This window comes from Gastrolobium bilobum, unplaced genomic scaffold (assembly GCF_033153095.1).
Source record: "Gastrolobium bilobum isolate Gb01-03AN ecotype WA unplaced genomic scaffold, APGP_CSIRO_Gbil_v1 utg81916, whole genome shotgun sequence".
Lineage (NCBI taxonomy): Eukaryota > Viridiplantae > Streptophyta > Magnoliopsida > Fabales > Fabaceae > Gastrolobium > Gastrolobium bilobum.
The window spans coordinates 37,360-109,448 of NW_026897639.1; the positions used below are offsets into that span (position 1 = coordinate 37,360).

General features: G+C 34.2%; 6 protein-coding genes and 1 pseudogene across 8 annotated transcripts; 1 reads left to right on the forward strand and 6 right to left on the reverse strand.

Annotated features, from left to right (window-relative positions):
* The first annotated feature begins 13,533 nt into the window (after positions 1 to 13,533).
* On the forward strand, positions 13,534 to 17,334 carry LOC133308925 (uncharacterized). 2 transcript variants are annotated; one of them, XR_009751238.1, is made up of 3 exons: positions 13,534 to 14,616; positions 16,466 to 16,761; positions 17,197 to 17,334. XR_009751238.1 is itself a non-coding variant. In XM_061509658.1 (2 exons), exons 1-2 carry the CDS (start codon positions 13,858 to 13,860, stop codon positions 16,679 to 16,681), a joined length of 975 nt encoding a protein of 324 aa, XP_061365642.1. In that variant the 5' UTR covers positions 13,534 to 13,857; the 3' UTR covers positions 16,682 to 17,039. The 2 variants fall into 2 exon arrangements, 1 of the variants encoding a protein (XP_061365642.1); XM_061509658.1 differs by lacking the exon at positions 17,197 to 17,334 and having other exon boundaries at positions 16,466 to 17,039.
* A 3,527-nt stretch (positions 17,335 to 20,861) lies between these two features.
* On the reverse strand, positions 20,862 to 27,520 carry LOC133308926 (shewanella-like protein phosphatase 1). 2 transcript variants are annotated; one of them, XM_061509660.1, is made up of 10 exons: positions 27,210 to 27,520; positions 26,478 to 26,578; positions 25,931 to 26,044; positions 25,394 to 25,606; positions 24,179 to 24,314; positions 23,829 to 24,004; positions 23,031 to 23,119; positions 22,774 to 22,843; positions 22,318 to 22,434; positions 20,862 to 21,305 (listed from the first exon to the last, which is right to left on the reverse strand). In XM_061509660.1, exons 1-9 carry the CDS (start codon positions 27,409 to 27,411, stop codon positions 22,348 to 22,350), a joined length of 1,188 nt encoding a protein of 395 aa, XP_061365644.1. In that variant the 5' UTR covers positions 27,412 to 27,520; the 3' UTR covers positions 20,862 to 21,305; positions 22,318 to 22,347. The 2 variants fall into 2 exon arrangements, with proteins under 2 accessions (XP_061365644.1, XP_061365645.1); XM_061509661.1 differs by lacking the exon at positions 23,829 to 24,004 and having other exon boundaries at positions 24,179 to 24,319.
* A 1,257-nt stretch (positions 27,521 to 28,777) lies between these two features.
* On the reverse strand, positions 28,778 to 31,277 carry LOC133308928 (UDP-glycosyltransferase 87A1-like). The gene is made up of 2 exons (XM_061509662.1): positions 30,770 to 31,277; positions 28,778 to 29,784 (listed from the first exon to the last, which is right to left on the reverse strand). The coding sequence occupies exons 1-2, from the start codon at positions 31,263 to 31,265 to the stop codon at positions 28,907 to 28,909; spliced, it is 1,374 nt and encodes a 457-aa protein (XP_061365646.1). The 5' UTR covers positions 31,266 to 31,277; the 3' UTR covers positions 28,778 to 28,906.
* Positions 31,278 to 35,834: 4,557 nt separating this feature from the next.
* On the reverse strand, positions 35,835 to 41,881 carry LOC133308921 (UDP-glycosyltransferase 87A1-like). Its single transcript, XM_061509656.1, has 2 exons — positions 41,398 to 41,881; positions 35,835 to 36,724 (listed from the first exon to the last, which is right to left on the reverse strand). Exons 1-2 carry the CDS (start codon positions 41,879 to 41,881, stop codon positions 35,835 to 35,837), a joined length of 1,374 nt encoding a protein of 457 aa, XP_061365640.1.
* A 2,852-nt stretch (positions 41,882 to 44,733) lies between these two features.
* Positions 44,734 to 47,005, reverse strand: LOC133308927 (UDP-glycosyltransferase 87A1-like; annotated as a pseudogene).
* Positions 47,006 to 57,289: 10,284 nt separating this feature from the next.
* Positions 57,290 to 58,654, reverse strand: LOC133308920 (zinc finger protein CONSTANS-LIKE 8). The gene is made up of 3 exons (XM_061509655.1): positions 58,175 to 58,654; positions 57,493 to 57,642; positions 57,290 to 57,369 (listed from the first exon to the last, which is right to left on the reverse strand). The coding sequence occupies exons 1-3, from the start codon at positions 58,652 to 58,654 to the stop codon at positions 57,346 to 57,348; spliced, it is 654 nt and encodes a 217-aa protein (XP_061365639.1). The 3' UTR covers positions 57,290 to 57,345.
* An 8,878-nt stretch (positions 58,655 to 67,532) lies between these two features.
* On the reverse strand, positions 67,533 to 68,664 carry LOC133308923 (protein FLX-like 1). The gene is made up of 3 exons (XM_061509657.1): positions 68,390 to 68,664; positions 68,188 to 68,273; positions 67,533 to 67,642 (listed from the first exon to the last, which is right to left on the reverse strand). The coding sequence occupies exons 1-3, from the start codon at positions 68,496 to 68,498 to the stop codon at positions 67,550 to 67,552; spliced, it is 288 nt and encodes a 95-aa protein (XP_061365641.1). The 5' UTR covers positions 68,499 to 68,664; the 3' UTR covers positions 67,533 to 67,549.
* Between the last annotated feature and the right edge of the window lie 3,425 nt (positions 68,665 to 72,089).

A 72,089-nucleotide genomic window follows, 5' to 3' on the forward strand; every position in this document is an offset into this window, starting at 1 on the left:
AAATAAAGGTGTGGATCTCACCTCTTTGTGAAAGTGAAAGGATATAAGTTATGTCATTTAAAAAGATAAACACTTTTCACGTAGTATATACATATATATCTAACACAACAAGTGGCAAATCACAATTTTGGTTGGCGATATTATGTGTTCAAGGCTTTCTTTCTCGAAGATTCAAGATATTGATAGCAATCTGTGCACACTTTCAACAAGAAATTTACATAATTATATATGTGGACCCTAGTCCATATATATTGTCCTGTCCTAAAACCTAGCTATCAGACCAAATCTGTGCGATACTTGCAGTGAAGGGTCATTTCACACAGGGTATGATGATGGAGGTAACCACGTACAAGGACGAAATTTACGTGATCCAAAGGAGTTAGGGGCTTGGAAAGTCACCATGTTACTTCCTTTGGCTTACGCCAATCCATGTTTGGAAAATAAAAGCATTGCGGTAGCCCCATTCAAGCCCTCTTTTGCGCTTCCATTGTTAACTCTTCTTTGGCAATTCAAGTGCTTCCTTCATTATATTGCCCTAGTACTTTTACCTTTGTTTGAATCTCCTTTTTCCGTATCTGACTCTTTAATTATATGTACGAATCTTTATTTCCTCTTCTTCATATCCTATGAGTACCATGTCATCTTGGCTATAATATAGCCATGCATGTTTCATCAATGTAATGTGCTGTTAAAGTAGTTTAAATGGTGTGCTTGTATGGCATGCATTATTGAGGACCCTGCAAGTTGGTGTGCTTTATAATTTGTTTTAAGAGGAGGGTGGACCTGACCATTTGGGAGTACTCATATGTTGTTGTAAACAATCTCATGTGCTACCATATCTTGCACCATCTTCTACACAATATTATTATCTAGAACGACTTGTGTTCTATGGGCTATTATGGACTATGGACCATCGATGTGACTGGTTTGTTGCTTGCTAGTATTTCAATTGGGATTTGAGAGTTAAGATAAAGTGAATAATAAATAAAGTAGTGGGATAATAAAGATAATGAACCAAAATCATTGGTTGAATGACTCAAATTTGATGGAATATATAGGGGTTTGGTTGGTTGAATATGCCTTCCTTTGAAATCGGAGGATATGTACAGAATATAAGTTGGGACCAAGACATCTTTGATTCTTTCCAACCCCCGGGTTATACGACTATAATTATGTGTTTACAGTTTAGTAAAAATGAAAAAAAAAAAAAAAAAAAGTTAAAGTGAACAGATATTTTTTATGTATAATTATTTTAAAAAACAAACTTATATTTCATTATCATTAAGGACCCTTTTAAATTAATGGGTATAAGAAAAAAAAAAACATTTTATGTATTTTTTATGAAAGGATTTTTTTCTCCGAAATTAAAATTATTTTGTGTTTTGATCAATATCTATAAAGTACTTTTAAATATAAAATAGTATTTTGATTTTTTTTTTCAGTTGGGATCATCTTAGCATTAAAAAAATATCATTCTAGCTTTTTTTTATTACTTTTATTTTTTCAAAAGTTACATTTAAATACAAATATAAAGTTAAATACTTTTATTTTGAAAAAAAACAACTTAAAAAAAAAAATCCATCCGAGTATGCTCTAAATTTAACAGCACATTTTGGTTGAGGAGAAATTTTATGAATGATAGGGAAATGATATGTATAGACAAATGGTTAGAGGATTATGTTAGGTAGAAAAATGTAAAAAAATTGTTTGGTTGGAAAAAATTTGGATGGAAAAATTAGGTAACTTTTATAAAGTCTATATTTGGGTGTAGACAAAATATAGATGGAAAAAAAAGTTACAATTACGAAAATAACCCCAAATTTTTTAATCAAGCCACTTCTTCCTTATATATATATTTTTTTATATTTTTATTCCACAAATCCAGCCAACACTTTCCTCCCACCGTGTCAGACCGCCACCCACCGACAAACTCCACCGCCCACAACCACCATCTTTCCTCATCATCTCCAACCGAACCAGCCTTCTAAGAACAAACAAACCCAGCCCCAAATCACCACCGCCCCACTCCCCATCATCACTCCACCGCCGGAAACCCCAACCTCCTTCCTCCATCTCTTAACCGGTTAACCGACACCCAAACCGGACACCACCATAGCTGCCTGACCACCACATCAACAACCGACCACACCCACAGCCCCTATACTCGTTCTCCTCTTCCTCACCATCACAAACCATAGCCACACAGCCACACCGTCAACCAACCGCCGTCCTCAGCCCACCACCGGTCAAGTTCACCCCTCCACAACCACACACCGTGGAAAACCCCCTCTCACCACACCTCTCCTACACCACTGCCCAGCCATCTTTTTCCCCACACTCAGCCACATACATCGATCTTGACAGCGTAAGGCAGGGGTACGATGGTCATCTGGTTATTACACAATATTACCATTTAGGTAGATTCAACACAATACCACATGTAAAGAGGGAAAATGATAGCCGGCTATTTCCATCCAAAAGCGGTGCAAACATGGTTTGCTGGCATAATGCCTTATGTAGGCAAATTGAGAAACCGTTCCAACCAAACATGGTTATCTTACATACCCACTTCTAATTTGTCTATCTATCTGAACAAAATCCTCAAACCAAACACCTCCTAAAGTTTTGCTTGACAATAGAGCCTTTACTTGGGAATTGGGATAACTGAAATAATATGTCGATATGGATCAAGAGATTCGAATTGGGTCACAAGCGGAGCTCGAATTCATGACATTTCGTACGGGAGAAATTTTTTATAATAAAAAAAAATATGCCAGAATAAATGGGAAATTTTTTAATCTTTGTAAGTTACAAAAAAAGTATTTGGTAGGCGCTAATTTTTTTGAGATAGTTGGATTATTTTTACTAATATTATATTTGGTCGAGTGTGAAATATTAGTGAGAATATAATGAAATTATGAAACTACCCATTATATTCAAATTTTTAATCACAGTCAACAACTTACGTTTTAGCAATCTATTTTCGAAAATTTGTTTAAAGGCATTTTGGTCTTAAAATTGGAAAACGAGTTTGTTCATTAGTCAGATTAAAAAAAACCATGTTTCAAAGTGCTTTTTTTTTTTTTTTTGCAGAGTCTAGTATAAAACCATTTTTACTGGCAAAATAATATATCAATATTTGATAAATTAAACACATATCAAACATGATAAACATATTTCACCTGCACCACTTTTCCAAAAATTCTATCAAATTCTCCCTAACAAACACCCCCCAAAAAGCATTGGATGTGTTAAGAGATCAAAGAGGATAAATTATCTATTTAAAAAGAGAGAGATTAAACAAAGAGGCACGGACAAGGAGCGGCTCCTCACAAACTTCCAGCGGGGGGTTACATGCATGAATGTATCGAATCGACACCCGAAAGAGAGGGATTCCAAAGGTTGTGCAGGTATAAGACTGCACAGTTTGGGACAGCTTATAAGAATTAATTGGTACTACCTATGCTAACAAGATGTATCTGCTTTTGGGTAGCCCGGATCAGAAGAACTCTGCAGTTAAGCGTGCTTGACTTGGAGCAATTCTGGGATGGGTGACCTCCTGGGAAGTTTTTCCGAGAAGTGTGCGAGTGAGAAAAAAGCACACTGAAAAGTCTCGTGTTAGTATGTGGGGATAGTCATTGATTCTTGAAGCGTTTGTGCGTTACAAGTGGTATCAGAGCAGGGCCTCTCTTCCAGTACGGTGTGGTTCGAGGACGAACCAGGCGGAAGCTGGTGGGCATGTAACATCCCGAGCGCTAACGAGGGCGGGGAGTGATCGCCGGTGCAAAGAGGCACGAACAAGGAGCGGCTCCTGACAGGCTTCCAGCGGGGGGGTTACATGCATGAATGAATCGAATCGACACCTTCGAGGATGAACCAGGAGGAAGCTGGTGGGCATGTAACATCCCGAGCACTGACGAGGGCGGGGAGTGATCGCCGGTGCAAAGAGGCACGGACAAGGAGCGGCTCCTGACAGGCTTCCAGCGGGGGGTTACATGCATGAATGAATCGAATCGACACCCGAAAGAGAGGGATTCCAAAGGATGTGTAGGTATAAGACTGCACAGTTTGAGATAGCTTATAAGAAGTAATTGGTACTACCTATGCTAACAAGACGCATCTGCTTTTCGGTAGCCCGGATCAGAAGAACTCCACAGTTAAGCGTGCTTGACTTGGAGCAATTATGGAATGGGTGACCTCCTGGGAAATTTTCCCGAAAAGTGTGCGAGTGAGGAAAAAGCACACTGAAAAGTCTCGTGTTAGTATGTGGAGATAGTCATTGATTCTTGAAGCGGTCGGGCGTTACAAGTGGTATCAGAGCAGGGCCTCTCTTCCTGAACGGTGTGGTTCGAGGACGAACCAGGCGGAAGCTGGTGGGCATGTAACATCCCGAGCGCTGACGAGGGCGGGGAGTGATCGCCGGTGCAAAGACACACGGACAAGGAGCGACTCCTGACAGGCTTCTAGCGGGGGGTTACATGCATGAATAAATCGGATCGACACCCGAAAGAGAGAGATTCCAAAGACTGTGCAGGTATGAGACTACACAATTTGGGATAGCTTATACGAATTAATTGGTACTACCTAATACTAACAAGATGCATCTGCTTTACGGTAGCTCGGGTCGGAAGAACTTCACAGTTAAGCGTGCTTGACTTGGAGCAATTCTGGGATGGGTGACCTCCTGGGAAGTTTTCCCGGGAAGTGCGCGAGTGAGGAAAAAGCACACTGAAATGTCTCGTGTTAGTATGTGGGGATAGTCATTGATTCTTGAAGCGGTCAGGCTTTACAGATAAACTAGAAGATAATATTATGAACGTTGAGAAATTCGAGTCATGTTACATTTGAATTATTTTTTCTTAAAAAAAAAAGAGAGAAGAGGGGGGGTTGGAGGACACACAAAAGAGGAGAGACAGGAATTACGAAAAGGGAATATTTTATCAATAATTATGGATTACAATGTATGCTCCATGATTTACCGTCTTCGAGTGTTTTTCGTTTATTAAAATATGAATTCCTAAGTTTATATTTGACTCATTTTGATGCCAAGTAATCGGTTTGCTTGGTGCTCAATTCAGTATGCGATTGATACCTCGCCTTGAGTTTGGTATGCATTACAATTATTCTGCTCTCTAGCATTATTGCTGTAAAGAAATAATTTTTTTTTTAATTTACGTGTCTTGGAATCAGTGGCGGACCCAGGATATTTTCTTTATGTCTGCACAATTTATTATTTATTATTTTAAAGATCATGATCATGATTCAATTTTTGCTTCCACTTCAAAAGTAAAGCTTTGGTGAATCAACAAAAGTTTTAAGGAAATAATAGATAATGATAATTAAAAAATAAATAAACACCACAAAAAGACATTTGTAAAATATAGTATAATTGTAAGAGTTAATCGATCAAAAACTCACCTTTATCGATGTCTATTTGATCCAAAGTTGGCTACTTTTATTTCACAAAAAAACTGAAAAATTCTGTGAGATTCTCCTCCACTTGATGAAGATTGAGTTTCAGAAATGTTGATCTTTATTAATATTTGGAGCTAATAAGGTTTATAAAAAAAAATAAAGCAATGGGTTAGGGTTTAAGCTTTTAATTGTAGGGATTGGTTGGGTTGGACATATTTTTATCTTTTTCCTTTAATCTTCCTTTTTCTTTTTTTCTTTTCTTTTTTTACTTGACTTGAATCACCTATCTCATGTGAAATTTTTTTCCCCAACTTTGTGTCTGCAAGTGCAGACACTTGCACTAACCTGCATCCGCCGTTGCATGGAACAATTTCAGAAAAAAAAATGTGTATGATATTTTTATTCTGAGAATAAAGATTGCGTTTGATAACACAACAAGAAATATAATAAAAAATAATTTTTATTAAGCATTAAAAAAAATTTGGATCATCACTTTCTTTTTCATATGGTGTGTGGTGGTGGTGAAGATGGCGTCAGTGGCGTGATGGTGATAGCGGTGGCGTGGTGATGGTGAGGTATTGGTTACGACAATGGTGATAGTAATGGTGGCATGGAGATAGTGGTGGTGACGGCAGTGACTGTGACGATAGTGATGGTGGTTGGTGGCGATTGTGGTGATGGTGACGACAGTGATTGCGACGATTGTGGTGGTGGTTGGTGACGGTGACGGTGATAGTGGTGGAGATGGCAGTGGCTGCGGAAATGATAGTGGTGGTTGATGACGGTGGTGATAGTTGAGGTGGCGGCGTGGTGACGGTGGTGGTGGTGGTGGTGCTGGTGCTGGTAATGGAGATGGTGGCGATAGTGGTGATGACAGTGATGGTAGTAGTGGCAGTGACGACAATGACAGTGGTATGATGGTAGTGGTGGTGACAGCAATGGTGAAATGAAGATGGTGGTGATGGTCATGTCGGGATGATGGTGGTGGTGGTGAAGAGTGATTGAGAGAGGCAACTGTTTTTCATTTTGTGCCCGGAAATGAAAAATAAAATAAAAAATTATTCTTGTTTTGTTCCCCGGTACAAAAATTAAACCATTTATCCTGGGACCAAAAAATAAAAATCAACTTTATCAAATAAATTTTTATTTTTGTTCCGAAGGACAGAAATTAAAAAAAAATACTGATTCCAAAAAATTGTCATACACACCCTAAAAATATATTTGTCTACCAACAAGGTGTTGGCCAAGTGGAAGCATGCTTGGTCCCCGTAAGGTGGAGGACTCAAGTTCTACTCCCGGGAAGCGCATCTGTTGGGAGGGGGAGTACCCTTGTTGCTCTCAGCCCCCGGCCGGATTAGTCCTAAAGGTTGAACCGGTTAGTAGAAATACTAATATATATATATATATATATATATATATATATATATATATATATATAAGGTTATGTTTATCTCATTTTACATGAGATAAACATCTCTCCTACACACACAAAAAGGAGTTGGGTCCCACCACTTATTTTTTCTCTCTCCTCTTACATGTGGGTCCCACTTATACCTTTATTTCTACAACATGAGGTAATTCTTTTCCTACAACATAAGAAAAATATATCCCATATATATATTCGACTACGCCACCACTCTGCCTTCAGTTTATCTGCCTTGTCCCCGTCATTTCTTTTGTCTTATTAGCGAAGCAACCCTTCTTCCTTCTCGAGACTTAGTAAGGTTTAATCTAAGTTTTTGTGCATCAAGAGAGAGACTTAACAGGTTTGGATGTCTCCTTAATTGATAGAGGGGTTAAGTCGGCCTACAAAAATCTACGACTTAGCCTATATTATGTCAGACTTGACCTATTACAAATAGTAAAATAGAACAGGCCTAGATTTAAAAAAAAAAATATTTTAAAAAGGGGTTCGCTTTTTCTACAATCAATGTAGATAACTTATCTATATTGAGCCCAAAACAACATCATTTTGAGGTAAAAATCAAGGTATTTTTGTAATTATAATTTATTTCAGGGTTATAGTCTTTTTCATTATAATTTTTAATTTTTCAACCCAAAATAACGTCGTTTTAGCAGCGAATGTAGATAACTTATCTACATTCACTTTAAAAACATTAAAGCCTTTAAAAAATGGGGAAAGATATACTTACTACCAAAAAAATTTACAATCTTTACAACTAACATAATTACTTTTGATTTCCATCAATCTAACGATTATAATTTATTGGAAATTATTGGGTCACTTTTATTAATTAATTATTAATTTCCATTAAATTATAACCGTTAGATTGATGGAAATCAACGGTGATTAAGTTGGTTGTAAAGGTGGTAATTTTTTTTGGTGGTAAGTATATCCTAGCCCTTAAAAAATAGGCCATAACTTTTTTTATATATGTCGAACCTATACACCTACACAGGAGGACACACAAAAGAGGAGAGACAGGAATTACGTAATGGGAATATTTTATCAATAATTATGGATTATGCTCCGTGATTTACCGACTTCGAGTGTGTTTTTGGTTTATTAAAGGGAAATCATTGTCTCATTTTACATGAGATAGCTATCTCATGTTCCTCTCACATAAAAAATTGTGCCACCATTTTTTTCTTTTTTCTTTTTTTAATGGACGGTGGGTCCCACCACATCATGTATCTATGATAGGAGATACTTATCTTCAACAACATGAAAAAAATAGAACCCTCTATTAAAATATGAATTCTGGAGTTTATATTTGACTCATTTTGATGCCAAGTAATGGATTTGCTTTGTGCTCAATTCATTATGCGATTGATACCTCCTCTTGAGTTTTGGTTGTTAAAAAGTATGTATCACAATCGTTCTGTTCTCTAGCATTATTTCTGAAAATAAACAATTCTTTTTTATTTATGTGTCTTGGAACAATTTCTGAAAAAAATGTGTTTGATAACATGTTCAATTTTTATTCAGAGAATGAAAATTGTGTTTGATAACACAACAAATAATATACAAAAAAATTCTATTAAGCATAAAAAAAATTTGCTTGAAAATAGGCCATAGCTTTTTTTGTACATGTCTGGCTTATATGTCTACAGGCCGACCTATATCATAATATTTATTTAAAATATAATAAATAAAATTATTATTTTAATAATTTTGAATAATAAAATAATATTATTTTAGTTATTCTTTTAATTATTGAATGTTTAATAGGCTTAAACAACATGCCTAGACCAATGTTTTTATTTTTTAAATATAGGTCAGACCAGACTTGTAATTTGAGACCTACATAGGCTAATAAGTCAGGTCATATCCAATATTTTTTACACAAGTCTGGCCTATTTAAGGCAAAGCCTAGCCTATTTACACCCGTACTAGTGGTCATACCATTAAACCTTAAATAATACCTTAAAATCGATAATTAAATGTGAGTTTTGCAACACAAGTTTAACTATATACATTAAAACTATTAAATAAAATTAGAGAGAGGTTATACTTATAATCTTCTACAACCACTCTTATGGTTATTGGATCAAAATTAAACCAATTGTTATAAAATGACATTAAGTGAGAGTTGTTGATTTGATTTTGATCCAAAACCTATAAAAATAATTGTAAGAGATTGTAACGGAAAAGAGGCTGTAAGTAAAATCACTCCCGTAAAATTAAAGTTTAAAATCGAGAATATAATTTATATAAGTATAAAATAATTATATGTATATAGAGAGAGAGAAAATATTTGACCTTTTAAATGATAGTCATTTTATCTAAAACCAATATTTTTTATTTAATATTTAAATTAAAAAAACTCTCACTTTCACACTATGATTTTTGCTTCTCTTATAGCCTTTTGGATCATTTCTTTTTTAAGCTAAAAAGCTCTTTTTATGCTAAAGCTAAAAAAGAGAGCTTAAAAACAAGTTAAAGCTCTTTGATGATTACATAAAATTTTAACTTGAAAGTTACTCAAAAATTCAAACCTCGTTTCAAGAAAAAGCTGATAAGAGCTTTAAAAAAAAAACTCCTTTTAGGAGCTTTAGACTATTTTTTTCGTTATAAAAAGTACTCTTTTATTATAAGAGCTTTTGTAAAGACTTATTTGACCTAACTTCTGCTTATTATAAAAGAGAAGCTAAAAAATAGATGATCCAAATAGGAACTTACTATAAAACACTTTAATTTTAATTAAAAAAATTGACATAATTTTATGTCATTTAAAATGATACACATATATAAATGTGTATAGGGAACAAGATCATTTGTCACCAGTGTCAAACAAAAAGTTTGACAACTCATCTAAAAGTCGGTGATCTTCTCTTGATTTAACAACTCTAATTTGTAAGCATGTGTCACTATGATATGATCTAACAGCCCTCAATTGAGGTATCAAACTTTTTATTTACAAACTCAACTTTGTACTTCCAGAAGTATAATTTGTACTTCCCGGAATACATAGTTGAGTTTGTAAAAATTTATAAATAAAAAATTTATAAATATAATCTACCGTATATATATATATATATATAGATATGGGGCAGGATATTCTTACACCGGTGTAAGAGTTAGAAGTCTTACACTCAATCTTGATCATTGATCCATTTGTATCCAATGGCTCACATTACTAAAAAATTACAGCCTTTAGATATAAGTGGGATCAACGGACAAGATTAAGAGTGTAACTTACACTGGTGTAAAATGATCCTGATATATATATATATATATATATATATATATATATATATATATATATATATATATATAGGGTTCGTTTTTTCTGCAGTTACTGCATATAAGTTATCTGCAGTAAGCCAATACGACGTCGTTTTGGGACGAAAATCATGGTGTTTTTATAATTTTAATTTATTTTAGGGTTATAATAGTCTTTATATTTATAATTTTTTAAGATTTTAATACCAAAACAACGTCATTTTGAAAATAAATGCAGATAACTTCTCTGCATTAACTGCGGAAATATTTTTCCCATATATATATATATAAGAATGATCCGTTTACAAACTTTTTTTACAAATTACACTAAGCCTGACCGGTTATACACTCTTGATTGAAGTATGACCGGTCAGACATAGTGTAGTTTTTTTTTTTTTTTTTTTGCATTACATGAGAATTGAACACACACCATTACATTACATACACCTAACTCACACACCCCCCCATCACTAGGCTAATCCTAGCGGATCAGACATAGTGTAGTTTTAAAAGTTTATAAATATAACATTTCCCATATATATATTATTGCTAAATCTTTTTTCAAATTTCTTAACAACTCATGCCGTTCGACTTTCTCTTTAGGGGCTGTTTGGTAGGGGTATTTTTTTAGAATACTGGAAAAGCGTTACTAGGATTGTAATATACCGATGTTTGGTACAAGAAATGCATATTTTTTCCCATGATTCCAATTTCCTAAGGATTTTCATTGTAGTGCAAATTCTGAATCAAAATACCAACTAAAAATACCAAAAAAAAGGTAGTATTTCCAGAATCAGGTTTGTTGGGAAAATTATTAACAATTTTTGGGACTTTTTTACCCTTTCGTTTATTGTGCCCTTGCATCCCCATGAATATCCCTCGTCCGACCAAGAGCATCAAAAAGCTCCCCTGCAAAGGCCTTGGATTCCTTATTCATCGCTAAATCCAAACATATCTTCAGAAACTACTCCATAAACCATACTTTAAACTTCAACAAACATTTGAACTAAGATTGGGTTTGAATTCTATAATACCAATGTATTTTCCAAAGAAATAACGATGAAGATACCCACAGTAAGAACTTCAAATTGTTTCTCAACCTCAACCCATCCTGCACCACCATCAGTTTTGGTGATAAACTTGAGTCCCTTCAGAATATGAAACCCACACCATACCGGACCTGGACGAAACAGAGAGAGGTGGGGGATAATAAAACAAAAAACATTATAAACAAAAATGAATTACAAGGTTAATTTCGTAAAATCAATACATTTTTTCATTAATATCATACAATCAACTGAACATAGATTCAAGAATTTTAAGTAAATATTTCTAATAATATTTTGATCTACCAAATAATTTTTTTTTAATATTTCTAAAAAACTCATTTTTTTATTGTATTCCTGAAAATCATGATTCTTGAATAAAAAAAAATTTTCTGTAGTACATAACGCCCTGTTAACATATACGTGTTGCTACATGATCCGTAAGTTATCTCCGAGAAATTTCTTTCAGTGGTGTCAATTTGGGTCTTTAAGTAATTTACTTAGTTAGTTTATATTATAAAACTTAAAATATATATATGTTTATTTTAAAATAATAATTAAATATTTACTATAATAAATTATGATATATTCAAATTCACTAGCCAGTCATCTCCAATTATGTTTATTAATATTTTTTCACTTCAATTATTAGTTGAATTTATATAATTTCTTAAATTATTTAGATCCACGATCGAGTTTACTAGACTCCTCCCTCTCGTATATATCCAACATATATATACAAATCCGAATGAATGATATCATTAAAAAAATGGGTGATTGTTACTATGAGATTATTTTGGAAAGATACACACAAAAAATAACATCACTTTCTTCTGCTGCAACTTGAGAAACTAGAAAAGAAAACTTTATTTTCATTGATTCTCTATTATTTTAAATTTATTACTTAGATTTATTGTGCTGAAATAATTTATCATTTAATCTTTATTTAGATTTCTTGTGGTTTAAAAAATAATATTTAAAATATTTTTTTTTCTTTTATTTTATATCTCATGTAATGCATTTAGAGTTTAAAAAACATTTAATTTTTTTTGTTGGTAAAACAGAAACATTTCAAGTTATTTATTTTAAAAATAATTCATAAATTATCTTTATTTTAAAATACATATATATATTTGATATTAAAAAAGTATTATTTAAGATAAATTAAATATGTAAAATATTTACTTTCATTAGGTAATTTTATAAAGATATCGACAAAAAATGAATAAAATAAAATAATATTTGATTTAAATTTATTTTCTTGATAAAAATAACAAAATTTATTTAAATATTTATCTTTTAAATTTTTATTTTTGTAACCACAAGGATTTAAGTAAAAAAATTTCTAACCACGAGATATCTAAGTTAAAACTTGAAATCACGGGAGGTTAAATGATAAATGATTTAAGCACAATGAGTTTAAGTGATATATTTAAAATCACATAGGAATCAAATGGTAAAGGGTTCGCTTTTTCTACACTTAATGTAGATAACTTATCTACATCGAGCCCAAAACGACGTCGTTTTGAGACGAAAATCAAGGTATTTTTGTAATAATAATTTATTTCAGGGTTATAATAGTCTTTTTCATTATAATTTTTTAATTTTTCAATTCAAAACGACGTCGTTTTGAAAGTGAATGTAGATAACTTATCTGCATTCACTTTAGAAACTTTAAAACCAATGATAAATGGTTCGCTTTTTCTACAGTTAATGTAGATAACTTATCTACATTGAGCCCAAAACGACGTCGTTTTGAGGCGAAAATCAAGGTATTTTTGTAATAATAATTTATTTCAGTGTTATAATAGTCTTTTTTATTATAATTTTTTAATTTTTCAATTCAAAACGACGTCGTTTTGGAAGCGAACGTAGATAACTTATCTACATTCACTTTAGAAACTTTAAAGCCAATGATAAAGGGTTCGCTTTTTCTACAGTTAATGTAGATAACTTATCTACATTGAGCCCAAAACAACGTCGTTTTGAGGCGGAAATCAAGGTATTTTTGTAATAATAATTTATTTCAGGGTTATAATAGTTTTTTAATTATAATTTTTTAATTTTTTAATTCAAAACAACGTCGTTTTGAAAGTGAACGTAGATAACTTATCTACATTCACTTTAGAAACTTTAAACCCAACACAAAACCATAACAAATAAAAATAAAATTTTCCCAAACTAAAATGGAAAAAAAACCCCGAAGCAAGTGTCAATGATTTGGTTCAGTTGCGGGGTTAAAATCTTGGCTAAAGTATTTCTTTAGAATTCTTTATTGCTCAAGGGAAATCGCTTTCACTCAAAGAACGATTAATCTCACTATCCAATGCACCATCTATGTTAACGATGAGTTAGCTATAGAAGCCGTAAGAGGGTTGTGTGGAAATTAACCTACATGATATTAAAAAAAAAAAAGTAGAAAATCCCATTCCCATATATTTGGAACCCTAATCCTTACACGATTAACTTTGACAGACAGAGAAACAAAGTCCAGGACGCAATCCTCTTCAATTCCGCCTCCTAATTAGACTCTCCAAAACCTCAGATCACAATCACTAGTCAGAACTTCCCTTCCCTTCCCATCTCTGTTCTTCGGGCAAAATTCATATAGTCAATCAAAAGTTCTGATTTTTCGCATACCCTTTTGGCTTCAGACCCTAATCACCTAATTCTGTTTTTATTTAATTTAATATTTTATCCCCCAAAGTCATGGCCACAGACGCAAGGGCCAAATTCCAAAACCCGGATTTCCGACCCGATTTCCATCCGGACTTAACGGTGTCAACCCACGATGGCCTCCAATTCTGGCAGTTCATGATCGCCGGATCCATCGCCGGCTGCGTCGAGCACGTGGCCATGTTTCCCGTTGACACCGTTAAGACCCACATGCAAGCCCTCGGTTCCTGCCCCATCAAATCCGTCAGCGTCCGACAAGCCCTTCGGTCCATTCTCGAATCGGAGGGCCCCTCCGCCCTCTACCGTGGCATCGGCGCCATGGTCCTCGGCGCCGGTCCTGCTCACGCCGTCTATTTCTCCGTCTACGAGACTTGCAAGAAGCGCTTCTCAAACGGGAACCCCAATAACGCTGCCGCCCACGCAGCTTCCGGCGTTTGCGCCACCGTTGCCAGCGACGCCGTTTTTACGCCGATGGACATGGTGAAGCAGAGGTTGCAGCTGAGTAACAGTGGGTACAAGGGTGTTTGGGATTGCGTGAAGAGGGTGATGAGGGAGGAGGGTTTCGGAGCGTTCTATGCGTCGTATAGGACTACAGTTTTGATGAATGCGCCGTTCACGGCGGTGCATTTCGCCACCTACGAGGCGGCGAAGCGAGGCCTCTTGGAGCTATCGCCGGATAGCGTCGATGATGAACGGCTGGTTGTTCATGCCACGGCTGGGGCTGCTGCTGGTGCTTTGGCGGCTGCGGTTACAACGCCACTTGATGTTGTTAAAACTCAATTGCAGTGTCAGGTATAGTCATAATTATTATTTTTCTCACATTTGGCAATTTTTTTTTTTTATATATATCTAGCAAACTATAGTGTGAATAGCTTAGTGCATGCCTTCAAGTTTCAGGAAATGAACAATGTGACCTTTCTGGAATTTGTGTCCTGTGGTTTGGAAAAAGTGGATAACAATATTTTATCATACTTGAGAGCGTAGTAAATAATTTCATTTGAATGGAGCTTAGATTTCATTATCAATAATCTTTCCTACCCTTTTTAGTTTTTATATTATCTGTTTTGCCTAAAAGTGGATGTTAAAAATGATGGGAATTGTTTTTGATTACCTATTCCTTTAATTCCATCTATGCAAATATGTGATAATCATTTTAGCTCATGTTTTGGCAATGTTAGTTCCATGGGCAAGTTCTTTGTGCTTCTGTGGGATTACCATATGAAGCTATTCTACGGAAAATAGTATGATAAAAATTGGTAGAAGATGACTTAAGAGAGCTTTAGGAGAACAATTTGCTCTAAGAAGTCTTGCAATAGTTTTTGGTTTTTGACAGAACCCAATGGAATCAATTGATCCACGTAGCTAACCCCACCTATTGGTTAGTGCTTTGTTGTTGTTAAAATGGAGGTCATAACTCATAAGACATGTCGAGGGGATGCTTAAAGGTGGCCAGAGTGTGAGTAATGAGCCTAACTGGGGATCAAAACCTGGTCGTAGGTGCTCCAGAAGAATTTGTGCTCTTGGGTCTTCCCTGCTTCAAGGGTGTTGTTATCTAGGATTGCAGAGAGTTTGGGCAGCCTTTCTGTATTCTTAGTTTTTTGTCCATTTTTCTTTCTGAAGTCTTTTCTTTTGTGTAGGATTTGTTATCCTCCTCTTAATTGTATGTAACCTCTTTCCTCACTTATGAATTTTCTTCTTCTATGCAAATAAAAGAAGCAATGAAGCTGGGTGCCAGTAGGCTATTAGGCCATCTACACATTTGCTAAGAGACAGATTTATTATTAGAATGCAAAATGTTTTGTTATAAGGCCCATGTAATCCATGAGCATGTCCTTTTTTAGAATATGGCATACCCCCATCAATCCACATGGAAGCTGTGATTTTACCTACAATTGGTATTATGTCTGTAAAAATTAATACTAAAAAATGAGTTGATAAAACTTAGACCTAACAAATGATACCTGAGTAAAATTATGATAAGGAAGGAAGTTTCGAGGAGATTTAACCAAGAAAGTGATGGCAAGCAGACAAGGAAAATAGCAAGAAATGTGGTGAGAGGATGAGAAAGATGCAGGGTGTTTATCCTGACATAAACTTTATGAAGTTTACCATTGAAAATGAATATTATTTAGTATGAGTAACACCTTAATTATTTTTCAGGACTATTTAGTATTTAAATGCATGGAATTTTACATATATATAGATCAGTTAATGTATCTTCTTGACTTCCGCACAACCATGCTCGTCAAAGTTGCAATTAATTAATTGAAATTTAGGGTTGTTAATTTGGTACTTTGGAAAAATGAACCTTGGACCTCTATGTAAATTCCACTGGCCACTTGAGCCTATAAAATTAAGGGCTTTATTCAGACACAATGGTGTTGATCCGGAGTGATGCTGCAGATAATGGTACTAATGAATGATGATAGTATTCAGATTTGAGTTGTTTTAAATTTTCCTTTCAGCTCGTTTTGCATTTTGACTGTTAGCTTAAAGTGATGACTTCATCTTATGATTTTATCATATGTAGGTTGTGGAGCTGACAAGATCCTCTTGTGTCGATTAACATTGTTTTAAATTTATTTCATCTTTCCTTGTGTTTCCTCGGATAGTTTATCTTGAACATTGGTTGATGGTGCAGGGCGTCTGTGGATGTGATAGGTTCAAAAGTGGTTCAATTGGGGATGTTATTAAAACAATAGTGAAAAAGGATGGATACAGAGGGCTCATGCGAGGATGGATTCCAAGGATGCTCTTTCATGCTCCTGCAGCTGCGATTTGCTGGTCTACATATGAAGCTGGAAAGTCCTTTTTCCAAGATTTCAATCAGCAGAAAGACATTGGCAATGTCACCTAGATAACAATGAGTTAGAATATTCATCATTCTTCAGTTCCATTACAGATGTTTCAGTCTGTCAACATTGATAAAGTGCATGAGTAAGCAAGCCTTTTCAACTCCTGTATTCTGAACTCTGAATAATACGCAGAAGGCATCGGATTAACCTTATGTAGAACCTATTTTCTTGTACACATTGTTAGTTTTAATATTCTTTTTTTTGTTGGTTTAGCTTTTTGTTAGTTTATTTTGGACAGGACATTACTCTATAAAAACACTTCTTTGCCACTTGAAAAAAATTTCCTTCGTTTCATGGCTATGTAAGTTTTTCATTATGTGAAAGATAATTTGATATTCTAAAATTAATGGGATCTCATTTCCTGCCATAAACTATTGTTTGTTAGTATTTATCTCTTTTCACTTTAATTGATTAGCTGTTGAGAAGTTGGGTAGGTTAGGTTAATAACTTATTGTTCTTATTATGTGTTTTCCAAATTCCCTCTGATTGTATGATAATTTTGACGATAAATATGTAGGACTGTGGCCGTGGCCCGTTGGTTATTTTTGTATGTTGTTAAGATGTCCAAGAGCTGGTTGCTAAGCCTATGAAATTGTTTTATTGGGGTTCCATGAAGATTGTTACTGTTTGTGGATGCATGTGTAAGATTCTCCACCCTCATATTACTCATTTCATGATTCATTTAATTTTTTTGTTTGTTTGTTGTAGAATGTCCGAACGGAAATGGGTTGTGTTACATGATATGGGATTATTTGGTGTTGTTAAGTTGTCTTGATAGCTATTGCCAACTACTAGGACTAGTTAAGAATCTAAAATTTATGAAGTAATTTATTTTATGGGTAATACTTCTCTTATCTTGCATAAGACAAGTATTATCTCATTCTCAAACAATAGTTAGGAGAGAGAAAAAAGTTGAAGGTGAGAGAAAAAAAAAATCTTACGAGATCCATTTGAAAAATGTGAGTGTAGGAGATAATAATTTTTTTATGTAACATAAGAAAAGTAATTCCCTTATTATTTACCGGGATAGTTAATGAGTTTAGGTTTACGGGTGCTTCATGGGAATATGAATTGTTTGAAGATGATGGTTGACAGGTAATAACAAAGAACTTTATTTATATTTTGTTCAGAAAATGTTAGATGAGAATGAACTAATTTGAACGGGGATACTGACCAACAAGTTCTCATATTTGCACGACAATGACATTAAGGACACCAAACCAGTTGTATAAAATGCAGGGTATCTATCCTACCATAAATTATATGAAGTTTACCAGAGAAAATGATAGTTAATTTATTATGAGTAACACCTTATTTAATTTTCATTACCTTCTCATAAAATCACTCCAGTCACTCCTGATTAGACTCCCATTTATTAGGACAGAAGTGAGGTAAATACTTACACACAGTCATACTTTTATATTTCCGTAAAGAAGTTATTTCGTAAAATCTTATGTTCTCGTAGTATTAAAATATTTTTCTCTGAGAAAAAATTGTCCCAAAACTGCATATTTAAATACATCAGTCAAGTGTTCCACCGATGTTTTGTATTTTTATTTTTTTGTTGAAACCCTGTAATGTAATATGATATGGTTTCATCCCATCGCTTGGTTTACTTTTGTATCTATCATTTAGAAATGATATCGTGTTTACTGTTTTATGTGGGTGGGGTTCCATGCAGAGTTATTGTTTGTTGATGCATGTTGTTTATTCTAAAATATCAGAACATAAATGAGTTATATTATATGGTGTATTAATTTTAAATGAAATTATTTAAGATCTGAGATATGTTAATGAGGAGAAGTGGCATGAGATTATGATATGTTTGGTCCTAATTTTTAAGCATAGAAATTGCTTTAAAAATAAAATTACAAGTAATGCCTTACAAAATAAAAATAATTATATGATTTTTTAACTTAAAATATTTTTAATGAAATAATTTATTTAAACTTTAGTTAAATAGTATATAATTACAAACTTGTATATTACCAATAAACTTTTAAGCAGAGTATCAGCCTGTCCCAATGAAAAACTAAATTAATGAGCAAGACAAATCGAAACACCCATGTTTTGCATGTGTATTACTCCAATCTAGCACGTCAATGATGTTTATTTCTTATTTGCCATCCCAAAAAATATCCAAAAATATTTTATAAATGAGCATAAATTGACATATCCAAAAAACAATGCTCAACAACATAACTTTTTTTTCCCCTCAAACAATTTCATAAACTCTTCATGTGCTTTAAAATTATCAACCTAAGTATCAGAAGGAATGACTACCATCACCAGTATTGATGGCTGGCGGCTGAAGAAAGAACCTGATCCTCACAACAGCTCATCCTATCTTAAAGAGTCTCAACACTCCTTGAGAGTATAGGCGAGAAATGATCTTGTCCACCTCTTGTCATTTTTTCAAAATTCTTTGAAATATTACTTGATCTGACTTTTCCTTTTCAAACACTGTTATTGAGTAGGTAGAACTTATTGGTCAAACATCAAAGTGTTTTTTGAGTTATATTTGAATAGACAATGAGTTTAAGGGTAGTTCTTGAGAATATGATATGTGAAGATAATAATTGATATGAGAAATGACTTCATATTTTATAAGGAAGATGTTAGATGAGAATGAACAAACTAATTTGAATGGGATACTTAGAGTGTGCATGAATTTGTTCCCCAGCATTGATTTTGAGATGAACAATTTTTTCTAATTCTATGCATTGGAAGAGTTCTAAGAATTAGAACTATGTTTGTTAATACATTTTATTTTTATTTTGAGAATCAGAATTATTTTTTTTAACACATTTATTATTATTCAATTTAAGTGGTAAACACCAATTGTCATAGTGAAGAGTGGAGACAGAGTGGGTTTCACCTCTTGGAGAGAACACTGGTGATGACAGCTACTTTGGTTGGCAAAAAGGAGAGAATATAGCATGAAATTGGGTGGGGTAAAGTGCTAATTCTATCAGCCATGCTTTGAAGCTCTAAGACATAAAGTTGGTGGATTAATTATTAAACATTAACTTACAGAAGGCAAAAGCATCGAAGGAGGAAGTAGCATGAGTGGTCACTTTTTTAGAGAAAGGGCTAAGAGTGGCGAATGAAAAAAAAGAAAAACAGTAAAGTTGTTTTCCTTTTTTATCATAAAGATTAAATCGATTCATCCCGAAAACAAAAAAAGTAAATCGATTTTACTAAACATTGTTTCTATCCGTTTTTGTTTCCGAGAACAGAAATTCTAAAAAAAATTTGATTCTCGGATAGTTATCATAGACACCTTGAACCAACATAACTCCAAAATTTGCATGAGAGTGAGGTAATTTGTATAAGAATGAAAACTAGTTCATTTCCTATTGAAAATATTAACATAAAAAAGTTTTGGATCAAGAGTGATACCACCAAAGTCTCTTTTTGAAACTAATTAATACTGAACTTAAATCTCACCAACTGTTTTATCTCAACTTTACCATATATTTCCCTTGCTCACATTATACCTCCCTTGCACGTAAATTTTGTGCACATGCTTTCACTTACTCTCACGTAATTTTAATGAATGAGACGGAAGAAAGAACAGAAGAAATGGATAATGATAATTTGATTTATGTGAATTGCTTTTAAGGTGCAACTAACTCTTTAAAAGATGGTCTGATTCAATTTGTGTGACCTCTTTTTTCTTTTTCTTTTTCCGGGTAAACTAAAATTAAAACAAAACCTGTAAGACATGCACTAAATCAAATTGAATCAAACTAAACAGGTCCAATTTATCTGTTTAAATCATTTGATTTATTTGGTTTGATTTAGAGTAAATACCTTTTTTGGTCCTCAGGAAATTTTACGATACCTGTTTTAGTCCTTAACAAATAAAAAGGCCTATTATGGTCTCTAAAAAATTCAAAATGGACCCATTTTAGTCCTTTTGAGGACTAATATGGGTCTTTTTTGAATTTGTGAAGGACCACGATTTCAACTAAATGAGTCCATTTTAAATTGCTTAGGGACCACGATGAGCCTTTTTATTTGTTAGGAACTAAAATAGACATCGTGAAATTTGCTGGACTAAAAAGGGTATTTACTCTTAATTTATAAACACTACAACATAGACAAAACATAGTCATCCATATTCTGATGGGCCAAATTGAAATGGGAATAAAATCATTAGTAACATGAGGAAGCCAGATTATGCAGTCCGATATAGTTGATCAGCACAAACAAACGAGCAATATAGGCTAGGACCGGTTAATGTATTGGCAACTTAGTCAGAATTACAATATTTTGATTATTTACGGTCCTCCTTCTTACTTTTTTTCCCCTCTCCTTTGACATCCTATTTTCACCTTGCTTTTAGGCCACAAGCAGATGCTACAATTAACTGCAAACATATCTGGCTTTGAATTTCTCTCACCCCCCCCCCCCCCCCCTCTCTTCTTTCAGTACATAAATAAGCCATGAAACAGTATCACTAGAATGATATGTGATACAAATTCATTTGAATTGCCTAAATTAGTGCACTGTTCCAGTCTTGACAAGTCCTATGTGAAGCCGGCAACTAATAAGTGACTATAATAGATCAATGGATATTGAATAAATTTGCCCATGTTCACTAGGTGGATGTCATACTTCCTGCGAAAAACACAACTGAAATTTATCAGTGGAGTTTTGCTTTTATTTGCTATAAAATCAGTGCCATACAAGGATACTTGATTTTTAAGATATGAAATTGAACCACTACCAAAATCCTCCAGTCACACCAATATGAAGACTACTATTACTTGGGCCACCAAGAACCACAACGTGTCCAAAACAAGTTGGGGATTCTAACACAGTTCAAAGTTGCATTGAAATAGTCAAAGAACAACAAACAAAGGTGCAAAATGAAAATGACCCATTATTTCTGAAGCTAATTTCATTCCCAATCACGATCGACACAAAATTAAAACTACGTACTACAGGCTTGTTTAAACAATAATATTGATTATTTTAATTTTTAAAATTTTTTCATGCAAGTAATTAAAGGGTAGGGTGAGGGAAGCAAGACTCAAAATTTCCCACCAAGATGACATGGAAATATGGAATTACCACAATGCATAACAGGAGCTCATCCATAACTCAGATAGGAGTTTGGCAATTGCTACCAAACACAAGAAGAATAAAGTCTTATCCCACTGGTCATGTTGGCTACACAGGTCAAATGATGTCATTGGGGACTACTGAAAACTAAATTTTCAATAAATCCATTTATAGCAAATCTTTTTTAATTGGACTATCTTCCATTTGATCCATTTGGTAAAATTCCATTTAAAAAAAAAAGGAAATCAATAAATTTCAAAAGAGTGATACAATTTCCACCAATCCACGAGTCACTTCTTTTCATCTCTTTTCTCCTTTTTTCCAGTTGGTTTTTTAGAATATTGCATCTTTTAACAGCGATGCAACAATTTTTATGTCATTATACTTTTAAACAGGTATAAGAGGTCAAAGAATATACACTATAAAAATTTAAGGGGTGGAAAGTTTCAACTTGCAAATGCTGCAACATCAAATTGTATTGTCATTGAATAAAAATTACTTAAAAAAATTCAATTGAATTTGTACTGGAACAATCAATAGACAGGCAACGTGCAATTCAGTTTACCTGTTAAATCTTATCTCATTTTCTTGTCTCTTAAGTATATGCCGTAGCCTGAAGTTCACCGTATCTGTCTCTTTTGCTCCTTATAACTCTTGCTTTATTGTCTATAATTTCTAGAACCTGGAAAATATTAGGTCAACTATAAATCCCGATAACTACTTTAATTTAATCAGGATTTTGAAGAAACAGGTACCGAATACATGATAAAGTGAATCTACTTCGTTAAATAGTTCATATGCTACTAATGGAGCTACTTTCCCAACAAAAAATTCAAGGTTTTTTCTAAGGGATGTGGGCACTGGGCAAAGTCCTGGAGAAAGGTTCAGAAGCACACGGTTACCTCTTATAATATGTAGTAAATAAAAATAAATATTTAACTTTGGTTGAGTCACCCACAGATATGTTTAACTGTGGGTTATAAATAAGGACATTACATATAGGTCCATGCATTTGTTTTACCTCTGGTTTAGAATTAAGAACTCCACTGGACATTCCAACATCTACACGCCATATGCTACAATTGTATTTACTGTAGGAAACAAAGAACTGATTACAATGAATAGAAGTATTTCATCCATAGTGCACTATAAGACCTAGATATAGTATTTTCTATTTTTAAGTTAAAATTCAAGTAGCATAGCAATATACAAATTATCGCTCCATCTAAAGATTGCAACAGTTTGAGGTTATTTTAACTATGCTTAAACATCCCTTACCAATTTACACCTATAGTTTGAGGAGTATGCCCGACCACCATTGCCTTAGCACCAATTGCTTGCAGCGTCTCCTCAAGAATGGAACATACCTGAAGATCATCTTATTCTTTAGTTTCAAACTGTCATCCAAGTTAGCTTTCAGACAGAATCCCATTAATCTACTAAGGATCTCACAAAACCAATTAAAGAATGTTATTAAGTATTCAGATAAAAGAAACATTCGACAGAACAGCAAGAATTCTAATTCCAAATTAAATTTGTTTTGACATTTTAGGGAACATAAATTAAAAAAAAAAAATGTTACGCAAAGATGGAATCAAGAAGCTGGTTTTCAAGGAACAAGCTACTTGCATTTAAGGAGATATCAGATGGACATTATTGCAGGCATAAAATTATGTAAAGATTCATGTTTCTTTAAGCAATACCAGTTAAAGTGCTCATTAGTCAATTACTATTTTTTCCTTCCGGCCGGGTAGCTTCTTTGCTGCATTTTCTCTGTTTTGTTACATTATGTCACTTGTTAGTTGTTTCCTAGATTTTTAGTAGTTATAGTCCCTAGCACACCCAAGTCTATTAACTCCTATTTGGCCTTATAGCATGGATTGAAGAAGACAGTAGACATAGATCCAGTGTAAAGTAAAAAATTAACATATATGTAGAGCATCCATTAGAAAAGAAAAGGCAAAAGAAAGAGGAGAATTGCACAGACCGAAAAATCTTTATCATGTTGCTATTTACCCCACATAATATCTTCCTATCAATTATAGAATAATATTACAATCCCATCAGTATACTTACCTGATTAGCCTGAAAGTCCACCAAATCTGGTGTGTCTCTTGAGTACAAACGGTTCCAAACAACACTATCATAGCCCCTAGTGGCAATGAAAGGAATATCGAGGGTACCGTCATTTTCACTCAGACCTCTCATCCACTCAGACACTTCTTTGTTCATCCTTTCTATACCATATGCAACTACAGAATATGAAGGGGAGAAGAAAATGACCAAGAAAATATTATCAGGCATTTGGAGTTAGAGAAAGTTCAAACAAATTTGAAACAGGCAACCATAGCATTATATAGTAGATTAAACTCAAGGATAAATTCAAGCTCAAGTTAAACAAAGTCAAAATGCTATAAAATATTTACCATGGTGAGGAAGAAGGCCACCATGGCAGAAGACCCAGTCATTGACCTTAAGTGCAACAGCGTGCCTTGCAAGCTCGCATGCCAGTGGCCCACCAGGCCTAAAGAGGATTGATCTGGCAATGACTGCCTTTTGCCTCTGTCCTAATAATTGGAAAACTTCATCAAAAAAACAATAATAAAATATCATTCATATTGAGAATAACATAGCGATTCTTTTTTAAATAACAAAACTTATATTCTACTTATGAAGTGTCAAATTATGTCTATATGATCCCAGATGCAAGGGCATAATCATATAGGACACTAAAAGTTCCCTTTATTAGCTTTTGATTAAGAGGAGAATTTTAATGATTCCAAATAATCTAAATCTCCTAAAGTATGTTCAAATTTCTTGTTTAGTATCATTGTATCTATTTGTAAAACTCTTTTTTTTTTTTGTCAGAATTTGTAAAACTCGTGCAGTATGTAAATTACTAAATTATTTTATTAAATTTAAATTTTATTCCTTCAGCTTATCAAAAAAATATACATGTCATTCATTAAGCATAGAATGATGGCGGGTGCTTCCAATTTATTAAAGGCTACAACTCCCAGAAATAATGTCCTGTCAGGCTCCTGAGTCCCCAGAAGTTTAAAGAGTTACGCAATTACAGTAATATGTTAAATACCCATGGGTCAGCACACACACATGCATAGTGGGGGAAAAAACTGAAGGAGGCCACATAGCAGTAGATTTGGGTGTCCTTCATCATAATATATGTTAGAATTTAATATATTACAATTGAATTTGGGCCAAAAGGAGATAGGAATTAAATTTGATCATATCATATAGCAGATCTCTCAACCATAAATAATTTGTTAGCCAAATAATGTTCTAAATCTTTCATACGTTTCCTCATGAGATCAATGGATTCTTCAGTTATTTAATAAAAGAAGACTTAGAAAAGGTCTTAAGTCTGTAAAATGTACATTTGTTTGTATCCAGCAAGCCACAACTGTAAAGGGGTGAGTACTAATGTTAAGTTTTACAATTCTTTCTCTAGTATGTTGATTTGGCAGTTGGGAAACAAAAAAAAAATTATTGTTTTTTTTTTCTTTTGTAATTCAACAAAAGCAGCTTGAAACAGGAATTTATGCTTAGTGACATAAAATATATAATAACTTAAACAAGAAGAAGTACATGTTAATGAAAAGTGGGACAGGAATTTATAATACCTTCACTACATTCCAAGGACCCCAATAACTTCTTGACATTGTTCGATCTTCTTTCCACCTTTCAGAGACATCAACCCAACCAGTAAAAGTTTCTTCCCAGTCATCTTCAGAATTATTGATGTATTCCAAGAAATCATCACATTCATCAAACCCCCCGGATTCAACATATCTGAAATCCCCTTCAACGTTCATGGTCTCATGGTTTCCATTTACCTAGATGTAGCATATTCAGTTATGGAAATTTACTTCAACAAAAAGATAATATAAAATAATAATAATAATAACAACATCAACATCAACAACAATAATAATAATAATGAAACAGATTCTTCAGATTTTACAAATAATTTCTAATTAAAACTTAGATTTAGATAAAGACAGAAACTCTATAATAATGACAAGGGAAACCATACTACAATGTGTAGGGAATTGTCATCTCCTTGCTGATGTTGTCTTTAACATTCAGTTATTAGAGATAGTAACTTGAGTGCTTTATAAGTCTGTATAACAGTGACTGAACTGTCACAAGTGACAAACCTGAAACACAGCTCCACCTTGTGCTTTAGCCTGTTTATCCAATGATCGCAGCAAGGACAAGATGGCAATTTCATCTTCACCTCGATCTAGTATATCTCCAAGTTGAATCAACACCTAGTACACAGGAAAAATAAATTGTCATATATTAAAATTATTGGAAATTCAAGTGTGAGTGATAAAGTCCCGCATTAAAAAAGAATGGGTTAAGCAAGGAATATATAAGTGAAATGACGCATATATCCAACGCCGTAAAGTTTTGGGTTGAAATGTGATATTGAGCCTACTTATTACAGTGGATTGCCACTTAGGCTTTCCCTTACTTCCCAACAAAAATCCCTCCGCTTAACTGATAATCTAATCATTTAATTTTTTACTTTTGCAGCAAGTGTAGATAGTTGATGGAAATAAAGTTTCCCTGATTTCATTTGTACAAGTATAAGCATTCCATAAACTTAGTCTTTTCAACAGCTATACCGATAATATACAATAGAGACTACTAATTCCAATTAAAAATAAAAGCACTCCATTTTGAAAAGAATAAGCATACAGTTTCTCCACCAGTCCATAAATTTTGACCATCGGAGCTCAATACACCAGCCATTTCAAGTGCAGATCTCGCTTGCTTAAGATCTCCATGTAGATCCCCAACTATTCAAGAAAATTAGCTACAATAAGACACATAAAAGACAGAAGACATGAAGTAAAAATAAAACTAGGTCAGAAAATGATTAGCAAGAACATCATCACAGATAGTGAATTAAATCACAGGACTCCATCCTGTCCATGGAAACTCTTCATCATTTTAACTATTAAGAATTTATATTCAAGTTCTACAATCTAAGGATACAAAAATAAAGAATGAAAATAATAACTAGCGTGGGCAACAGAAGTCAATAAAAACAGTCAGTAGTAATTAGTAAAGAATTGCATTTGTGAATGTATATAGGTTCCATCACGAAATACTTGAGGCTGAAAGAGATGTGTTTCAGATTTGCATAATAAAGATTCCGAAAACAAAGCTGATACAGAGATTTACACATCAATTTGTAAGAGGTCAACAAACACTTCAGTTCAACTTTAACCCGGAGAATTATTAAGCAGCATTCATAAGTTTTTTTTTTAAAAAAAAGGCCATTCAACCAGTAGTATATATGATTCACATTTTGATAATGTAAAATAATAATATTCTTAAGCTTTGCTAAGCACATACAAAATGAAAATTTGAAAACAAAGAAATAGATGACGCATCAGACACAAACTCGAAATAAGAAAGACAAACCAGCGAGAATTCTGCGACCAGGGGCAGAAACAAAAGTTGGGGGGTCTCCACTGACAACAATTGGTTTGAAGGCACTTGCTGTGCTATGATCATTGTTGTTATCAAGAAGCAAAGAAGAAGAAGAAGAAAGAGAAGTTTCAGTGAGCTTGCGAGGGTGAGAGGATGGTGGAACTGGTAATGAGTTTAGACAAAGTGATGCCATAGGTTGGGAATACCATCGGCTATGTTCACATTAATCTGTAAAAGGGAACAGTTTTATGACACACAACTCAAAGCTCCTCAGCCAAGCATTTGGTATATCCGTGTTTGTTTCCTTCCTTAGCTGATATGTTTCTACTTTCCATTTTATCGTAGCTTGGTTCATTGTGTACACTTTTCTAAATTTTATTTACATAATAAAAACAGATAAAAAAAATAATTGAATATCAAAACAAAAGAATATCCTCTTATGCGTTAATGCATAAGCGAGGATATCGTGTGATGTGATTGTGAGCTTATTATAGTATTCAGCATATTATTATTTATTATTATATTAATTTATTAATAATTAATATTAAGAGAGTTGGCTCGGCCCGGCCCAACTCTCGATTAAATGGGCTGTGGGTTTGGATTAAACGGACTACTAAAATCCTCGCATTACACACCCTGACATTGGTTGGTTATAAGGACATTTTAAAGCTAAGAAAGATCCAAACCCTCTGATAAGTTTGATCGATTCATTGCACGACTTTTCAAAGGAAAATATAATTGGACATATATGTTTATTTCATAAACTCTTCCCAGCCTCTGTCATCATTACTCATTTCCAGAACATTTGTATATGTACGGCCACAAGATCTATTTATTTGGCCCATGAAACAACAGTGAGCCGGGGTTAGCTTAATGTCAATGGCTTGGCACCCTGTGTTATGATAAATATTGTTGAAGTTGGATCAGATAGTGAATCGGTGAAGTTTTAAGTTCAGGTGTAATCAGTTTAAATGGTTAGATTGGATGGTTAAACCGGATGACATTATGATTTTATTAAATATAAAATTTTATATATATAGAAAAAATAGTAATATTAGTTCAGTTTATTTATTTACTTACACTGTCATATTATCTTATATATAAACTGCTTATTTAATATAAAAATCTTGTCCCTTAAAACAAAATTTAAATTTTTGATTGAATTTTTTTCTCTCACCTTTTTCTCTTGTTCTCATTCTCTTTCTTTTATGATCTAATGGAAATTTATCGTCAGTTTCAAATGGAAATGAATAAATTCATGTATGATTTACTATGACTATGTAATACGAGGTAATGTCAATTATATATAGACAAATTAATGGTTATTTTTTTTATATCAATCTCTGTCTCATAATTTTCTCTCTCTCAATTTTTATCACAGTTGATTTGTCTTACATGTGAGAGAATACATTCCTCTTTGAAATAGTTGCTCGTTAAGTCTTTACTAATCCACTATACAAGATTCGTAAAGGTTCCCCTTCTTTATTAATGCTATTGAATCTTCCAACATCCAACAAGATTACATTATTTTTTATTTTTTATTTTATCACGTTGTGGAGACAAGGCATACAAAACAAGGTGAATATGAATTCTAGGTTTTCTCGAACAAGATATTTTGTTAACGGATCTAGCACTGTGGAAGATACTAAAAGATGTTGGAGGATTAAAATGAGACAATAAATCTTACTCTATGGCTTGGCATCCTGTAATATATGCCTGAGAAAGGCATTCAAATCAGTTTCTGACGACCCACCATTTGCAATTCCAAGTTGACATTTCTTCTGAAGCTCTCTGGCGTTTTTCCTCATATCTCTTACTTCATCACTATCCAAATCCATAAATCTTTGGACAAGGCTAGCAATTTCATCTTTGCTCATCAAGGTGTCCTGTTTAACCCCTGGCTTAACCCTCCATCCAACCTTCCAATCTTCTACTATTAACTTACTATTCATGGGTTGGTCCATCATTATTGGAAATGTAAGAAAAGGAACACCACAACAAACACCTTCTCTAGTGGAATTCCACCCACAATGAGACCAAAACCCCCCTATAGCAGGATGTTGCAACACCCTCATTTGGTCACACCATGGCAAAACTAGTCCCATATCGCCACACATCTCTTTCAACCTTGAAGTCTCCCCGCGCGCAATCCACAAGAACCGAACACCACTGTCACGCAAACCACCTGCGATCTCATCAATTTGTGCACTCGAGACCGAAAGAAAACTACCTTGTGAGATGTATAGCACAGAACCAGAAGGTTGGTTATCTAGCCAATGTAAATAGCTAAGGTCAACATTGTTCTCGCCATGACCAAAATTAGGTAGGAGAGGGCCAGTAGTGTAAATGGGTATAGAGAATTCTGCTTTCAAAGCATCAATGGCTCGAGGCTCTAGCTCATACATGGAAGGGAATAACAGATATTGCGCTTTCTGAACCCATGGTGTAGTTTTTAAGGCCAATGACAGCAATTTACGGCTACGCCAGCTTCCATCGTTAAGTGGAAAATCTGCAAGACGAATTGACGAGTTCCCCGGAATAAAATCCACCCGTTTGTCACCGTCTTCTGTTGCAACCATTTTAACAACACACAAAAGGCTTTAAATATCAGAGTTCGGTGAAGCTCTAGTTACTGTATAAACTATTTTCATTTGTTGGGTTTTTATTGGAATTTAGTGTAAAGTTGTGTTAATTCAATTAGAATTCATAAATTAAAGGGACAAAAAAGGAAGAGAAGAGAGGGGCCGGGGGAATTAAACGTAATGAAGAAGGTGAGATTGGGGCTAGAAATGCTTTGTTTTTAGGAATGACTTGTTTAAGCTCGTATTTCTATTTATAGGATAATATATAGGGGGAAATAAACCATGTTGTCATGCTATAAAGAGTTAGAGACAGTAAATGGGTTCATCGTGTTTAAAATAAAATAAAAATATAACACAAATATTGATGATATATAAAAAAATTTATATTTGTCATGGAATATAACAAATGCAAAATCTCTAATATATAAAAGAAGAAATCAAATTGGCTTTCTTCGTAATCACAATTATTTTTTACTACTTTTTCAACTAGCTGTACTTCAACTTTTTTTTTTTTTTTTTTTGGTATAGAAGCGGTACTTCAACTGTATTCATTCACAAAAGTACTTTTTTGCATTCTTAACAAAAATCACAGGTGTGATTTAATCTTTAAAAAAAAAATTTAATTTACGGTCTCTCAAAAATTTAAAATAAATTTAATTAATAGAAATTATAATTCTTCTAAAATTTAAAGAAAATTTATATTAGATCGTTAAAAAAATTAATATGATTTAAAAAAAAAATTAGGCCCCATAACTTTTGTAAGATAATTTACTCTCGGTTTTTTTTTTTTTTGGCTGTCTTAAAATATTCAAATTAAATAGTTTAAAATTAAAGTATTTTTCTATGCTAATTATATTTTAAAGTATTTTTCTATGCTAATTATATTTTATTTACTTTAAAATATTCAAATTAAATGAAGCGAAATTTACATCAGTCAACAGTTTTGTGCTGAATAGAAAAGTAACTAACCTGACAAGTTTACAGGGTAGTGACCATTGTGCTCCAGTAGATGGTAGTGTTTGAGAACGGCGAAAAACGACGCTGACATTGGCCAAAACGACGCCACCGGAATGCGTCTCCGATTTGCAACGCCAACCACCCAGAGGAGGTAAGTGTCGTAAATGATGATTGTTGGCGGCGGGTCAAGGCGATGGAGTAGCTGGTCAAAAGGGGCTTCCATCTTGGTCATAACGGCTTCAAGGAAGGTGACGAAGTCGTTGGCTCGACCGTGCTCGGAGGGAATAACGTTGGGGATTGTGGCGAACCGGATGTTGTGGGGCTTGGGTTCGGAGCCGATGAAGCCGAGCCATTCTTCGGTGACGACGAAGGTTACGAGGATGCCGGAGTTTTTGGACACGAGCAATTTGCTGAAGTTCATCATGGGGTTCACGTGGCCTCTACCTGGGTAGGGAACAGCTACCACGTGGGCGGTGATGGTTGATGGAACTGGAATTGGACCCTCCATGGAGATAAGGTGTGCTTAGGAAAGTGACACAGTGAAATGGTTTTATAATTTTGTTTTAAGCATAGGGACATGAAGTGAAAGACCTAGGAGAATCTAAAGTTTATTTTGTATTGGAATACTTAATTCCAGTTCTAGTGGAGCCGCGCGTGGAGGTTTGTCTATATTGACGTAAGCAATGACAACATAGGGTCCAATCATCGGATTCAAGGTTGGTTTTCCACACTTAAAAACATAAATTATAATAGATTTATGAATATTATGTTACATGATGAAGCTTACATCATATTATACTTACAATGTAAGTAAATCCTATAAGTTTTTATAAAAAAATAATAATAAAAAAATAGTGGAACCCACTTGCATTGTGAGTGTAACATGATGTAAGCTTCATCTTGTAACATAATATTCATAAATCTCATATCATAAAGGGCGTAAGGTTTCTCAGCATTCAAATATTAACCGTGGATAGTTTTAAAAAAAATAAATAATAATAATAACCATGGAGAATCTAACCATAAAAAATAAAAATAACCAGATTGTAGCGGAAGATTCATACCCACGTCACACATCTCTTTGACCCACAGAGAGTCTTTTGGCCACTTAATAGTTAATAGTTAATAGTTAACGAAAAAACTATTCTTATCTCACATGACATAAGTTTTTCTTCCTACACACTTTTCGATAACTATGTCACTTTTTTTTTTCAGGTGGTGGAGCCCACTAATTTGTCTCTATGACATGAGATAACAATCTCCTTTAACATGAGATTAATAAAACTCATAATTAATACACTTCTTAGGTATCGGTGGCAACAATTTATTCAGTTTACATGGATGTGAATTCTCGCATATTAAAATTATGTGAGGAATAATAATCATATAAAAAAAATTAATAATAATATATATAATTATAAAATTATAACCTTTGATTTATTTTTATATAATGGTGATATTTATACATGATCATGTAATATTCTTTTTTGGAGAAGATCCATTTCCATTTTACATTCACTCTAGGTAGTGCTACATTATCTCTGTAGGTTAGAACTTGTACACAGGAGTTCTATTAATTATCAAACGCTATTTATACTTTATCAACTATTAAAATTTATAAAAAATCATTTAATAATATTATTCTATTCACTGCTTTTGTATTTAATGGCACGTGGAACTTATTTCTAGTTTTATGTTTTAATCTAAAAGTGTGTATTACAAGAGTAACAATGAATTACCCATCAGAGTCACAGAAAATTGAGTTAGGCTAAGGTTTCCGAATATTCTTTTTAAATTTAAATTTAGGATAAAAGAACCCACTTTTGTTTGCTATTTTTTTTAGGGAAAAAATGTGTCATTTTAAATGACATATCTTATATCATTTTATTCTCATAAAGAAATATGATATCCACATTTCTATTTATTTTTAACTTTATTTTTTTAGCTGATCTCATCTCTTTGTGATAATGAATTGATACATAATTTTTCCATTTTTTTTAACAACTTAATTTCCATTGTAGTATGTCTTTTTTTTGGAAAAAATGCGTATCATTTTAAAAGACATAAGGTTGTGTCATTTTAAGTGAGAGAAAGAGTTAAATCATGAAAGAGAGTGGAGGGAAAATATTTTAAAAATATGTATTCCATTTATTTGTGAGAGTGAAAAGATATAAAGTGTGTCATTTAAAATGACACATTTCCCCCCCTTTTTTTTTTATTAAAACCATTTTAGTGAATTTAACTAGGTTCCGAGTTCGCAGACAGGTCAAAAGTTATAATGACAAACTATGTAGCACCGATACTGACACGGGACACGATACGATACGACACTTCGACACGTTAATTCTAAAAAATGTTAGATTTCGACACATTAGGACACGTTTTGATATTGAATATTATTTTTAATTTATGTTGCGTATATTATCTTTAATATTCAATAATTTAACAAAAAAATAAAGCTAAACTTATAATACCCAATAATTTTGCAAAGAAACATAAGATACCACAAATATTTATATTAAATTCAATAAAATAGTAATAGTAATCCAACGAATCAAATAGTTAGAACTAAAAACACAACGCAGCACAACCTTTGAATCTTTTTTTGAATTTCTACAACGCGCATTGAAGTGTCGGGGAGTGTCAGAGTGTCGAAAAGTGTCGGACACGACATGTCAGAATTTTTAAAGTGTCGGTGCTTCATAGATGACAGATTTTCCTTCAGTCCAATCTATTTCTATCATAAGCGACTATTGTCGTATAAAAAAGTATTATGTTAATATCTCATTTAATAAATCTAATTATGTAAACAATTATGTGAAAGATAAATTTTATTGAAAATATAATAATATATTATTAAATATAGATATAAATATAAATATAAAAAATTTACGCTAACAATACATGAAAATTAGATTAAGAATTTTATAACATTAGTATCATGGAACAGCTAGTAGTTGTATTTAGAAGAAGTATTTTTGTTTGATTTTTAAGTGAAAATTGTTGCAAAAATTTTCGTACAGGATGAGAAGCTCAGCAATCGGCCTTTTGACCATGGTGATGTGAATTTAAAAATGTATGACCGTAATAAATTGTGGGTCAAAAGTTTTGCCAATATAATGCACAACAACGCGGTTGGAAAATGGACGCTTAAGGACATGATAGGATCCATGCCGCGTCCTGTACAGTCTTTTGGCACGGTCATCAGTGTTCCTAAGACGTGATATCTTCCCTGCCACGTCCAGTACAACTTTTGGCACGGTAATCGATGCTCCTAAGACGTGATACCTTACTTGCCGCGTCCTGTAAACAAACAATGCCCCTTCTATTTCTTTCTATCTGTTTCAACTTTCAATTCATTTTTTTTTTTTGCATTTAATAATGAAATTTTGGTAAGAGAACTACTTAAGTGAACTACGACATTTTTGTTTGCTCATATCATGTATTTATTTTAATTAAAAAATGTTCTGTGGCACTGTGAAAATAGAGAAAGAAAATCCCTTACTCAATAGATACACAAATATTTCAATTGGGGGGTTACGGGGTCACTTCACTGATCCGATTTTAAACATTAAAAAATATTTAGATACACAAATAGAGAAAGGAGGTCCCTTACTGAATAGAGAATAGCGGAAGAGAGACGACGACACGAAAAATTAACGGTGGGGAGAGAGAACCAGCATGGTGGAGGAGATCACTGGAACAAGGAGATTGGGTCTAGAAGATCGGAAGAAAGTAAGAAGAACGATTCAAATTTCAGATCTAGTTCTAAATCTAGGCAACAACGAGTTTTTTTTTTTTTTTTTTTACACATCAAACGACATCATTATGTGTATATTTTTTAATGTTTAAAATCGGGTCAGTGAAGTGACCCCGTAACCCCCCAATTGAACCCGTGGCCCCTGACCACTTCAATGGCCGGGCCAAATTTAAAACTTTAATGATGGATTCGTCCCAAACAAGATTATCTTTTGCAGACGATACATATAATTTATAAAATGAAATAAAATAAAGTACTCTTTTCCTAGCTAGACAGAGCCAATGAACAATTGTACAACTCATAGGTCATCTCTTTGTTGACACATTACTCTTCGATATTTATTTTAAGCATTTCATAACTTTGCACAGTGCCACAGAACTTCTTTTAATTAAAATAAATACATGATATGAGCAAACAAAAATGTCGTAGTTCACTTAGCAAAATTTCATTATTAAATGCAAAAAAATGAATTGAAAGTTGAAACAGATAGAAAGAAAGAGAAGGGACATTGTTTGTTTACAGGACGCGGCAGGTAAGGTATCACGTCTTAGGAGCATCGATTGTCGTGCCAAAAGTTGTACTGGACGTGACATGGAAGATATCATGTCTTAGGAACACTGATGACCGCGCCAAAAAATTGTACAGGACGCAACATGGATCCTATCATGTCCTTAGATCCGTTTCCCAACTGCGTTATTATGCATTATATTGACAAAATTTTTGACCTAAAAATTATTCCGGCTATACATTTTAAAAGTAACGTCATCAAGGTCAAAAGGCCTCAGCAATCCCTTCTGAAAAGTTGTGCCGGAGTCCAAATTCAAGTAACTCATATCAAGTGGTGCTGTGAAAATTTTGTACTTATTTTTCCATTCGAAAATTTTAATTAAGCCTTACCTATTTAATATTAATAAAAATAAAGATGGATATAAAATTTATATATATCTAAAAAAACAGAGAGGCTATAATGTCAGGAAATACATATTATAATGAATTAACTTAAATGTCCATAAATTTGAGGTATTATATAAAATAAAATACTAAGAAATCGAGAAGCCACAAAAATATTTTTTCATAACCTCAAATTTGTAACCGTATATATCCGCTTATATATTGTACACACATATATATATATATATATATATATATTTTTATTGTTAAAGTAACTTCTTGTGATTAAACAGTGGTTATTCATCATTGAAGTTATACTTTGGAAAGAAGAAAAAAACTATAATTATTAAAGTGATAAAGTTACTCGAATGGAATCCACGACACCAAAGTTATCACCATAAAAACCATGCAATAGCATGTGAACCATTAATTCATTATATCGCTAATAAAGGCATTGAAATCAGTTGCAGCAGACCCACCATGTGCCATTGCATGATGACATAACTGCTGGAGCTTTTTGGTTCTCTCCCTCATTTCCCTTGAAAGGTCACCATTCAAATCCATAAATTTCTGCAATAGGCTTGCAATTTGATCTTTACTTACCAAAGTATTTCTATTAACGTCTTCCTTCACCCTCCAGCCAACCTTCCAATCCTCTACAATCATCTTACTGTCTAGTGGTTGGTCCATAATTATTGGGAATGTCAGAAATGGAACCCCGGCAAGAACACCTTCTTTTGTGGAATTCCATCCACAATGAGACCAAAAACCTCCAATAGCTGGATGAGACAACACTCTCAACTGCTCACACCATTCCAAAACTAATCCCATGTTCCCACAGATTTCTTTCAACCTTGAAGCCTCACTACGGGCGACCCATAAGAATCGAACCTTGCTTTCGCGCAAAGCAGCTGCAATCTCATAAATTTGAGAACTTGAAACCGAGAAAAAGCTTCCTTGCGAGATGTAAAGAACAGAAGCAATGGGTTGTGCATCTAGCCACTCAAAGTAGTTATGGCTAGTCCCATTGGTGCTCAACAAAATGGGATTATTTCCTTCAAGGCTAAAATAAGGTATGGCAGGGCCAATAATGTAAACGGGCAAAGACAACTCTGCTTTTAGGACATCAATGGCTCGAGGCTCGAGCTCATATATGGAAGTGAATAAAAGATACTGTGCTTTGTGAACCCATGTGATACCTTTCATGCTATATTGCAATAGTCGGGTGCAGCGGTAACTACCGTCGTTTAGTGGGAAATCGGCCAGGCGCATTGGGGAAATTCCAGGAATATAATTCACACGTTTATCACCGTTTTCTGCCTTGCATCAATTAAGTAATACATAAATAATTTCAATATCAGTTTCCAAAAAAATAATTTCAATATCTACAAATATCATAATCAAAATCTCATACAATTTAAATAATTTTCTGAACCTAATGAAGAGATGATATATAAAAATTGAAGCATAAAAAATCAAGACCATGCGTGTGGCCAATTTAGTGGCCACTGAATCAAATACAATTTGTACATGAAACAACTTATGTATTTTCACTCTGTGAGATTCATATCTTAATTTTTATTTCTGTCCATTTTTCTCTCTTCCATGATCTATCTCTTTCTCCTCGCTTAAAATGAAACAATTTTACATCTTTTCGGTGCTGTTTGGCAGAGGAAAAAAATTTTAGTATCTGAGAATTATGATTTTTAAAAATATGGTGAGAAAGAGAATTAAGAATGCTACAAAAAAAAGCTGCTTGGAATACCAAAATATTATTGAGATTATTTGATTAAGTTTATTGAATATGTGTTTGTTTGATTGAGAAATATTAATGAAAATGTGAAGTTAATTTACAAAAATAACCCCACGTTCACTCTTTATTCAAACATGATTTTGTTGGCGGAGCTTCGGCAGAACAGACCAATAGAGGAAATGGGTCTCGGTTGATGGCTTCAGCGTTGTGGTTCGATTTGTTATGCAAGGAATCAAGGGAGAGAAAGGGAGCACTGCCGATTTTTCCTGTTATTACTGACCAACAACTAGAGGGCAGAGATGATGGTTAATCAAGTAGTGTTGGCGGTGGAGAAAATAGAGAAAAGGGGTTGTGAGTTGACGACAAAAGGGAGACGTGGGAGATGGGGTTTCGCCGTTTCGATGGTTGAAAAGGAAAGCAAGATTAGGAATGGTGGGTACTGGGTTCTGTTGGAAAAACTCGGTTTGGCTCAGGGGCCTTTGTGCGGAAGTCAATCCACAAGATCCTGATCTCGGAACTCAGCAATACCTCGGCCTGAACTTCACCAGGTCAGGCAGCGCAGCGGAAAAATCAAAACAAAAACAGGAGAGAGAAGAAGAACACAACCAGATTTAACGTGCAGAGACTTCATCTCGTCTTGCATTGCCTTTTTCCATTCTTCTTTCTCTGACCTCGTCACAGCCTCATCATAACTCCGAGGCTCACCGTCTTCAGCTACAACGGTGTATTCGTCAGATGGGTATCTTGTAGAGGATCTTCTTTCTCGAGTTGGATATCTCGGCTGTTCTTCAGCTTGAGAACCCGGTTCATCAATTTCATCCTGGATCTCATCATCAACTCGGACCTCAGTGTCTTGGTCATCTTCAGCTTGTTGCTGATCATCATTTTCTTCATTTTCTTGATTTTCTCCTCCTGCTTCAGCTCGGACAGGAGGGATGGGTTCTTCACGTCTGACAGTAACCCGGACTTTGGGCTTCGAGATGTCACGAATGTTCTCATGCTCATGAAAGATCACATCTCGGCTTCTCACGACCTTCTTATTGATTGGATCCCAAAGTCGGAACCCGAACTCACATCTCGGCGAACCAAGATAAATGCATTATTTGGTCTTTGCATCAAGTTTAGCCCTTTCATCTTTAGGGATATGCACGAAAGCTCGGCATCAAAACACCTTCAATTGATTGTAGGCCGCTTTCCGACCTGTCCAGACTTCTTCTGAAATTTCTCCTTCAAGTGGCCGTGATGGTGAGAGGTTGATCAAGTCAACAGCTGTTTTGACGGCTTCTCCCCAGAATGATTTCGGCAATCCAACATTGGATAACATGCTTCGGACCTTCTCTTCAATAGTTCTGTTCATCCGCTCAGCCAGTCCATTCAGCTGAGGTGTCTTGGGGGGGCGTCTTCTCAAGTCGAATTCCGGCCGTTCTGCAGTATGCATCAAATGGGCCGCAATACTCACCACCATTATCAGATCGGACCATCTTCAATTTCTTGCCAGTCTCCCTTTCAACCATAGCATGTAATTCTTTAAATGATTGGAGTACCTGGTCTTTAGACTTCAACAAATATACCCACACTTTGCGGGAATGGTCATCAATAAATGAAACAAAGTACTGAGCTCCTCCAAGGGATCTTTCCGACATGGAGCAGACATCAGTATGGACGAGGTCAAGAATATACCTGCGTCGTCTAGGTTTATCCGGTCACACAAAGGAAACCCGGTGCTGCTTTCCAGCTAGGCAATGCGTGCAACTCTCCAACGCTTGGCCTTTCAACCCGGTCAGTAATCCTTTCTTGTTCAGGATCTGGAGCCCTTTCTCGCTCATGTGGCCGAGCCGCTTGTGCCATAGCTCCAAGCTAGGTTCATCTCGGACAGAGTTGGCTTCTCCACCATTGATCTTTCCTTGCATCACGTACAATGAGCCTTCCTTCTTACCTCGGGCCACGACCAAGTTTCCCTTGGCCAGCTTCCATCTCACACTACCGAAGTAGTTCACTAACCCGACATCATCAAGTTTGCCTACCGAGATTAGGTTCAAACGCATGTCAGGAACATGCCTCACATCTTTCAACACAAGTCGGCATCCGACATCCGTGGTCAGAGTTACATTACCGACACCAACAATCTTGCTGGTCACTTGATTTCCCAGCTTCACGACTCCAAAATCACCACCTCGATAAGAGGAGAAAAAACCTTTGTGAGGAGTAACGTGGAAGGAGGCACCGGAGTCAACAATCCAGGTGCAGTCATCATATGCAACATTCAAATAATTATCCTCACCTAGGATGAATATATCGGCATCAGGGTTTGCAGCCACCGCAGTGGTGCTCTTGTCTTCCCTCTTCTTGGGAACAATCTGATATGGCTTCACAGAGCCGTTCTTCTCATCATTTTGCAGGGTCCAGCAGTCTGGCTTCTTGTGGCCTGTCTTTCCACAGTAAAAGCACTTCAACTCATATTTCGGCTTTGACCGACCTCTGGACTTGTCTCTTCTGTCACGACCTCTACCGCGGCTCTTACTTCTACCACGGGAGTCAGATTTCGCTTTGTTCTCAGCAACGTTGGCCTTAGACGTGCTCGAAGTACCTCGTTCTCTTCTCCTGGATTCTTCGCCCAGGAGGCTGTCTGTCACGACATCCATCTTCAATTTTCCATCTGGAGTCGAGTTATTCAGGGTCACCACCAGAGTATCCCATCTTTCTGGCAGCGAGCTCAACAGCAGCAATGCCTGCAATTCTTCATCAATTTTCATATCAGCCTTTGACAGCTGATTCACAATACCTTTGTAGGTGTTCATGTGTTCAATCATGCTCATGCCGTCCTTGTATTCAAGCTTAACAAGTTGGCGAACCAGGTGTGCTTTGTTCCTGGGAGTCTTCTTCTGAATCATGGACTCCAACTTCTTCCACAACTCATACGCGTTCGTGAATTCGGACACGTGCTCAAAGAGGCTTTTATCAATATATTTCCTGATCGTGGCAACCGCCTTCCGACTCAGGATCTCCCACTCCTTATCTGTTTTTCCTGCCGGTCTCTCATCAAGGATAATGGGCTCATGTAGATCTTTGCAGTAGAGATGATCTTCCATCATCGGTCTCCAATAAGTGAAGTTGTCTGCAGTCAACTTGAACATATCTCCATCATGAGTTATGCCACTGGTCTCCATCTCGTCTCCCTCAGAACCCGTCGAACTCGGGCTCTGATTCCACTGTTGGGAAAACTCGGTTCCCTCAGATCGGCTCAGGGGCCTTTGTGCGGAAGTCAATCAACAAGATCTTGATCTCGGATCTCGGCAATACCTCGGCCTGAACTTCACCAGGTCAGGCAGCGCAGCGGAAAAATCAAAACCAAAACAGGAGAGAGAGAAGAAGAACACAACCAGATTTAACGTGGGAAAAACCTTCTTCAATGAAGAAGTAAAAACCCACGGGACCTAGTCCAGATCAGAAATCCACTATGAAGATAATGGTTACAAATAATCAAATACACTAATGTGGTGGTTAACTTAACCTCTCCAACAATGGTGATAATCAAACTACCCTAGAGATGTTTCACTCAAACTCTCTATAGAGATCTCTCATATGCAAAGCATAAAGCTTTACTCAAACAATCAAATAATTTTTCTTTCAAATTTGTTCTCTCAAATCTGACCTAGCCTCCACCCACAATTAATTAGTATATATAGAGGAGGTGGAAATTAGGGTTAGAATTTTTAGGAAACACCTCAAATGGGCTTGGGTTTAGCATTGAAGGAGGAAGCCCAATAGGTTCGACAAAGGATGGATGATGAGAGAGAGCTATTCGATTATAGAAGGGTAATATTGTCCCAGAAATTGAGCGTAATTTTCCCGAACCGGTATTCCAAGAATACCACTTATTTTTGTGGTATTCTTGGAAGGGAATTTTGAACACAATTTGTACATAAATACAAATCCTAGGGAATTTAATATTCAGGAAAATTTTGAGAAAACATCTATCAAACATGGATAAATACAAATATCACTATCACTTACTTCCTTGCGATTTTCAAAAAATCCCTTCTACCAACAGCCCCTTAAGATCACATGCACTTTCCCCATAATTTTAGCACTTTTTATTTAGATCTTGCTCAATTTTTTATTGTTTTTCCCCTTTAAAGAAGAACCAAAAAGAAACATGCAATTCTATTAAAAAAAAAAAAAACATGCAAATATATTAATTTACTGTTTTATTATTTGTATTCTCATGTTGGTTACCTGACAAGTTCACGGGGTAATGACCATTTTGTTCCAATAGGTGACGGTGAAGGAGCACGGAGAAAATTGACGCAGACATTGTCCAAAACGACGCCACCGGAATATTCCTTCGGTTTCCGACAACGACGACCCAGTACAAGAAAGTATCATATAAAATGATTGTAGGCGGCATCTGAAGATGGTCGAGTAGCTGTTCAAAGGGCGCTTCCATCTTGGTCATGACAGCTTCCATGAATCCGGGGTGGTCGTGTCCGCGAATCAGCTCCGACGGGACAACGTTGGGGATTGAGCTGAGCCAAATGTTGTCGGGTTTCGGATCGGATCCGATGAAGCCAAGCCATTCTTCGGTGACGACAAAGGTTACGAGGATACTACTGTTTTTGGAGACCATTAGCTTGCAAAGGTTCATCATTGGGTTTATGTGGCCACGAGCTGGGTAGGGCATGGCCACCACATGGCAAGCGAAAGTCAGTGGAGCTTCCATGTGAATTGGGGAGAAATGTTGATGAAATTTTGGGAAGAAGATGAAGTTTAAGGTTGAAACTTAGAAAGCATATACCTATGCTTCTTAACTACGCACAATTTGGTAATGGTCGATGTAGGGTTTACCTGGTCCAACGAGGCTCATTCATTCGGAATTTTATTCCCTAGTCCTTTTTTTTATTTTTATTTTCCCTCTCTCTCCTCTCTCCTCTCTCCTCTTTCTCTCTATTTTTTTCTCTCTTGCGGCACCAGTGTGCGGGGAGCGATACACTTCCTCTCCATTCATCCTCCTTCGAGACCTGACGCGAAGACTTGCTACGAGAATCTAAAGTTTATTTTGTATTGGAATTCGCGGGTTTGTTTGATTTATTTTTTTTAATATAGATCTTGAAAACTGAATTTAAAAGATGAGAATTAAAAAACTCGTTTGAATATAATTAATTTTAAAGTTGAAAAAATGAAAAGAAGTTAGACTTATTTATTAAAGTACGATCGATGAATTTTCATAATTATAATATGTAATTGCAAAGCAATTTGAAGTTAAAAAGAAGTTAAATTTATTTATGAAAATACCATTAATAAATCTTTAAAATGATAACATATATTATCATTACAAAAACAATAAAATGAGATCGAAAACATTTTTTTGAGAATATTTATAAATTGTTCCCTAATTTTAGTTTTAAATACTAAATAATATTGAGCTAGGATCCTTTGACACCGGTGTCAAATTTCAATTTTGACACCTCATCTCAGAGCCGTTAGATCAAAAAAGATCAATGGTGTCACATGCTTGCAAATCAGAGTCATTGATTTTTTTTGATCTAACGGTTCTGATATTAGGTGTCAAGATTAAAATTTGACACTGACATCAAATGATCCTACCTCAATAATATTTACTACTTTCGTGGTTATTTTCACAAAATAACCCTTATCAAATAATTGGTTTTTCTAAAAGCTTATAAAAAATTCTTGGAAATAGGAATCAAAGAGGTCCATACTTCTCTTGTACTATAGACACAACAAGTGAAATGACCGCTACTTGTTAAAAAAACAAAAAGGATATAACGAATTTTGATGTCTCATAATACGAGAAAGTTGTCACGTATTTCATGAGAAAATAATTTTCCTTTGTTTATATAGATGAAGTGTGAATATAACTAGATTTAATGTTGAAAAAAATTTATTTATGAAAGTGTAATCAATAAGCCTTCAAATTTACAAAATTACCACCTCAAAAATAATCAATAATCAATTATTTTGTGAAATCTCTAAGCTATTTTCTAATTTTGTGAATCCTTCAATCTAGTAATGATCCATATATTTCGCCACCTCGGTAACAATGTTCTTGTTGGGTTAGAGGGGTTCTACGGCAGGAAAGAACTACACTTACTTGGATAAGCAAGAATGTGAGTTCGTCGCCACATCTTAACCCCAAAACCTTAATGTGTTAGATGTATGAATCTTTGTATTTACACGATTCTCACTTAATTTATTCTGAATCAATATGAGATTCCACTACTTGCACTTGGATTCTCAATATTCAATCCCACATTCACTTCTCTCAAATGGAAACTTCTTTTGTAGTCATGGGATTATATCAAAGCCTGACTACACTCAATAAGTCCTTGACTAAAACGAGTTTGGATGACTCCCCCCCCCCCCCCCCCCCCCCCCCCCCCCTCCATGTTAAAAGAGGTCCATACTTCTCTTGTACTATAGACACAACAAGTGAAATGACCGCTACTTGTTAAAAAAAACAAAAAGGATATAACGAAGTTTGATGTCTCATAATACGAGAAAGTTGTCACATATTTCATGAGAAAATAATTTTCCTTTGTTTATATAGATGAAGTGTGAATATAACTAGATTTAATGTTGAAAAATTTTTATTTATGAAAGTGTAATCAATAAGCCTTCAAATTTACAAAATTACCACCTCAAAAATAATCAATAATCAATTATTTTGTGAAATCTCTAAGCTATTTTCTAATTTTGTGAATCCTTCATCTAGTAATGATCCATATATTTCGCCACCTCGGTAACAATGTTTTTGTTGGGTTAGAGGGATTCTACGGCAGGAAAGAACTACACTTACTGGGATAAGCAAAAATGTGAGTTCGACGCCACATCTTAACCCCAAAACCTTAATGTGTTAGATGTATGAATCTTTGTATTTACACGATTCTCACTTAATTTATTCTGAATCAATATGAAACTCCACTACTTGCACTTGGATTCTCAATATTCAATCCCACATTCACTTCTCTCAAATGGAAACTTCTTTTGTAGTCATGGGATTATATCAAAGCCTGACTACACTCAATAAGTCCTTGACTAAAACGAGTTTGGATGACCCCCCCTTCCATGTTACCCAAACTAATCACCATAGAGGCCATGCAATGGCATGAGAGCGATTAATTCATTGAAAAATAACTGTATTATCTCCAACGGAAAAGTAACATTGTAAGAATAAGAATGAGAAAAAGAAAAAGAAAATCATATTGAATTGTTATATTGTTGCACCGTATACATTTCAATAAGAATTTGGCATACGAATAAGGGCATTCGTAGGAATTGGCAAAGAGAGATTTCCTCCTCAGTCAACGTAAGTAACAGATTGATGGAGAGACTTGTACAGAATATTTTATTTCATTTTATGTATATTCATCCCAGCAATAGGTTAATTAAACATTTGTATAAAAGCATGAATTGCGCTCGTATATATTCTTCAATTTCCACAGTAGAGTATCTCTGTCAAAATAATACGAATATTCCAGCAACTTAAAATTCAATAAATAACGTGGTCTACAAATATAATTGGGATCGAGGAGTACATCATCTGCTACATGTTTATGGCATTAATGTAGTCTGCATCATATCGCTAATAAAGGCATTGAAATCAGTTGCAGCTGACCCACCATGTGCAATTGCATCATGACATATCTGCTGGAGCTTCCTGGTTCTTTCCCTGATTTCCCTTGAAAGGTCACTATCCAAATCCATAAATTTCTTTACTAGGCTTGAAATTTCATCTTTCTTTACCAAAGTATTTACTTTGAGAATGGATATTCTTACTACTAAAATTTTTTACTACCAACCCATTACCTATCTAATCACCATTGAATCAAGGAGAGAGAATGCTAAAAAGTTTTTGAAAAAAGAGAAAATGTTATCCAATGGTGATTAGATAGGTAATGAGTTGGTAGTAAAAAAATTTGGTAGTAAGAATATCCTTCCTACTTTACTTTAACGTCTTCCTTCACCCTCCAGCCAACCTTCCAATCCTCTACAATCTGTTGAGATATATAAAACCACTAAAAAGTCCTCACCCACCAGCTTAAGCTTTTGGGTTGAATTGGTTCTTTACATGGTATCAGAGCCTCGTGTCTCGAGTTCGAACCTCGCCACCCCTCACTTTATTTCTAGTGGAATTTCTTTCTTCGCACAGGTAGGTGGGCCTGTGCATTGCCCACCCTTCAAGCCCAGTGGGCTCTCGTGTGAGGGGGCGTGTTGAGATATATAAAACCATTAAAAAGTCCTCACCCACCAGCTTAAGTTTTTGGGTTGAATTGGTTCTTTACACAATCATCTTACTGTCTAGTGGTTGGTCCATAATTATTGTGAATGTCAGAAATGGAACCCCAGCAAGAACACCTTCTTTTGTGGAATTCCATCCACAATGAGACCAAAAACCTCCAATAGCAGGATGAGACAACACTCTCAACTGCTCACACCATTCCAAAACTAATCCCATGTTCCCACAGATTTCTTTCAACCTTGAAGCCTCACTACGGGTCACCCATAAGAATCGAACCTTGCTTTCGCGCAAAGCAGCTGCAATCTCATAAATTTGAGCACTTGAAACCGAGAAAAAGCTCCCCTGTGAGATGTAAAGAACAGAAGCAATGGGTTGTGCATCTAGCCACTCAAAGTAGTTATGGCTAGTCCCATTTGTGCTCCTCAAAGTGAGATTTTCTTCAAGGCTAAAAGTAAGGTATGGCAGGGCCAATAGTGTAAATGGGCAAAGACAACTCTGCTTTTAGGACATCAATGGCTCGGGGCTCGAGCTCATATATGAAAGTGAATACAAGATACTGTGCTTTGTGAACCCATACGATGCCTTCCAAGATATACTGCAACATTCGCGTGCTGCAGTGACTACCATCGTTTAGAGGGAAATCGGCCAGGAATATAATCCACACGTTTGTCACCGTCTTCTGGCTTGCATTAATTAAGCAAAACATACAGAACTTAGAAAAGTATCTCCAAATATCAGATTCACAATTGATTTATATCAATTACTTAATTCTTAACTTCAAATTATTAAATAAACAAAAATTAACGACTAAAATAAAAAATAAAACTTCTTAGTATTATATTGATATTAGTGGCGGAACAGAGGAGCATGGATTGGGGGTCACATCTCACTAAATCTTGATATTTTTTTAGTATTATATATATAAAATAATATTTTTATAATAAAAATAGGTTATTAGTCTTAAGTATTAATCTCTTCCTCGAAAATACTTAAAATGATTATTTTGTTACTTTTAGTAACATTTATAATTTTGTCATTTATTTTCATCCCTATCATAAAAAAAATTGGTTTTGTATTATTAAGAGTTAATAATTAATTAATTAAAATATCTTTATAAATTATAATCGTATGATACACGAAAATTAACAATTATCATGAAATGTAAAATATATATTTTCTTACCGCATAATTAACTAAAACATATTGTTACTCGTATTCGGGTATGGATAAACAAAGATTGGAAACTCAAGCTGCAACGTACTTATTGAGAAAAAAACCAGTGTGCTCATATATATATATATATATATATATATATATATATTCTAACGCTCCTTTTGAGCTTGGTCAATTTTTTTTTATTTTTTTTTCCTTTAAAGAACAACTCAAAAAAAAGGGAAAAAATACGAATATATTAGTTTAGTGTGTATTACTTGTATTCTCATGTTGTTGGTTACCTGACAAGTTTACCGGGTAGTGACCATTTTGTTCCAAAAGGTAATGGTGATGGTACACAGAGAAAATAGACGCCGATGATGTCCAAAACGACGCCACGGGAATATTCCTTTGGTTTCCGACAACGAAGATCAAAGAGAGAGAAAGAGAGTTGATAAAGGAAAAGAGAAAGTTGATAAAAAATAAAAAAAATATAGATCCTATCTCTTTATAGAAATAATAGGATAAATACTTTTCTCAAAAATTTATCGTGGGGAAATTTTTTTTTTCAAGAAAGAATGAATTTTTTTATAAATGTGAAAAAAAAATATAGCCAATTAAATGGTACTGGTACATCTTATGAGTTATGACCAAAGATTTGTTAGATCGCTGGTCCCACCATCCAACTCTCACGAGGAAAATAGTTTCCAGCGCTCCTGTAGTATTGCCTGGGAAGTTTAGTATGCAGTATTCTTTGAAATTTTGGCAAATTGATTTTTTTTAAATTTTTAATTTTTAGATATTATTGTAAATTAAATGTAAAAATTATATTTCTGAAAATTAAGATTTCGGGATAAAAAAAAAAATTTCCTCTATCAAACGTCCCTAAGTTTTACAAGGCGTTTGGTACGCGGTATTCTCCAGGATTCTTGGAAAATTAAATTTTTCTAAATTTTTAATTTTCAAATATTATTGTAAATTGAATGTAAAAATCATATTTCTGAAAATCGAGATTTTCGGATAAATTTTTTTTTCTCCTCTACCAAACACCCTCAAGAACAATAGCTCTTTAAATATTTATTTCACTTACCTTTTATTTTTAATGATATTGGTATATTTATTTATTTCTAATTTTAATAAAGTATTAGAATTAGAATCATGAGAATTTACCAGAATTGGTGGTTTATCCAACTTAATCAGAAGTTCTAAGTTCCACGTAAGTACATGTGTGTGAAAATTTTAGCAAGATATTTTTTGCCACATTTGTGACTGCGTGCTCAAATTAGTTAGGCAATGGTTGAATGGGTGGAGAAATAAAAACAAATAATTCCTAATTTTATTTTTACTTTGGATACAAAAACAGTATTGAGATTTGAACCTAAGATCTCATGCAAATTATCAAAATTCTAAACTTATCCTAGTGACTTGATACATAAAATTTTCTTCCAAATACGAGATATTACCAGGTGCATTAATTTTTGGGGAATCAGTCATATTTGTCCTTTTTAAAATAATTCTTTATCAAAGTAAAATTAACACTTAAAAGAAAGTATATATATATATATATATATATATATATATATATATATATATTGTGATTTAGAAAAGAGAAATTTTAAAAAAATATTTTTTTTGCTGATATTTTATTTTACAATTGAAGCGTCAAGAAAGAAGATAACTTAAAAGAATAGGTAATCTGAAGTAATTTATATGATGAGTCAGTCATAAAATTGTCATTCTAAATATTAGAATATCATTATAATAATTTTTTTAAAAAAATTGTTTAGTAAATTAAGTCTTCAAGAATGCAAAACAATTTTAAAATTCGTCTTTTTGTTTGTCCGCTTCAATCTTTTATAAGAACGAATATTATGATATTTTGAATATATCAAGAGCTAATTTAATAAAAAATAGTCTTTAGAAAACGTCGCTCAATAGGTAAGTATCCCAAATTGCAAAAGTACAGTAATAACAAGAGTATTATTCTCAACGACTATGGATGTTAAAAACCAAATTCACTGTAAGGTAGATTGATAAATAATTTTTAAAATAAGGATAGATTCATCATTCTTGTCAATATTATGAAAGGAAAGAATGTAACGTACCTATGGTCATGGATTCCAAGTAACACGACCATCATATGCAGATTTTGAAAACAACTTCCACCGTATGTAACCAAATCAATAGCAATTTTGGACATCAATTCCCTTTTGCGTCATCAAATCCCATTGGCAACCTTATTTCATATAGGTCATTGACATCGGGGCAAGTATTCCAGATCTAATATAACTAGGGGTGTTCATCAATCGATCCAAACTGCGGTGACCGAACCGAAAAATCGATAACCGAATAAATCGAAAATCGAAAACCGATTAAAAACCGCAAACTTTAATTGGATTGGATCAGTTTTTGGATAGGTTGATGAAAACCGATCCAATCCAAACCGATCCAATATATTAATTTTCCTCTACCTACTTGGGTATTTCCCTAATCATACCCTAAAAATTTCTAAACCCAAGACTCATTGATCCATCAACTAAACCCAAGAAAAAATCTAGTCATATCTCATCAACAAAATTTTATCTTTGTAGAGCTTCATATCTCATTGCCAAAATTAAAAAAATTATATTATAGTTTACTAATGCTTTTGTATTTCAAAAAAAAAAATTTACAAAGCCAATATAGACAAAAGATGTTATTTGCATAATAGGGATGAGATAGAATATTGTGACACCCAAGTTATGTTACACCCATGTGACACCCAGTCAATCTCACCGTTAGATCGCTTATGTTGATCCAACGGTTATATTTATTTCCATCTTTGTATGGTCATGATTTCCCAAATTTAATATTTTATATTTATTTCTACCTTTGTATGGTTATGATTTCCCATATTTAATGCTTTCACTTTAAATTTGGGAAATCATGACCATACAAAGATGGAAATAAATATAACCGTAGGATCAACATAAGCGATCTAACGATGAGATTGACTGTGTGTCACATGGGAGTAACATAACTTGGGTGTCACAATATCCTAACCCTTTAATATATATGAAAAAAGAGATAAACATAAAAATTTCACATGATCTAATCATGTGAAATTTTAAATCCACTCCCCATTTATCGGTGCATATATACTTGCCCTCACATTCCACAAGCAGAGAAATTACGTCCAGATTCTTGTTTTTACTCAAACCACGACTGGAATAACAATCATAAACTTGCTGCATATACATGTTACCGCATATAGCCATATAGTAGTGTAAGTGACTAAGTGTTACATCCAATTTCAATAGTTGATTCCATTTTCATTTGACAATTATAATTCATTTGTTGTATGAGTTGTTATGTATAAATGCAATGATCAATGCCCAAAGATATTAGGAAGATAACTCAGAGAAGAAAAACTGCATTTTATTTACTTACTTGAAAGTAGAGAATACAAAGGCAATATATAGAAAATATGCGAAGAGTGAGAAAATGGCCTAACAGAATGGCCTCACTAAAATGACTAATAGAATGCCTAACCAAATGGCCTAATAATATCAGAAGCACAAAAATGACAGCTCAACTTCTAGAAACAATTACAACAGAAAAGAAATAATAAAAACTAAAAATATAAAAAGCTAATAGGCCCCCTCAAGATGGAGAGTAAAGATTCAGAATTCCCATCTTGGATATCAGAGTTGCAAACTTAGAAGGAAGCAAAGGCTTTGTGAGAATATCCGCAAGTTGTTTTGAGGAAGGTACAGGAAATGTTTTCAGATGCCCTTTGAGAATATGTTCTCGAACAAGATGACAATCTATCTCGATATGTTTTGTGCGCTCATGAAAAACAGGATTAGCAGCAAGATGAAGAGCAGATTGATTGTCACAGAATAGATGAGCAGGACCAGAATGTAAAACTTTGAGGTTTTTTAAAAGAGAAAACAGCCAGAGGAGTTCGCATGTTACAAGAGCCATAGACCTATATTCTGCTTCTGTGGAGGATCTGGAAACAGTGTTCTGTTTCTTGGATTTCTAAGATATAATTGAATCCCCAATGAATACACAAAAACCAGAAATAGACCGACGACTATCAATGCAAGAAGCCCAATCAAAGTCACAAAAAGCATTAAGTTGAACAGTAGAAGAAGAGGAGTAAAAAATGCCTTGACCAATGGTGTGCTTGATATAGCCAAGCAATTTGTGGGCTGCTTGAAGATGAGGAAGCCGTGGAGCAGCCATGAATTGGCTGAGAAAATTAACAGTGTAGCAGATATCTGGTCTAGTGATTGTCAAGTAGATTAAACGTCCAATTAAGCGACGGTACATGGAAGGATCAGGGAGAAGATCTCCCTCAGAGGCAGAGAGCTTAAGTCCAACTTCAAAGGGGGTGCTGCGGGGCTTGCAACCAGAAAGTCCAGAATCTTTAATAATATCCAATGCATAATGATGCTGACAAACAGAGATACCTTTGGCAGAACGAGCTACCACAAGGCCAAGGAAATAACGTAAGAGACCAAGATTCTTGAGCTTGAATTTACTGTGAAGTGTATCAATAAGAGACTGTACTTCAAGAGAATTGTTAGATGCAACAATTATATCATCCACATATACCAATACAGCAATGAAGCATGATCCAGAAGAACGCACAAATAAAGAATGGTCAGATTGTGACTGATTAAAACCAAGCAAATTCAATGTATTGGAAAACTTGGCAAACCATTGTCGGGATGCTTGTCGAAGTCCATACAAGGACTTATGAAGGTGACAAACAACATTAGGTGGAAGAGAAGCTTGAGTAGAAGAATAGCCAGGGGGCAAATGCATGTAGACTTCTTCCAATAAGTCCCCGTGAAGGAAAGCATTATTGACGTCAAGCTGGATAAGTGACCAGTTATTAATAGCAGCAAGGGCAAGAAGGAGCCGTACAGTTGTAAGCTTCACAACAAGGGAGAAAGTCTCTGAAAAATCAACCCCTTCCTGTTGAGTAAAACCCTTGGCCACTAGACGGGCCTTGTACCTCTCAAGAGAACCATCTGATTTATATTTGACCTTTGTAGACCCATCTGCAACCCACAATCTTTTTGCCAGGAGGAAGAGAAACAACTGTCCATGTTTTATTAAGCTCAAGGGCTGAAAGTTCATCCTGCATTGCAACTTTCCATTCTGGTAGTTGTGATGCAGCAGAAAAGGAGGTGGGTTCATAATGTGATGAGACAGAATTTATAAAGGCTGCATATGTAGGAGAAAGACGATGGTATGAAATGTAATTAGATAGGGGATGGACGGTAGACGAAGAACAAACATAATCACTAAGATATGAGGGTGGGTGACGAGGCCGTGTAGTGGGAGATGAAATGGATGGTTCAAAGGTATTATGCTGGGAAGTAGGAGCAGAAGACAATGAATGTGAAGTAGGTAAAACAGTGAATTCAGTATGTGGGGAGGAGGGGGAGACTTCATTGAAAAAGGGAAAATGTGTTCAAAAAACACAACATCACGAGAAATGAATGTATGGTTAGACTCCAAATCAAGGAGTTTGTAACCTTTGAATCCAGGTGGATATCCTATAAAAACAGCAGGTAGGGCTCGGGGGGAGAATTTATGATGATTTTTGGAGAGGGATGAGCTGTAACAAAGGCAGCCAAAATTGCGAAGATGGAAATATTAGGGAGGTTTATGGCAAAGGAGTTCAAAGGGGGTTTTGGATGAAAGAAGGGGTGAAGGGGTTCGGTTAATGAGATATACAGCAGTAAGGATGCAATCTTGCCAATATGGCAGTGGTACATGGGATTGAAATTGAAGGGAGCGTGCCACATTAAGGATATGTTGGTGCTTGCGTTCTACAACCGAATTCTGTTGAGGACGATCAACACAAGAATGGTAAAGTTGAATACCTTTAGAGGAGAAAAAAGATGGTAAGTGAAACTCAGGTGCATTATCACAGCGGATAGACTTAATAGGCAAAGAATATTGTGTGTGAACAAGATTATAAAATGAAGTAAAAACAGAAGAGAAATCAGATTTTTTGTTTAAAAAATAAGTCCATGTGAAACGTGTAGCATCATCTACAATTGTCAAAAAATAGCGAGATCCCTCTACAGAAATTGTATGAAAGGGACCCCATATATCACAGTGAACCAAATCGAAAGGGGATGCATATAATTTGGGGTTTAAAATAAAGGGGAGGCGTTTTTGTTTGGCAAGAGGACACACAGCACAATGATGGGCAGTATGCAAATCATCAGAAAAACCCAGCAAAGATTTCATTGAATTTAAAAATGAAACAGAAAGATGCCCTAATCTGGAATGCCAGAGGGAAGGGTCTTTTACAGTAAATGAAAAACAAAGGGGATGGGGGACATTATCTGCCGGGAAAAGATTTGTGGTGTCAAGTATGTAGAGGTCTCCGTGTCTTCTAGCAATCCCAATCGTCTTTGCCGAAGCACGGTCCTGAAGAGAACAATGAGAGTCAGAGAAATGAGCAAGAATAGGGGAATCACGCGTTAAAGCACTGATTGATAAAAGGTTGAAGAAGAACGACGGAACACAAAGGACACTTTGTAGGGTAAAAAGACCACAAATGGACACTTAACCAACATCAGTGACCACTGCAGAAGACCCATTCGGAAAAGAAACTAAAGAATCAGAAGAGGAAGATGAGGAAAAAAGATTAATCGAAAGACAAACATGATGCGTAGCACCCGTGTCCAAAATCCAACAAGACGGAGGGAGAGCAAGAGGTGGCTTACCACTGAAACTTGCTACCGAGGGAGAGGAGTCAGCGACGGAAGAAGTGGAAAACGATGAGGATGATGCAGAATTCTGATGTAGCAACGCAAGCAGCTGATTATACTGGGTTGGGGTAAATGCAAGTGGCTTGGGGAGGAGGGTTAGGTGAGAATGTTGTCGGTGGGAATTTGGGAAGAGGATGGGAAGGCTGAGAGTGTGCAAAGTGGGCTTGGGCCTGATTGGTAGTGGGGTTGGGCTTAGGAATTCTGGGTTTATACCCAGGAGGGTATCCGTGTAATTTAAAGCACTTGTCACGTGTGTGACTAGAAAGATTGCAAAACGTGCAGATGGATCTGGGACGGCGTTGAAAAGCAGCAGCCGTCGTGGGTAGGGAGTGAGGAGGAGGTGCAGCCGAGTTAATAAGCGGGGAATCTGGAGCAACCGGATGAGGCAAGGATACTGAAAGTTGACGTTGGCGTTCTTCCTGCAGGATCATGGAGAAGACCTTCGCGAGTGGTGGCAGTGGTTCAAGGAGAAGGATCTGTGCCCGGACAGAGGAATATGAGTCATTGAGGCCAATAAGAAATTGTAAAATATGGTCCTGCTCCCTGCCGGTGCGAATCTCATGAAGAGCACCACAAATGCAAGAAGGAAGAGGTAGGTGATCCTGTAACTCATCCCACAGAGATTTCAACTTCGTATAATAGGCATTAACATCAAGGGCGCCTTGAGATAAATAGGAAATTCGTTGTTTGAGTTGAAAAATACGTGGACCATTCGCCTGAGAAAAACGTGTCTGCAGATCAGTCCAAACCTCATAACCAGTAGAAAAATAAAGGAGGCTATCGGCAATCTCCTTAGTGACGGAGTTCAAAATCCAGGATATGACCATGGAATTGCAACGAGTCCAAGAAAAAATCAACAGATCATTGGGAGAAGGACGAGGGATAGAACCATCAACAAACACAAGTTTGTTCTTCGCGGTGAAGGCAAGAATCATAGCACGCTTCCAGGAACTGAAATTGGAACCAGTGAGAGTGTGTGAGACCAAAACCAGGCCAGGATCATCTCCATTTTGTAAGAAATAAGGACTGGAAGAATCCTCCATGAAGGAAGATGAACCAGAGGAAGTATCCACTGGTGGTGGGCGATTGTTAGTGCTACCACGAGCCATGGAAGGAGGCTCGGGTTCAGGAAAAAAAATCTACTGGTACCATATTAGGAAGATAACTCAGAGAAGAAAAACTGCATTTTATTTACTTACTTGAAAGTAGAGAATACAAAGGTAATATATAGAAAATATGTGAAGAGTGAGAAAATGGCCTCACTAAAATGACTAACAGAATGCCTAACCAAATGGCCTAACAGAATGGCCTAATAATATCAGAAGAACAAAAATGACAGCTCAGCTTCTAGAAACAATTACAACAGAAAAGAAATAATAAAAACTAAAAATATAAAAAGCTAATAAAAGATTATATAACGTTTCTTTTTTTTTTTTGGTAGTTACCGTTTCTTATTTTTATATCAGTATAAGTTATCCTACCCATATGTATATAATTAGGTATATATATTTTTGAATCATGCATTCATCTTCTACCATACACGAGCTTGGTTTAGGCATTGTTCGAATGAAAAAAATAATAATAATTCATAATCAACTAACCAAGTAATGTCTAATAAGTGGGTTAGGTTGAACATTTTATTAATTAACTTACAATTTCCATAACATATCTCAAAGAATATCTAAAACTTAAGTGTATCTCAACCAAAAAAAACTTAAGTGTATCGAATCGAGACAAATAATGGTGCAATTGTACTTTGAACAAGTTCAATTTTAGAAATTAACGCATAGAAATTGAACTGAATTTTTTGAAGAACAACTAATTTAGTTCAAAGAACCAAACTTGTCTTTTTATCCCAAACCAGTTCGGTAGTTCGGTTCTCTTTGAAATGGTTCAGGTTGGTAAAAAATGATTTGATTAGATTCGAAATTAGTTTAGGTCAAACCTATTCCAAAATAAAAATAAAATAAAAAATAAAGTAATAAAATAATAAAAATAAAGATAAAAATAAAAGAAGCCACTAAATAAATAAAGAGAAAAAAATTATAAAAAAAAAGAGAAAAAGGAAAAAAAATGGTTCTTAAACTAATTCTTAAATACTAGTTTAATTTATAAATTAGTTCTTAAAAATTAATTCGGTTCATAAACTAATTCTTTAAAAATAGTTGTTTTTAATACAGTTCCGTTCAGTTTTTGTAAACCCTAATCAACATGGTAATACCTCCATTAAACTATCCTTAACTAGAATTACACAAAAATAAAATTGTTTGGTTCACATGCAAGATCTGTTTTGCTTACGCATGGCGGGATTGCGAGAAAGATTGTGAGACTGAACTGCCAAAATTAAATTAATATTAAAGTTTACTCCTCAAAGCTATAAAGCATCGACACTTCAAAAATTCTGATGTGCCGTATCCGACACTTCTCGACACTCACTGACACTCCGACCGACACTCCAATACTCGTTGCAAAGACTCACAAAATGTTCAAAGGTTACGTTGAGTTGTATTTTGAGTTCCAACTATTAGATTCGTTAGATTTCGATTACAATTTTATTGAGTTTAATATAAACATTTGAGATATATTATGTTTCTTTGCAAAATTGATGGGTATTATAAGTTTAACTTTATTTTTTGTTAAATTATTGAATACTAAATATAATATACACTACATAAATTAAAAATATTATATGATATCAAAATATGTCTTAACGTGTCAAAATTTAACATTTTTTAGAATTAACGTGTCGGAGTATCATATTGTGTCGTATCTCGTGTTTCGTGTCAGTATCGGTGGTGCAACATAGCCTCAAAGTATACCTGAGAGGGTTGAGATAGTTGCTGCAAGCTGAAATAAATATGTTAAAATAAATAAATTAAAAACAAGGGAAATGATATTGTAATAATCAAGTAGTGTTACTATTAATGTTACTACCAATCAATTTCACCGTCAGATCGATTATGTTGTCCAACGGTTATATTTATTTTTATCTTTGTATGATTATGATTCCCCATATTTAAAGTGAAAGCATTAAATATAAAAAATCGTAACCATACAAAGGCGAAAATAAATATAAAGTATTAAATATGAGAAATCATAACCATACAAAAATGAAAATAAATATAATCATTGGATGAACATAATCGATTTAACTATAAAATTAATTGATAATAACATTAGTAATAATATTTGATTGTTAGAATATCGTATCCCAAAAATTAACTAGAGAAGTATGAAGTTCTCTTAGACTATTTGATTTTACAATCGAATTAACCTCAGCCTGGCCGATTTGTTTGCGTAGATTCCTCTCTCCATCTTCATACGAAATCATAAATCACTTTTGTATCAAAAGAAAGAAAAAAGAAAAAGAAAAGCATAGGGTACATCCACCCAGTGAACCTTGTGATTAAGTCCATCACTATAGGCGACAATCATAGACCATAATTTATTTATTTTTTTTATTTCATGTCATAGACCATACTTAGTACCATAAAATGAACCAGAAAAGTTATAATAACAAAAGAATGGACCTCAGAAAGTCCACGATAAATAAAATTCCAAAATTAATTTTTTAAATTAAAAAAATAAATTTGATCCAAAAATTAGAAACAAACGTCTTGTTTTATTTATGAAATTAATGTTTTTTATATTATATGAGATAATTTTATCCCCTACACACACATAAAAATATGTAAGACTCTGAGTAAAGAAAAGAGATAAAAAAAATAAAATATGAGCTTCAAACATTTTATATATGTATAAGAGAAAAAATTATCTCCTACAACATCATAAATATTAAACCAATTATTTATTATTTATACATAATGAATTTTTTTTTTCAAATTCAATAAATAGTGAAAGATAATTTGAATGGATAAATGCAAGAATATTGGAATTGAAATTAATTAAAAATAAATGTACAGAAGTGGACTTAGATATTTTGGGAGATATTTTGGGTTTGGGATCTTTCAATTCTGTCGAGTAACCTCAATGTCTCTTCACAAAGCGACCCTACAACCAAAATATCAGAAAAGCTGATTTCATTACAAAACAAAGTGACCCGAATGGCTGAAAAGTAACAGGAATATCTCCAACAAGTAAGAAAGAAAAGTAACAGGAAATATAAAAAGTGACCTTGATTCTGGGTCTTTTATCAGCGTTTAGTTTCCGAACTTGGTATCTTATCTTCTTGGAGAACAATCTGTTCTGGCGCTTCTCTTTGTACCTAAGAACACTTGCTTCCCTTCTTGTTCTCTCTTCTTCCAATATTGGCACTTCTCCCATCTAAACACAGTCATCATAAAGCCTTATATTCTTCATGTCTACCCTTTAGTAGCAATGAGATAGCAAAAAATAAAATCTATTCTAGCAAATTAATTCAATTTCAAATGAGAATTTAAATAAAAATATAACAGTGGAGTCATCCAAAATAAATATATCACTCTACTCCCTGTCCAAAAAAAATCCAAACAATATCAAAGATTGTACCAAAAATAACCTCAAGTAAAAGCAAGACTAATAGTCATAGGAGCGTTTTTACTGTCAAAATTTTTTAGTACTAATTTATTACTTATTTAATCACCATTGAATCAAAGAAAAAAAATGTTAAAAAAAATTTAAAAAAAAAAGAAAAAATATTGATCCAATGATGATTAAATAAGTAATGAGTTGATAGTAAAAATATCTCTCGTCTTAAACAAATTGAAGAACTGCTACTTACAATTGAAAACATGCATTGAAATACAACATTGGAAAGTAAAAAAATATTACAGAGGGAGAAGCTTATGACTGTGAAGATTGGATGATAAGTACTGACATAGTAGCCATTATTGTTGGCCAATGAAAGAGAACAATCTTCAGCCCATAGAGAACCACGGTCAGACCATGCATCCAGAACCTCTTGATAGTTCAAGTTCAAATTCAAAGCCATCATCTTTTCTTCATCCACTTCCCAAAACCCAAAAATATTTTCTCTCTTTATCTGCTGCTCTCTGAAAAGGTACTTGCTTTTGTTCTCAGTTACCTGCACTTTCCCTTCATCATCTTCTGGTTCCTCTTCAATGGAACGAAATTCCTCCCTTTCCATGAAATCCCAATGAAGCTGAACACTACAAGTTTCCTGTGATGGTGGTAATTTTTGTTCTTCTTCAATGCCCAAGACCCCTTCGAGTTCCCCCAACATACTGAAATATTCATCAGCATAAGCTTCTTTAGAATTGGGTAATACGGAGGTGATAGAATTTGGCACTTCCTGTTCTTCTGCCTTTGGGCTTCTAGGCAATGAAGTGTATCTCATCTTATCTCCTCCAAAGCTATTTCTCTCTCTATCTCTGTCTTTCTCTCACCACTGGACTCTGTATTTGCATAATAATGCATGTAATACATTATACAACTATCTCACGAAGAAATAGGGATGCTATATGTAAGTTAATAAATAATAAGGAATAATTTATAAAAGAATAATATTTTTCTTATGTTATATAAAAAAATTAAAAAAATTATTATCTTCTATATTCATATTTTTAAATGGGTTTCACAATTTTGATTTCATCTTACCTTCAACTTTTTTTTATCTTTTATTTATTATTTGGGTAGGACATAATATTTTTTTTATGTACATAAAAAAATTATTACCATTTATAAAATTAATGTATAAGAATAATAACCAGTCGTTAAGAGTAGATTAATAATGGGTGACTAGACTAATGTGTAGGTTCATAAATTTAAACCTTAATGTTATAATTGCATTAAATAATAATGATAACGATAACAAGAAATGACTTAATAATACGTGTTACTTCAACGATCGATAAGAAATTTTTTAAAAAGAATTGATAAGATATTTTTTAGATAAAAAAGTCTCAAGTAAAATTAATTAATAGATTAGCTGTATCTAAAAAATGTTAAAATAACTTAATTATGAATTTTATATCTCATAAAACGTGAAGAATAAAATTTTAATTATTTTTGTTATTAATTTTAATTAAGAGAGAGACCTTTAATTTATGGGGTTTGCATTTGTCATTTAACATGACACAACAGACTTTTCTATACACACAACATTTTGTGGGACCCACATTTTTTGAAGAAAAAAGAAAATTACGGCACGCAAAACGAATCTATCCCATTACACAATCACTTTTCCTACAACATAACTTTTATAAAACCCTTAATTTATACCTACAAAGCCACGTCAATTATTTTTTCTCTTGTCACTTATTCAGTTTCATGGTCCTTCAAAATTTTACAATAAACTTGATCACACTTCAAGACATGATAATTCAAACCTGCTTTTTGTGTAAACAATAAACACATATTGTATACTTAATCTCTTCTCTTCTTTTCTTTTTTCTTTTTTTTCTTTTTTAATTTAGTAGCTTTTGCATTTTTGATATAACTTCCATAATTTTCTCTTGACATGGATAAAACAATGTCACTGAAGTATCCGTTTATCACATTGATCCTCAAATTATGGTAGTTATGATCGAAACTATATATCAATATATTTGAATCTTCTAATATTAATTGTTTATTAACATGATAATGTCATATTACTTGAGAAAAGGATATAAAATAATTACAGTTGTATTGGCCATCACATTTGTATGATTTATTAATTTTGTTTTTTTATCTCTTATAAGATGACATTGTCATATTAATTAATAAATATCATAGAGAATCCCCGATTCATATTGAATTTTAGACCATGGTAAGTTATTAACTTGAACTAAATAGAGATGAAATTTAGGCAAAAAAAGTTAAAAAATTGCATTTAAATTAAATAATTACGCATTTAATACTATTTTGTAAAAAATTACACATCTATTGCACAATGAGACGCCCCTTTTGGGCGTCACATGTGATGCCCCAGTGAGGCGTCTCTCCCTTGGGGAAGACGCCCGATTGGGGCGTCACATGTGACGCCCAAAGGGGACGTCTCATGTGCAAGCTATATATACCCCACTTTCTTTTTTTCACTCCTTACTCATTCATCTCTCTAACCTCTTTATAACCGCGGTTCGTAGCGAAGCTCTACCAACGTAGGTAAGGTCATAATACCTCATATGTATACATTTAAATTACAGTGCTAGTTAGTAATAGATGTTAGGATTGATTGTATATTAGAGACTTGGAACATTAAGATAGTCACTTAGAAATTTTGTGGCATGCTATGAATGTTGTAATGATATAGTAATTTTATTATTATGTAGTTATTATTATTAATTTTTAATTATGCATTAGGTTTAGCATATTAATTAGTGATTTATAAATAGTGTTAGGGACTTTGTAAATTTCGTATGTATGATGTTTTTAATGCGGGAGTGCAAAACTTTGTAGTTAGTTAGGTGTGATGATTAGTACGTATTGGACAAGTTGGTAGTGACCTAGGGTTAAGTATTCAGTTAGTATTATATTATTTTTGTCCGATGTATTATTATTATTTAATTGCAAATAAATAACTGTTCTACGTTTTGGCGGGACTTCATAAATTTCGATTCTAGTTAAATAAATGACGCATATGCTTAATTTTTGTGATAATCAATTATGTCACTGCTTAATTAAATTGTAAATAAAATGGGGCATTACATTTGATTAATTTAAATGTTGTTTTATATTATATAGTTGAGGATAATGGCTGAGTCATCATCTTCATCGGGATCTGCATCGGATGTAGAGCCCACCGATCCCAGCATGTGGATCATACTTGGGTCGTACAGATGGGAGGTCCTTCGTAAGAGGACGCAGAAAGCTCATATTTCACAGCGAGTGTGGAATACAGAGCATGTAAGGAAAATTAAGACCAGGCGTGGGAAGCCACAAGGGGGGCCACCTACCGGTGCTATTCCACAGGTTGTCGAAGAGTACCTCAGACAGGCGGGATTCATACATGTTGCCAGGATGCAACATATTCAGGTATGTTATTTACGTCGTTTTGTATTTATGTAATTATTCAATAAAATTCGTTAACACGTGATAACTGCGTAATTTATCACAGATCGATACATTTTTAATTAGTGCTCTGGTCGAGAGGTGGAAACCAGAGACACATACCTTTCACATGACCCAATGTGAGATGACGATCACCTTACAAGATGTGGCAGGCATATTGGGCTTACCAATTGACGGCACTGTCGTCACCGGATCGACCTCCGAGGATTGGCACGCTGCTTGTGCTGCTGTTTTTGGACATGTTCCAGAGGCCGGTGAGTTCCATCATTCTGGCGACCTCCGCATCTCATTCTTGGATCGGCATTATACCCGGTGGACTGATCATGAGGGGAATCACGATGCCGAGATCTACTTCACAAAAGCCCACATTGCCCGGATGTTGGGGACCTGATTGCTGGCGGACAAGGCTGCAGAGGATACGATTGAGTTGTATCGCTCTGTAGGCCTTGTTATAGAGAGCCATGACAGTGGGGAGACTCTAGCCACGGATTCTCACAGTCAAGGACACACCCCTTTTGAGGTGTCAGGCAGTAGTGCAGGACCATCAGATGATTTCATTCGTGTGGCGATGGATGACTTCCACACTCCACCACCACAGGCACATGCACATGTGCATCAGGGAGACCCAGTCTGGGACAGACGTATACTGCCAGATAGGGATGCACGACATAGGCCATGGCCACCGTGGTCGTAGTTTCATTGCCATTTGGAGTATTCACTATGTTGTGTACTGTTTCATATTGTTATTATTTTGTTATTTTGTATTAGTTATGAATGTAGCATGTTGTTATTTTGTGGACGCTACATTATTATATTATTTGGACTATTCACTATGCTTTATTATTTATGTTTTGTTTGTCATCCTTTGCGCATTTATGTTACAGTAACTAATTGCATCAGTTAATTAATAATACAAGAATAAAAACATATATAAACGGAAAGTAAAAAGTCCAACATAACGGACATTACAATTCAAGCAATAACATAACCAACAGCAAAATAATGACATAATATGTATCTCAGTCGTTTCTCCCACGACTTGGACATCCCCGACGATTATGGTCGCGTTCCTTGCAAAGTCCACACCTGATACGGCTCTGGCTTGTCTCAACTTCATCCATCTCGTTGCGGATGCGAGTTGACTTTGGACGACCTTTTGCACGCAACATAGTAGAATCAGGAATAATCTTTGGACCACTAGTTTCAAGTATTGCTTCCTCGTTTCCGATTGGCTCCCACGGAAAAGAATAAGCCTCGACCAAGTTAGTTATCAAGAAGACGTCGTCAACGTAAGTGAACGCACTCTGCCTAACACTTAACGCAGCAGCAACGACGTGACTACACGGATACTTAAAGGCCTTAAACTTTCCACACTGACAGTATCTCTGTGGGAGGTTGACAGAATATGAATGCTCCCAACCTGCGTAAACCTCGAAGACAGTATGTTCAACATTGTATGCACGAACGTGGTGGCCTGTTGCATCTACCTGGTTCTTCTTGACCAATTCAACAACATTTTTGGAGTGACGATGAGCTGATTGAAGTTGTGCAACAACATTTGTTCCTCTCTCAACAAAATATGCAACCAATCTGCTATATGTATGCTTAACCAATGCTGTTATAGGCATATTTCTGGCCCCCTTCAAAACCCTATTGACAGATTCAACCAAATTTGTTGTCATATGATCGTACCTCCGTCCTTCAATATCGTAGGCTCGCAACCACTTTTCCTTAGGAATCGCATCAATCCACTCTGCAATTTGAGGACTATTTTCACGGAAACTCGCAAGATTCCTTTCAAAATCAACCATGGCTGGAGTATAACCTACACAAATTGGACATGAACGAATTAAACATAAATTGACAGTCATAATCTCCGTGATACATTGGTTGTCTGGAAGACTTAACTTCTGCCGAATTCTCTGATGCAGTTCGCCAATGGTTGTGTTGCGTTGGATACGTGTCGGCCTTTTTTCACCTTCGAAGATGACACCTCGTCGACCTTCTACCTTCCTACCATTGTAATATAACACAACACGAACAGAATCAGGATTTGAGCTCATTTTTAAATAGAATAAGAAATAAAATTCAAATACTAAATTTAAGATAAAAGAATGTTGGTGGAGAAGAGAGATATGAAGAGTGAGAGAAGATGTGTGAATTGAATTGAGGGGGTGGGGGAATATATAGAGCACACATGTGACGCCCAAAAGTGGCGTCACATTGTGCAGCAAATGTGTAATTTTTTACAAAACACCATGAAATGCGTAATTATTTAATTTAAATGCATTATTTTAATTTTTTTGCCATGAAATTTATAGTTTAACCAATATTTTTCTTATTCTTTTGAATTTTCTCTCTCTAAAATATACAAGTTATCATTAGGGAGAGAGAAAAAAAACAAGTCAAAGTCATTCTCCTTTTTTAAAAATGGGGCTTTACTCGAAATTGTCACTGCACTCTTTTTTTTTTTTTTTTTTTAAATAAGTATTGTCACTGCTTTCTTTCTTTTTTGTAAAAGTCACTGCTTTTTAAATAGGTTAGGCCATAGATTTATGGATCATAAGTTCATAACTATTTGTATCTTTAATGCGTCCTTAAAACATGTGCATGCTTTTGTGCGTAATTTGGCTTGGATTCACGATACTTGAAGGAAAAGGAATAATCAACGCAAATTTAGATAACAACTATTTTGATTGAGGATCAGATTTTTGATAGTGTGTAATGATCATTAATATACAAGTGTGACTAAAGCTTGTAAAATAGGTCTAATTTGACATATCGACCCTTTAATCAGTCAATTTTAGTTTATTTGTGGTAATTATTAACTTGTAACTCGATATGTATTAAATGAGTTAAAACGGATCGGCGCAGGGCACATGGATTGATTCATCTAACAAAGAAACTCATGATACTTTAGGTCGAATCATGATTTGATATTCCAGTTTTTTTTTATTATTGAAGAGAATGAATTGGTATTTTCAACACATTTACAAACGTGAATCAATCCACACTATCTACTCGACTGCTCGTGACAATTCCAAATTAACAAAGAATGCAATCAATAGGGCAGATGTTGAGCAAAATGTTTAATTACCGTGTTATTTACTTATTTTAAATGAAGGAAAAAAATGTGTGTCATTTTAAAGGATGTAAAGTTGTGTTATTTTTTAAGAGAGAGAAAGAGATAGATACAAGAGGAGAGAGAGTTGACAAAAAAATAAAGATGTGAGTCCATCTCATTGTGAGAGTGAAATGATATAAGTTGTGTCATTTAGAAGGATAAATATTTTTCCTTTAAATGAAACAACAAGTTATATAACTATATGTGTCTTTAAAATTAATGAAAAGGAGGAGTTGTATATTCTTATAATAGCATCAATACACAGGCGGCTTAGCCCACCAATACTTTTTTTTTTTTTAATTGTATTTCTTGGCTAACAAGTAACAAACTAATTTTTGAATGGTTAAGATCATTAGATTTATTGTTGTAAATATTTAAAAAACAAGCATCTAAACAAAACGAATAATCAGATTGTGATAAATTAAAATTCATCTCTGAAAAATATTAAAAGAAGTCGAGTTAAATTACATAATTTTTGAATGACTACAGGAAAAGTTAATACAATGGCATCTACATTTGTATCAAAAGATCAAAATTTAAATAAAATGCAACGATATACTTTTACAATTAACGTTAATTTTTACAAGACAAACAAATCGATTTCTTTTTTTTTCTTCTCCGTACAACACATGGGTAATATACTAGTTTTAAATGAAACAACAAGTTACATAACCATATGTCATTCAATTGAATGAAAAGGATGAGTTGTATATTCTTATAATGGAACAGTGATCAAAATGTCATTGTTCACCAACTTTTTTACCTAAATGTCACGCGAACAGTGTTATTTCCAATCTGCCACACGGGAGCAAGTTCGCTACCCGGTGTAGCGAACTCAGTTTGCTGACGTGTCGCGTTTCTAGTGGACACCAAGTTCGCTACCCGGGGTAGCGAACTTCAAACTTTTTTTTTTAACTTGGTACTTGTTATCCACTAGAAATGTGACACGTCAGCAAACCGAGTTCGCTACACCGGGTAGCGAACTTTCCCCTGTGACAAATTGAGAAATAATACTGTTCGCGTGGCATTTAAGTAAAAAAATTGATCAAGAGTGACATTTTGATGGTTTTCCTCTTATAATAGCATCAATACACAACGACGATGTTGCATGATTTTATTATTTTTTCTACACTAACATATGTTGCAGTTTTATACTCATGCATATTACATGTAGTACTTATATCTACCGAGGATAATGGATTGGCAGCCTATTTAATTGGATTAATTAATAACATTGATCTGGCATGAAACTTTAAGGCGTATGGCCAGATTATTAAAAAAGAAAAAAAGAAAAAAGAAAAAAGAAAAGCCATGCATATTACATTTTGCTTAACATTTGTCACATTACTGAGACACTTTTTAGCGTCCATCATAACTTATCACTTTCTTTAAAAGAATAAATTAATGTCGCATGCGTCTTTTAACTACTATAAATTATTATTTTTTTCTTGTTGAAATTTAAACTACATGAATTTTTAAGGCATTTTCACATCCTTAAACAATTGGGATGGACGAAGAGTTTGCCACTAGGTTTTGTGACGTTCTATTCAAAAATGAAAAAAAAAATGAAAAATCGTTAAAAAAAGTGAAAAACAAAATGTAAGAATTGACCATAATAAGGAAAGATGCTGGCTGGGCAGGGTGACGGAAATAAAAAAATTCAGGGAATTTTTTTATCAGATATCAAATGGTAAATAGTTTTTGACAACACTATGGAGGATTTTTCTCATAATCTTTAAAAAATTTATAATTGCTGCTTAAGATGGGACTGTTGGGCCAAAAAAATTACCAGACTGCTACATCAACAGTAAATTTTGCCAAAATGCCACATGGCATATTTCGCTACACTGTGTAGCGAAATATGTGTGCAGATAATTTGCTACACAGTGTAACGAAATATGCCACGTCAGAACCAAAAATACCACGTGTCAAAATTGTAGAAATTCGCTACCGTGTGTAGCAAATTTTCTCAATTTTGACACATGACATTTTTGGTTCTGAGCAGTCTGACGTGGCATATTTTGCTATACTGTGTAGCGAATTATTTGCACACATATTTTCGCTACACAGTGTAGCGAAATATGCCACGTGACATTTTGAAAAAATTTACTGTTGGCGTGGCAGTTTGGTAATTTTTTTGGCCAACAGTGACACTTTGGTCATTGTTCCACTTAAGATAAGAAGAAGAAAAAAAGGAAATATAATTAGAGACATAAAATTAATAAAAAAGAATTAAATTAACTATTACGAAGACACATGTAATTTCCTTACAAGTTTATGATATCTAGATGAGTGACTACATCTGCATAACTACTACTACATAAACCTATATGCACTTTCAAAGTTTCAATAGAGTTATGTAAATATAAAATCAGGTTTACCGAATAATAAATAAATATAAAATCAGGTTCACGATATACGTAAAAATATGTCTACCATTCAAAAGCTTTCTATTTAAATTATAAATATGTATATTATATAACCTTAAGTGCCTTACATATTGTCATGTTGAGTATTACTATGTACCGAATTTATATTTACACAAATCTTCAATTGCCTATCTTTCATGCATGATTTTTTAAACGTCTAATATGATGGTTTATTATACAGTTTTCCACCTTGAATTGGAAAGTGAAATAAGTTGGATACTTGCACTGTAGCTTATTTAGCCTAGAGGTTTCAATATGGATTCTGCCTGTAGACCAAAATCGTGGGTTTGTTAGATAGTTTTGACCCGGCCCACTTAAGTGCGTTCAGGCTGTTTTGACCTGGTATTTTTTCATAAAGAAAAAAGGAAACCCCCTCAAGATCAAGAAAAAGAAAAAGAAAAGAACTTACGGAAACTAGCCTTTTGATTATGAGCAAAGTCTCACTAGGGAAGAGAAAGATAGATTCGGAAAAATTGAAACTACGGAGACTACCGGAACACATTATTATTGAAAATAAGCACCAATAATAATACATATATCCAAGCTTAATGATTTATAACCATTTTCAGATATCCACAAAATTATATGCGCTGTAATTGGGTAATTTCTTTCAGAAAAAAAGGTGATATGTTGCAACATTACATTCTTTTCCTTCCTCTTCTTTCAAAAATAAGACATCACTGGAAGCCTATCTAGGCATTTGTGCATGTTGCATGTCATAAGGATGATGTAATGTTGCTCCAGATGCATATTGAGGATGAGCATCAACCCCAGCTTGGATCTGAAAAGTTTAGCAGATTAAATATTTATCCTCCAAGCATTGTTTTATTATACATGCGAAGAATATTCAACATGAAAACAAGATATCCACTTTCATGCATACATTTAGCAAACGACTACTCATAGGATAGGACAGCAAGTTTTTCTTATCAAGAAATAAGATGACTTAGAAAAAGGGAAGAAAGAAGAGAGGAAGCCCTTAAGGAATTGAATCAACCTTTCGGCTTAAAAGAAACACGGGGAAAAAAACTCAGCAAATACCAATTTGTAAACTTCTATTACTGTCTGTTCTCAGAACTAGGTAACAGTTAAGACTTCAAATAATTATGTTAACAAACATTACCTTCTTCTTCTTTTTTTAATAATAATAAAAAAAAAAACCTTTACATTGAAGCATAATTAGGATTGCTGCCTTTTCTCCCTCATTCAGGTAAACAGTGGATGATCATATATCAGATGCAGACTCCTCTTAAGGGTTCTCTTGATGTAATTTGACAACATGATTACCACTAAACAAAGTGCGGAGTAACATATTGCCATACATACCTGATGCATGCCATAAGAGTCAGGAGGGTATGCCTTTCCTGCATATCCCATCTCAGGATTGTCATAGTTTGCAGGATATCCAGGACCTGCATAGAAACAAACATCACGGATTTAATTACAAAATTTAACCAAAAAAATTCTAGTATACTTCTCTTATATTCAGTATGCACTTCAAGATGAATGACCAATAAAGTCAAATTACTTGGGTTTGCAGCTGCAGCAACCGCAGCCCTTGCTCTCTTCTCTGCATTAGCCAGCTCAGCACGTAACTTTTCAACCTCACGGGACATAATGATTAAATTGTTATCCATTGCCCGCCTGTGCTCAAGGTTACTAGCGTGTGTCTTCTTCTCAAATTCAATAGCTTTCCTATATGCATCAGCAAATGTGAGTTTAAATCATTGATAATATTTCATACTTTGTGGTGACTTTTTCCCTAGCATCTGACTAGGTTCAGGAAATATCACACTTCTAACAGTTCAACCATAGCATATAAATAAATGATAGTGTCAAAGAACCAGAACTCATAGCATTAGCCTCTGACATTATAAACTAAACAAAGAATTAGAAATTTTTCTATATATCTTCCAATTGATATAAATGAGAACAAATATACCAGTATCAAAACTAACATTGCAAAGGGGCTCTTTGATGTTATGAATTTAAATGCATATCCATTATTAAGTTATCTTGGTATTACCTATTGGCAGTGTCATATAACAATAATAACCAAATTTTATCCCAGTAGATGGGGTTAGCAACATTGATAGACACCATTAGGTCCAATCAAAAAAATCAAAATTTCAGTAAAACCATTTAGAACAAGGACCCATACTACTGTGTTTAGTCAGGAGCACCTCAAGTGCCAAAACAATCGTCTTTGGTAGGCAGCCTTACATTGCATATTTGAAGAGTCTGTTTACACAAGGCGAAACCTGTGACCTCATTGAATCTCAATGTAAAATCAAAGCCATTATGTTTGTAAATACAAATTTGTAAAATTTCAAATACTAACGGCACAAATCCTTGCAAAAAATTAATTAATTAATATTATTTTTTAAATTTGTTTGTAATAAATCAAAATTCATCTCTAAGATAAAATATAAAAACCTAGACGCAACTATAAGAGCCTTTTGTGTGGATAAATATAAAACCCTATTACATGCTGACAGTTATAGGTGGCAAACTGGGCTTGGCCCAGAGGGTCGGCCCAACAACACAATTTTATAATTAAATTAAAATTTCATCCTTCTTCTTTTATAATTAAACTAGTATATTAATCGTGCGATGCACGGGAAAAAAGATCAAAATTTTTGTCGTCCGCCATGGTTGGTTAATCGCACTGCAAATCTTATATTTTACAAAAAACTGTGTTGTTATTTTGTTCTATATTTCAGGTGAAAAAAATTACAGGATTGACACAGAGCTTTGCAAATATCCACCACAAACATAAATTTGTTAAGAAAACGAATCGTAAAGATTATTTACGTCTTGTTTATAAGAAGATAGCATTGCAAAGATCAACAAACACTTTCCTCAATCCTGGCACGTTTGCAGAAGAAGGACTTTCCATTAAAATATGAAACGAATCGGAGAAAGCCGAAGAAAACAAAAAAATAATACCAACACAACAACCCCTACAAACAGAAATGAAGAAAGAAATCGTAGGCAAGCTAAAAAAAATAAGAAACACAACTTCTCTATTTATACAAAATGAATGCCACCCAAAACTCTCCAAATCTTTTCCCACCATCCATATTTTAAATTCAAAATTTGAAACCATTTCAAAATTCGAATTTTAGGTCATATGAGCAATTTCAATGTAAAAAGCAATTAAAACAGCTGAGTCATTCCATTTCAAAATTTGAAATTTTTAGATTAGATGAGCAATTAAAACAGCTGAGTCATTCCATTTCAAAATTCGAATTTTAGATCAGATGACTCATTCCAATTAAATGAGCAATCAAAATTCAAATCTCAAAATTCTAATGTAAAAAACAATTAAATCAGCTGACCAATTCCAATGTGATGAGCAGTGGGACATTCAATGCCTTGTCTGCCACCACAAATGGTCATTTATTTTTCGATTTAAAAAATAAATTTGATTTTTAAAAGAAATCCTTTTTCCAATTTACCAAAGAAGGAAAGTTTTTATATACCATGTAGTGTGAACACAATTTTCAGAATTAAGCAGGGAGTGACACATCAGCGAAGTTTCCAACATTGAACTCTCTTTATATATATATATATATATATATATATATATATATATATATATATATATATATATATATATTCCTAAATCTGATTTTTATTTTTGTAAATACAAATTTGTTAAATTTTAAATACTAACGACACAAATCCTTGAAAAAAATAATTATTTAAAATTATTTTATAAATCTAATTGTAATAAATGAAACAAGAAAAACATTTCTGCAGTTACTACAGATAAGTTATCTGCGTTTACTTTCAAAACGACATCGTTTTAGGATTGAAATATTAAAAAATTATAATTATAAAGACTATAAAAACCCTGAAATAAATTAAAATTAATAAAATATAGTGATTTTCGCCCCAAAATAGCGTTGTATTGGGCTTACTGCAGATAACTTTTCTGCAGTAATTTCAGAAAAAGCGAACCCTAAATGAAAATTCATCTCTAAGATAAAATATAAAAACATTGACGCAACTATAGGAGCCTTTTTGTGTGGATAAATATAAAAAACATATTACATGCTGACAGTTATAAGTGGTAAACTGGGCTCGGCCCGGAGGGCCGGCACACTAACACATTTTTATAATTAAATTAAAATTTCACTATTCTTCTTTTATAATTAAAATCCTAAATCTGATTTCAATTTTTGTAAATTCAAATTTATAAAATTTCAAATACTAACAACACAAATCCTTGCAAAAAACTAATTATTTATTATTATTTTGTAAATCTGATTGTAATAAATGAAAAATCATCTCTGAGATAAAATATAAAAACTTATACACAACTATAAGAGCCTTTTTGTGTGGATAAATATAAAAACCTATTACATGCTGACAGTTGTAGGTGGCAAACTGGGCTCGGGCCGGAGGGCCAGCCCACTAACACATTTTTATAATTAAATTAAAATTTCATTTTTTGGAGTTACCCAACCCTAATTACCTCTTTGAAGCGAGTTGGCTCCCTCCGGTATCCCCACGAGCTTCGACTCTTTGAGCCGGCTATGGGACTAATCCGGAGTGCGGGGGAGCAGTGATGGCTAAAGGTTCAGCCCCCTCCCCAAGAATGCATTCAGCAGGAATCGAACACATGTCCAACCCCACTAACTCAGCGCCAAATTACCAACTGAGCTGCACCCATTGGGTTAAATTAAAATTTCATCCTTCTTCTTTTACAATTAAATTCCTAAATCTGATTTTAATTTTTTTAGATACAAATTTGTAAAATATCAAATACTAACGGTTCAAATCCTTGCAAAAAATATTTTTATTTTATATTTTAAATCTGATTGTAATAAATGAAAGTCCATATCAAAGATAAAATATAAAAACTTCAACTATAAGAACCTTTTTTGTGGATAAATATAAAAACTTGTTACATGCTGATTGTTAGAGGTGGCAAACTTGGCTCGGCCCTCAGTCCCTCACCAACTTATTTTTATAATTAAATTAAAATTTCATACTTCTTACTTTATAATTAAATTCCTAAATCTGATTTCAATTTTTGTAAATACAAATTTCTAAAGTTCAAAATACTAAGGACGCAAATCCTTGCAAAAATATAATTATTTACATAAAATGCTGATAGTTAAAAGTGACAAACTGGGCTTATCCCGGAGGGCCTGCCCGCAGCCTACCAACATATTTTTATAATTAAATTTAAATTCCACCCTTCTTCTTTTTTAATT

Coding starts and splice junctions, on each gene's coding strand:
- LOC133308921 (XM_061509656.1), bottom strand. CDS start 41,881: ATGGAAGCTCCACTGACTTTCGCTTGCCATGTGGTGGCCATGCCCTAC. Junction 36,725..41,397: donor TTACCCCGTGAACTTGTCAG/GTAACCAACATG, acceptor GATGCAAGGCAG/AAAACGGTGATAAACGTGTG.
- LOC133308925 (XM_061509658.1), top strand. CDS start 13,858: ATGGCCACAGACGCAAGGGCCAAATTCCAAAACCCGGATTTCCGACCC. Junction 14,617..16,465: donor AAACTCAATTGCAGTGTCAG/GTATAGTCATAA, acceptor TTGATGGTGCAG/GGCGTCTGTGGATGTGATAG.
- LOC133308920 (XM_061509655.1), bottom strand. CDS start 58,654: ATGAGATACACTTCATTGCCTAGAAGCCCAAAGGCAGAAGAACAGGAA. Junction 57,643..58,174: donor CCAACAATAATGGCTACTAT/GTCAGTACTTAT, acceptor GACTGTGTTTAG/ATGGGAGAAGTGCCAATATT. Junction 57,370..57,492: donor ATAAAAGACCCAGAATCAAG/GTCACTTTTTAT, acceptor TTTTGGTTGTAG/GGTCGCTTTGTGAAGAGACA.
- LOC133308928 (XM_061509662.1), bottom strand. CDS start 31,265: ATGGAGGGTCCAATTCCAGTTCCATCAACCATCACCGCCCACGTGGTA. Junction 29,785..30,769: donor CTACCCTGTAAACTTGTCAG/GTTAGTTACTTT, acceptor TGGTTGCAACAG/AAGACGGTGACAAACGGGTG.
- LOC133308923 (XM_061509657.1), bottom strand. CDS start 68,498: ATGGATAACAATTTAATCATTATGTCCCGTGAGGTTGAAAAGTTACGT. Junction 68,274..68,389: donor TGCTGCAGCTGCAAACCCAA/GTAATTTGACTT, acceptor GTTTCTATGCAG/GTCCTGGATATCCTGCAAAC. Junction 67,643..68,187: donor ACTCTTATGGCATGCATCAG/GTATGTATGGCA, acceptor TAAACTTTTCAG/ATCCAAGCTGGGGTTGATGC.
- LOC133308926 (XM_061509660.1), bottom strand. CDS start 27,411: ATGGCATCACTTTGTCTAAACTCATTACCAGTTCCACCATCCTCTCAC. Junction 26,045..26,477: donor TATGGACTGGTGGAGAAACT/GTATGCTTATTC, acceptor CCTGTGTACTAG/GTGTTGATTCAACTTGGAGA. Junction 23,120..23,828: donor TGGACTTTCAGGCTAATCAG/GTAAGTATACTG, acceptor GATGATCTTCAG/GTATGTTCCATTCTTGAGGA.